Consider the following 72,089-nt stretch of genomic DNA (forward strand, 5'->3'; position numbering starts at 1 on the left):
CAAACACTAGCAAAGGCCTAAAAATGTACAGTGTTAAGTCAAATGCTCTCTGTCATAGGCGTAATTTACAAAAGATCAAAATAATCAAAACTGGCCAGTGCAACACCCCCATACAATTTAAAAAAAATTAACAAAACTATTATAATTTCCCTTACATTAATAAAAACATTTGCACCATAAATGTGTGCAGACAAATTTACCAGAATGCAGAAAATTGAAGTGTTTGACGCGTCAAATTTCAATTTTGCTCAAAAGTGGAGATCTCGACCCCCCCCCCAAAGTTACGCCCTTCTCTGTGATGGCTGGACAGAACTGGGCTTTATTGCTTGGCTGTTATTTGTATGGGTGTACGTAATCACCACTTAAATCTTTACATTGTAATGTATGAATCAAACATTGCTTTCTTTTTGTAAAAAATTAGTTAGACAAACTACGGGTGAGGTTTCACAAAGCAAATCGTTAATTGTATTCTAATTATTGTGGTTTCAGTTACTGTTGTAGTACCTCTTTGTTCAACATTAGAAAAAAAGCTATTTATGTTCTGTTTTAAGGGAATGCTGTGATTAAAGTCCAAACCTCTCAAATAAAAGCGTTCATAGACTCTAGTTAGTAAAATCATTATGTCTGAGTAGACTGACACCAATTTCACAACGGAAAACAACAGTTTGACTTTTATTCCTCTGAGTATGGCACACATGTTGGAACCAGTGGTGTAGTCTAATGTATTGTAGTTGGTATACTGTACTGTATATTGGCCAGAATCTGCCTTTGGTGGAGGGGGGCGGGGAGGGTCTGGGTGTCCTCCCCCAGGGAAGTTTGGAGCGTCAAGGACTTAATTTCCTGTATTCTGTGGAAATGCCTTTTATTTAGCCTATGTGAAGAAGAAAAACATAGATGACAATTCAAAATATATCAAAACTATAATGAAAAGTATGTTGTTGCGTATCATTGGGCATTTTTCAGTGGGTATATGGAAATCCTGGAGCTTTCTTAGTGGGTACATTGCATATACTTGCGTATCACACAGACTACACCACTGGTTGGAACTACTTCAGGAATCATACATTAAAAAAATAGGACAACAGCTACAGTACATGTGTGGCACCGCAACAGTAAGCTGGCAGCTGTTAAGATATGAAATCAAGTGAAACAACGTGAGAAGGCCATTGATTGGAGGTATTGTCATCTCCACAGCTGCCCACTAATCAGCAAGTACTGTTGTGAATAACAGAACATTTGCAGATGAGTGTGTAATTAACCAAGCACAGTTATTATACTTTAAGTTGGGAAACATCATTTTCTTCTGGCTTTTAGTTCTGTTCGGCTTTGGTTTGTTTAATGAACTGAGTATTGTGCTAGGTTTCCCGGTAAAGATTAAGCACACAGTTTTTTGTTTGTTTGTTTAGATGATTTTTTTGGGCTTTTCCGCCTTTAATTTTTGAAGACATGCAGGAAATTGTAACGGGTCGGATTCGAACCCTGGACCTGCGTCGAGACATAAACCTCCCAGTATATGTGCGCATGCTTTACCACTGATCCAACCCGGACACTATTAAGCACACAGTTGAGAGATAATTTATCATTGATGTACCCACACAATGACTCTTGCTCCTCAGGTATCATTCATGATGTCTCAATGGGTATAGCAAACAAGAAACTATTCTTCTTAAAGTCAGTTTTCGAAGAAGAAGAAAGAATATCCAAGTCCAACTCCAGTCAAAATGAGATGCACTGTGGAGGGCAATGCACCATGTCCTGGGCCTTACATGTTGCTACAAATACGGATTAGATTAATCTTAAATCTGCGTACAAAATACATCTACCCACAAAAATACATAGCACTGCATTACTTACGACATTCCACCACTGTAGGGATATTCGTCTGTCAAAACCCAAGCACCTCTTACATCTTTGCTGAATTCAGGCAGCTTGTCAACTTCAGGAGCAACGTGGTTATGCTAACAAGACAGCTAGATTTTTTAATTAATTTGATGTTTTCAGCCAAGGGAAATTTAGTTATTGCAATGTTGATATAAAATAGATAGATAAATAAATAAAGATTAGAGGTCTTACTTTCCTTTTCTTTTTTCTGGGTCTCTATACACGTTTTACCCTCTGTTTTATTCTGAAAACTATAAATGTTTAACAATACTAACCCAGATAAAAGAAGAAGCAACTGAAAATTCAATGCTGTTATGTAATCCCCCGCCATGTACACTGACCTAGGCCTAACAGTTTTAATACATCTTAACATGGCCTGCATTATCCCACTGCGTACCTAGACGGTTCTGTAAATGTTTTGATCAACCACATCTCCATTGATATTTATAGTGGGTGGAACAGTTTTCCCAACACGCAAACTGCATGACATTTGGATACTTGCTTTTCTTCAGGAAACTGCCATTATGTTTGTCCTTAATACATCTATACAACATCTACAGCAACAGCCTTTTAAAAACCACACATAAAGACAATCGACTGGAACTGTAGCTGATTCTTTCTTTTTTTTACATCATTTTATTAAGAAAATAAGTATAAAAATATAAATATAAACAATATGACTCAGCATTCAAACAGTATGAATTGTCAGTGTATGACAGTTCTCCTACAACATACACTTTCCATTACATATTACACCTATATGATGAAATGAATTCACAGTTTGACAAATAAACTGCACCAACCACTCACATGAACATTGCTTGTCAAACAAAGATAGCAAATAGCATATAGGATGTCCATCATTAAAAACACTTTGTACAGTTACAGTATTTAATGGAGGTGGCTGGAAAAACCACTTGACTCCTTCTCTCACCCACCCAAACCCAGTCCAATGCCATTAAACATTGATAGTATACAATACTACTATCTCTCAGGTCAATTACAAAACACATTGTCCACACCATAGTTCACAAAAAATCCTAAAATTCAAAGGCATCTTTACTGATTATGACCAAAAACAGTAAAACTTTGAGAATTATACTCTATCTCCATTAATGAGAAAGCTCAACTCAGTTCAAGTGTTAATTTCCCTTTTAGCATCCACAAGTGGATTGCAGGAATTTCTGTCTTTGTGTGTGTTTGTGTGCGCACGCACGCCTGTGAGATTCAAACAGACTACTAGTTAACTAGCGAACTAGCTAGCTAGCAAACTAGACGGATAAACAGATAGATAGCTGGATAGATAGATAGATAGATAGGTAGACAGACGGTCAACTAGCTGGCTAGCTAACTAACTAGACAAATAGCTGCGTGGCTAGCTAGCTAGCTAGACAAATAGCTGCGTGGCTAGCTAGCTAGCTAGCTAGATAAACGGATAGGGAAAAAAATGGGCATGGAAAAAGAGAGACCATCATGTCTCTGTCTAGGTCTCTCTGTCGGGGCTCTTCCCTATGTACATCTCTGCCAACTTTTTGAACTGTGGTCCCCAGTTGCTGAGGTAATCGTAATCGTGGTCCCCCTCAGTGGCAGCGGACTCCAGTGAACTGAGGGATTCCGCCAGTGACCCGCTGCCCTCATACGCGTACGTGGCCAGGGAGTCATAGGGGGGCGCCGTTGGATCCGAATCGTTCTCCTGAAGCCTCCCGCTAATGAAGTCTCTGACGTCCGTGTTATCCTTTATAGGTGATGTCCTCCGAAAGGGAAACAGCATTTCGGGTATGATGTCCCTGCGCAGCTTGTTAGCATCCATCACCTCTGGGTTGCGGAGCGTGCCGATATCAAAGGCCTGAGTGTCCTCCTCTCCGCCCCCTTCATCGTTGTAGCTGACGACGTTGTCTCTGACATCCTCTTTGGAGATGATCAGAGGCTCCTTCTTCCTCTGTCTCCTCAGGGCAGCAAACATCACCACGATCACTACACGAAAACAGTGGGAAATGCAGGGAGAGAAAGCTCAGCATAAGATGTGTGCCTCCTAACATGTGTCATGCATTAAAGAGCACAGGGAAGCCGAAGCGCAGAGGGGAGACACATTTGCTACCAGTGACAAATCCCCCACACTGCCTCAGGCATTCACCTCCCATTATTAAAGATTCAGTGAAAAAGCTTCCACTTTCTTTTTCCCTTGAATGGAACATTCACTGTATGAAATGCACGGTGGTTAGAGGATCCTTTTTTTTTTCTCTCTCTCTCTCCAGCACACAGCCTTATCTCATCTACATTCTTTTTCAGCAGCTAAAGACAATCAGATATTGCAGAGTGAGCATATTTCCAGAGAGTGGCACTGTGTGGTAGCAAGTTTCGAAATAAACCCATAATTCTTCAGAAAAAGCGGAAGCAATCTCTCATTTAGGACATGCATAAACCCTGCTTCACATGTGCTCCTTTCCTTCTCCTTCCTTTACCTTTTTTTGTACTACCAGCAGGTACTGCAGTTGTATACTTGCCTCCCGCCTGAGTGTTAATTACAATGCCTTCGACATGGGTTGTATGGGGGTGGAGGTGGCTGTTTCTAAGGTTCTTATAAACTGACCAGTGCCACAATTTTAGACAGAGCAGAGGGCTGCAATGAGAAGGGACCAGATAGGGAGAGCCGTTCTAGCTCAGCGCCCTGCCTCTTGGAGTCAAGCAGAGGTGAATGAGACAGTCTGTCAGGTGGGTTCAAGCGCGAAAAGTGTCAGATAATGAGCAGATGTCATGATATTTTGCTCAAGAGGAGAGCATGGCGTTTAACCTTCAGTACACTCGATATGGGAGCGAGGATCTGCCCACCGCCAGACACCCCAATTTAAAATTTGGAGTTAAAACAAGCAGATGGAAGAAAAGCTGGTCAATACCAATTTGCTTGTATTACTAAATTAGTCAGGGTGCAGATCAAATGGCAAACTCCAAAAAAAATAAATAAAAAGGAGATTGTGACAGGAGGAAGGGGGTTCAAATTTGACACATGGAAAGGGTTAGAGGCTCATATACAGGACCACGCACGCATGCGCACACACACACACACACACACACACACACACACACACACACACACACACACACACACGCACAAGGACAGTTTTATTAAACAGTTCAACAGAATACAAGGAATTATAGTCCCCATGTCATAACTGCTCCTATCAAGCACTAAGCTTAGCCAATGGGGTAAAGTTCAGTGACAGTTGAAAACCCATTACTTATTGATATGCCCTTGACAATATAAGCACTACACATTTCTGTTTTTTTGCTGGGTAAAATGATGGGCACTGTTGTGCCCTGTATGCTGTTACATACTGCATTAGATCACGAGGAGGGCTAAACTGGTGCTTTAGGTTGTCAGGAAGTAACATGCAACCTACCAGAGAAATACACAGACCATTTTGTTAAATGGATTTATTTGCAAATAAATGGAGCGAAGAACCAAAGTACTATTCTGAGGGACAACTGCCGTGGATTACAGAATATGCAAAGTGACCTTTGATTGGTCTTGCTTGAATTGCTAATGATTGCTTACATGTTCAAAGGACCCTACCAAAACCTCCTGTAGGTCTTTGCAGCAGGCGACAGAAATGTTGATTATTACTCCAGTGTCCTTGATACTGCTGGGTTGACATACCAACTGCATCGGTTGTTTGTTTAAAGCTCCATTGTGTAATTTTTTGAGTTCATTCTTAGCAAAAACCCTTGTTCTTTCACAAATACGTGCTCGTGCATGTGTAATTACTTCCACCAACTAATCAAAGTATTCTCGTAAGCGTAGAATCTGCCATTCAGAATCATTCAGAATACTACCATGTTGCGCCAACACCAAAGTTAATATTGGAGTGGCTTTTCCAAGACGGAAAGAGCTCATAAGGAGCAATGATTTTAAAAAGGGACCCCAAAATTGCCTGCTTTCTTCTCAAAAGGAAATTCTGCCTATTTGTGTAATTTTTTAAAAAGTTTTATAGTTGCTTGGCTAACTATAGAATGGTTGTGCATAACGCTAGAACGACGTCTAGGATACTTTTCTTCGCGTCAATGACGAAAAAGGATTGTCTACCTTGTAACATAAATGTAATCGTATGTGTCGTGATTTCCCTGGCAGACAACTCACATCATGTGCAGTTATAACACAGACTAGCTACAGCTAGAACAGCTGCGTGTAAACGATGGCGATACTAAGAGCTAATTTCGGTTTCATTGACATTTTTCATACAGCTCAGAGAAATATATTAAGCACACAAACCTCCGTTGCTTCTCTCCTACGCTGTAAACATTGCCATACAATATTAATCTTGCACAATTTACAGAATAACGATAGCACTGATACTTTACTAACATTAGCTTGCATATGTTTGGGAACCTGATAGCTGATGTTAGCAATGAAATGGTACTAAAATAACATAAAACTATTATTACACTGGAAGGAACTCTCACAGACGAAGTCGTACTTCTTGGAATAATACGGCCACCGTAGGAGTTATAACACGCTCGGAATGGGAGGGGTTAGAAAGTTGGTTGTCATACAATTTTACCGCTAGATGGGAGAAATTCTTACACAATGTAGCATGCCTTATATTGCTTATTTTTCGTGGGTTTTTTTGTTGTTGTTTTTTTTACAGTAAACCTCTTGTAGTCCTGTTTATAATTACGGTCCTCTCCCAGAAGCAACGGTGGAAGTACCGTAGCACGATATGTTTAAAGCGCCCAGTGAAACCATCGGGGTGGATGGTTGGGCGTACGGTTTGTATCTGCCAAAAATCAATGCAGTATTCCTGAGATTAAAGATGACTAAGCTTAAGTAAGTAGGTTGCATGCTCATTCATATGAGTCATTCTATTGACCACATGAGTCATTTCCGAAGGCGCTGACAAACAACGTACTTTGTCATTTAGGTATGAGGTGTCATTCCTGTGCACTTTGAGATAGAACTGTTTAAGAGCAACATCTCCCTGCATCAACAATTGCAAGTATTTGGTGTCACAATAATTGTTTTAATACACTAAGATGCTACGCTGGTGCCAGCCAGAGTGGGGACTGCTAGCATGAATGCACATTTTCAGCAACATTTTATTGATTGCAGTGAGTTGGGACAGCTTTCAATCGATGTCCTGTTTGTAATGATAGACCTTGTTATAGCAGAGGTATTCACTACCCCCCCCCCTCCATGTGGGCACTCACCATCATGTACTTGAGAAAAGCAACTCACTCTGGGCCATGTTATTGACTTTAGCACCTTAAATTGGCTGCAGCATAGAGCATATGAAAGTAAGGCCTGTCTGGAGTGCGAATTGTACATGATGTGTCCACACAATAGACGGCAAAACACCACCGTGAAAAAAGAACATCAAAAGAATAACACTGTATGCTGTGATAAGGTCATTAAGATCCTTGGTCTGGCTCTTTTCCTACCAAGAGTTCAGGAGTTGTAATGCTAAAACGACAGCTGATTCTGAGCACAGCCATGGTAGCAATGAAGGTCGATGTGGACTGTAGGGATATATGCGTCCGTAGTGCTTACAAGCCACCCACGTTAATGTGACTTTAAGGTCAGGTAGATCGCTGTTTGGAAAAATTCACGGTCACAATGAAAGGGACGCGTTTGACATCGCAGGAGGTAACATCTTTGGAGTTGATGGAATTGAACAGTGGTTCTCCAATCATGTATTATCTCTTCTAAGTGAAACTTGGTACCCTTAGACACTTTTGTACAACCTCTGTGTTGTTTATTAGTAACAACATTTTTATATGGAATGTTTCTATACTCTAAGCTTCTAAGGCTGACTTGCTACCCTACCAAACAAGAACAAAACTGCTCCGTATTTACGTGTCTACTACATGGGGCCTAAGAAATAGCCTCAGTCTTCAGCAGTCCAAGGGGATGGGTAGGATCTTTTATACAGGGTTCCTAATCATATTTCCTTTTTTAAGAGTCGGCTCAAAACAAAACGTCAGCTGGAGGCAGAGTTTTCAACCAACTCAAGAAGCCAACGTTAATTAGCAAAATTTCTCATTCCAGCCGTCAAAATCAAAGGTGGCTGGCTACAAATGAGATGCCTGCTTTTGTTAACTTCCGTGTGAAATTATAGACCCATTGTTTACGAAAGAACCATGAATTTAAATATCGGCCATCATTATTAGTATAAAATCCAAAATGTGCTATGCCTAAATAGAAAGCTTAGCATGCATAGCAACAGTAAGTAACGGGGGTGGGGTGAAGCAAAGGATAATTTGAGAGTATACAAGGTTAAAGTTGTACGTTGTACTGATTGAAAAGCCCTGTGAACCCAATATGTCATTTTTGATTCTGGGCTATATAAATTAAATTGACTTGACCTCAATTAAATAACAGATTTTTTTTTTTTTTTTTTAAACAACCCGCAATTGCCAACATGGCTGAACAAAGAAACAAATATCACAGGACGGTCAAGAGGGTTAAAATATGCATTGTCTCACACACATGCTCATACACAGGGGGGGACTTACTGAGGAGAATAATGACACAGAGCAGGATGGCCACCAGAGCTCCAGTTGTGAGACCATCTGAGAAGGGCAGGACCTCGGGGTTACAGGACTGCATGTTTCCACGGCTGTCGCAAGCACACACGCGCACGATCAGTGTACTGGTGCTGCTTTGAATCGGGTAGTCATTGTCTGAGATCACTACAGGCAGGAAGTACATGCTCATCTCACGCCGGCTGAAACCTCCCCTCCGCGTCAGGATATTGGCAGTGTTATCTGTGGAACGATGCAAATGGGTAAAGATGTCACTAATAACATTCCCTCACCTAAGTGATCATATAGAGAAGAATTGCAATCTTTATTTCCTTTTCTTTGTATCATGTGACAGACGGCTCGTGATAACTTTCAGTGGCCATTTAGAATTACTGGGGTCGTGAGTAAAGATGTCTCAATAGTAATTAAAACTAACACTTAGCACATTAGTAACAACATGTGATATGTGACTTTATTTTTGAAGAATTACGTTTTTGAGTAAACGCAGCTTAATGAGGAATCATATGGTAGTCTTCATTCTATAAGGACATAAGCAAAGTGGTTACGCATGGCCACACTTTCTTGAACAACTAATTTAAAGTCCAAAGTTTGTTTGTAAAATTCCACTTGGGGTAGAATTTCCACTCTCTGTTTTAAGCTTCTGTTGCACTCTTTTATTTTGTCTACTGCGATACACCCCAGTAGTTGAGGATCTTGAGTTAATATTCATTCTGAATGACTAGGCATACTGAATCAGTTACTAAATGGAAAGGGAATATGCAGATCCGGCATTTGAAGTTGTCCAATAGGTTACTGCAAGCTTGCTTAATGACTTCTACATTTCTTTCTCTCTAAGAAGGGTCGTGAGCATAACTACTTTTTTCATTAACATATTTTTCATTGTATGACCCGAGGAACTGTCTGTAACACAACGCAGGATAGATGTGGGATGACTGTCCCAAGGCTGATTTTCATGATGGCTCTTCTGTAAATTAAATGTTTCCACAACTCTGGACATTCAAGGATTTTTCAGTAAAGGGCACCAACATGACAAAGACCATCAAAAGACTGCAATCGCACTATGGAAATGTGTAATACATTCTTGTCAAATAGTGTTTATATACTGTTCTAATTTATGATTTATATAAAGTTATGGCTCTTGAGATTTTTATCATATCAAACCCCATTTCACCGATCAATAAATCAACCTAGACAGAAATCGAACAAATTACAATTTTAACATTTTTATTTGAACGTACAAGGAGAAGCATTTGAATATGTTTGGTTTTTCAGGAAACATGCGCAAATGTGTGTCTTACCTTCCCTGTCAACAATTGTGAAGTTTGGATTGGTGGAACTTATGCTAAAGACAAACTTGTGTCCAACAAGGGGTTCATCTGTGTCAACAGCACTTATGGTCTGAATCAGCTGCGGAGAAACAAAGTATGAGAAAACACAAGGAAGCTTGTAAATCTTCCCCTTAGAAGGTAAATCTGAAAGCATCTAATCTTAAACACAGAAAAAAAACATTCACTGAGAGTAAACTGGGGCCAATCGGATACATTGTAGACTAATCTGCAATTAGTGAGGAGTGTTTAGACAATTAAGGGATTTGAGGTCTCTCGAAACTCCAAAGCTATAAACGCATGTGGCTTTAGAGTGAATGACTGTCCCCCAACACAGATCTGTCAGTACGCACCGTGCGCATCATGGAGGGAGCATTGTGGATGCAGACATTTCCTCTGTAAATGTCAGGAAGAGACTGATAGATGATCACTGCCAACTTCTGTTTGGCATTTTGCCCAATAAGACTGAAAATGGTTTCCTCATATAGGAAATGCTTCTAAGACCACAGCCTCACAATAACCACATGTGTTACCTGCTTCCAAGTTCATTTAATTGAAGGTCATGTACGTATCCATGCATATTCTGGTGGCTAAGCACCTCTGACACACACATCTAATCAAATATGACCACAAGCACACACGTGCACAATTTGATATGACTTATAGTTCAGCAACATTATGTTTAACAGTCTAAGTAGACAACAATACTAATAACTTATAATGAACATGGACCTATATAAAATGATAATACAGGTAGTGCTGGGTATCGTTCAAAAAATTTCGATACCAATACCGTGAATTCGATACCGGTTCCTGAACGATAGTTTTTTTTCGATACCAATTTTATAAAATCTATTTTAACAAAAAAAATATTACATTACGGTACAAATCCTTTTTCACCTCCTGCTACGTGAGCCCAGTCTCTGTGCGTAACGTAGAGTTTTTTTCCTGCGTGTCTCTACTAGGGCTGTGCTCGATTGAAGAAATTCTTAGTCGACTAACACTCATTCAATTTTATTGACGAATCGATTAGTTGATTTAATCGACAGATCTGTAAATCTGAGTTTCTCCGCAAAGAGTCATGCAAAAGCACCACTTTAATTCTTGCGTTTACCAGAGATGTGCTCGTACGTTTCTTGGAAAGAAGTCATTCAGTATGAAAAAAAGCATAAAACATGACTAATCGACTAAAGAAATCTAAGTTGACTAAGACCAAAACGACCGATTAGTCGACTAATCGACTAAGAGGGAGCAGCCCTAGTCTCTACGATGTTTAACGTTAGACAGCCAATCACCAGCATTATTAGATCTTGGTAGAAGCATGCTGCATGCTTTATTGGCTCACTGACGCTGATGAGATTTTCTCCGTAGGTATTGAAATTTGGTATTAAATGAGGAGGCATTTTTCGATACTCGATACTAAGGAGGCATTTTGGTCCGTGCCTAAAAAGTATTACATTCGGTACCCAGTCCTACTGATATGGGTGGTACTTCAGCAACATTATGTATAACAGTCTAAGTAGATCACAATACTTATAACTAATAATAAACCTGAACTTTTATTTAAATGATAATGTAAGCCAAACATATCCTTCTTTCAGTATGTCATATATAAGCTCATGAATTTTCCGCACCTGTCCTGCTTTGACATTCTCACAGACAAATGTGTCATAGGACATTGCAAACTCAGGGGCGTTGTCATTGACATCTAAGACCTTGATGAACACAGGCACTCGAGTTGTCTGACGTGGGTTATCTGAAACAAAAAGATTAAAATAAATAAATCACAGCATGTTTCTTTGAAGAATTAGAAATAAAGAAGCACCTTGACAAAAGTCAGTAAAGGCCATATATTAGGGACTGCAACATAAAATACAAAACGTACTTATTTCAGTGGCCACCACAGAAATGTTGTGCCATTTAGACATTTCTCTGTCCAGTGCTTTCAGTGTTGTGATGGTGCCGTTCACAGAATCAATGTTGAACAGCCTCTCTAGATCTGTATGCCGATCAATGGAGTATCTGAAAGAATAACGTGCAGACATGTAGTTAATACAATGAAAATAAAAAGAACACGCCTTGATCTGTGAACATGTAGCGACTTGTGTATCTCTGACATTTGCATACCTGTAATATTGCTCATAAAAAGTATTTGTTTTCTGCTTGCACAGATCTCTCTTCACAAGACAAACATAACCTCTTTACTTCATACAATCCACAATGTACTTTACACAGTACATCAGTTGAATCCAAAATAAATATCTCCTCCCTATTGTCCAAGGATGATACATCTTTTCCTCGTGCCTGCTCATTTGTCATAGTCAACTTTCATATTCCACTGAAATTTGAATATGCAACACAATACGCCGTGTGGCATGGGCCGAGAGTGGCATATCAGGCAGGCGCCATATGTTCTGAATGACAGTACTGAGCTGTGTGAATCGATACAGCAAATTAGGCTCTTTGACTTTGTGCAGTGCCACTGAGGGCTTACATTATTCCGGGAAATAAACAGTGTTTGTATTCACTTCACAGGGCCGCCGCCGCCATCTTCCACAGGGAAATAACCAGGAGGGACCCATGAATAATATCCCCCCCCCAGCCCCACACACACCGACACATGGTCAGGCTGATGGATTAGATTTAGCCAAGTGGGCACAATTTCATCATCCTGCTGAAAGAGCTGATAAGAGGAGAGTTTTTATTTCTACCATGTGTTGCTTGTTTTCTTATTGATTTTTATACCACTACAATTACAGCTGGGACAATGAGTTTTGAAACAATCGCATTACCACAATAACGAATTACGTCCACTTGGTCGGTGAGGAAATCTCTGCTTAACAGGTCATTGATTAATTCCTAAGTTTGTTAAATAGCGAGGAGATAATTCCCAAGGAGAATGACTTTGCTGTGACAAAGGTAGGGAAGGGATTTGGCATGCGGGAGGGAGTCTGGCACTGTTTAGGGTCTAAACACTTCTAGCTGTGTCTTGTAGCATACTTGACTGGCTTGTTGCCAGCATCGGGGTCCCTGGCCGACACCACACCGACGAAGCTGCCAGCAGCTGTGTCCTCATGCACCTCGATGATGTAAGGGTTCCTGGTGAAAACGGGAGGCTCGTCCACATCCTCTACGGTTACCTTGACTGTGGCGTAGTCTTTGAATTGCAAACCGTGGATGAACCTTGCGTCTAAGTAGGTGTTTTTCACCTCCACTCTGAACTCATAGTCCCTCTTATTTTCGTAATCCAGTGCCTGGAGATGAAAGAGCACCAGAAGTCAAGCTGTAGACCGTTCCATAAAAACAGTCCGTCTCCAGGATTTTGATAAGCAATTCATTGCGTTTCCTTTGTCTGCCTTTATCTTATTCATACTCTAAATTCTAAGTTACAAATCCAAGTGAGGGATACTGATCTTGCAAGATCTCAGGGGGAGAACTAAAAAGAGTTTCTTGCGAATTACCACTTTATATTATTCATTTCACAGACTTCGAGTATCTGATTTTACACTGCAGTTCAAAAATAAATGCTGTCATGTCTCCCTTACATGAATAAACGCTATCGCGCAGCTTTTTCTAATCTGAAAAAGTACTACTTTGTCTTTCCATTAAAGTTAAATGTAAATATTGAGATGAGATTTTTTTAAAGACAGCTCAAATTTACAGTTGTTGCAATTAAAACATGTACTAAATTGAAGAGAAACTCCTACTGTAAAGATTAAAGACAACTACTAGAAATTATGATGGCAGGTTTGTAAAATATGGTATTAGCTGGTATTTCATTCAAAAAGAAGCATGTTCACATACTAAACAACAAAAAACATATTCTACTGGAATTTTGCCTTGAGTTTAAAAGACATATTTTCTGTTCAGGTGGTATTTTTGATGTAGTAGTAGTAGTAGTAGTAGTAAGACTTTTTTATAAATTTTTTTGAAAGGCTTTCCTTGAAACACTTCAGCATGTGTTGAAGGCAATTTTTGGCAGCTGTATGAAAACATGTCACTATTCACAAGAAAGGTTTTGCCTGATTGGACAGCCATTATCAGTTAAGAAATAGTTAAACGACTGCTCACAGTTTGATGCCGGTTGCAGTCTACAAAGCACGAAGCAGTGTAATGCATAAAAGAAGACTATATAGCACATAAAAGGAAAGGCAAATTACCCCAAAAATATGTTACCTTTTTGATTATGATGACTCCCTCTTGTGTGGTTTGGTCAGTGATAATGTTGAACGTGTCATGACCACCGACGATACTGTACTCCATCTCAGCATTACGCCCGACATCTGGATCATCAGCCTTAATACGTCCAATGGCACCTCCAATCTCTGTCGACTCCACAGCTGTCACACGGAAGGAATCTGCACATGGCAGTGAATGAAACAATCTCATTACATGTTTGTGTGAGTGTGTCAAGAGTCCATGTAAGAGACTTGTGTTTAATTTGTAACTAAAGTTCCCTCATGTTTAAAAGTCTGTTACAAAGCATTACAGCACAGGGCCAAAGGCCTCTTACGGTTAGCAAAGCGTGGCGGACTGTCGTTCACGTCGGAGAGGGTGATGCTGACTGTTGTTGTCCCTGAAAGCCCGCCCATCTGTCCGGCCATGTCTTTAGCTTGGATCACAACCTGGTAGTTTTCCTTGACTTCTCTGTCCATGCCAGGCAGGGCTGTCTTGATGGTGCCTGGAGGAAAAATTGCATTATTTCCACCACTTTTGCCATTTTAAAGGAAAACTTCATTTGAAAATGTACGCGCTGCCTTACGGAAAATTAGATAAGATTAAGATCAATTCCATTGCTGTGCTCAACCATGTCTCCTTGAAAATTGCATTTATATACTACTAATTTGGTTTGCCAATTACGTTTTGAGGGGAAATGTAATTGCTGCCTGGATTATGTTCCCTGGCAACGCTTTTCTAGCATCAGAAGTTTACAGTATGTACAGCATGCAAGTCGTAGGAGGTGGTCTGAATGGATGTGCCTGAAAAGCGCAGGATTTTGAACCTAACCACACGCAGGACTCGGGATGTCAAACAACAAAGGCTTTTCGGTCAAAGATTACTTCTGGGTTGCTGCATACATTGTGCCCAGCTGTTTCTTGTCAGATCCACTGCCTAAAGCTGTATGTTGAATCGCATTGTTCTTTCTCTTTTGTCCACGTTAAATAAACACATCCAATGTGTAAACAAGACCTTTGACGTCCATTTATCTCTGCTTCAAGCTCACAGAGCTATTTAATCTGTACCGAACACCCACAGATGAAACTGGCCTTGTCTCATCAACCTATTAGTTAGACTGCAAGTAAGCACAAAATGTCAGATATTACTTGCATCTAATTTAAGACATGCTGCAAATAAATAATGTAAGTATAGGCTTAAAAAGGCTTTGCCTTTTAAGCTTCTTGAGTCACAGACTATGGTCATTGATAAGTGATTTCTTATACAAGAAGTCCAACGTAAAATGGTTGAAGAAATGTTATAACTACTAACAGCGTTGCAAAATTCCGGGAATTTTCAAAGTTGGAAACTTTCCATGTTAATTAATGGGAATAAACGGGAATTAATGGGAATAAACTGAATATTTTTGATATTGCTTGTTATAATACTGTTAATATATAACAGGGAACTTACATGTAGTTGAAGAAAAACCCCATCTTGCAGCATAATCTTGGTTAAAACAATCTGATTTAATGCAACTTCAGTTGAATGTCCTCCCTATATATTCGTCAATGACATGCACGCACGCAGAAATCAGCATAGGCTACTACATACTTGCCAACATTTAGTTTTTAAAATACGGGAGGGGGGGGTAATACATAACCCATTGCTATTAACTTATGTGTGTTAATTGTATAGCACACAGCGCTGATGGTTCCCTTAGCACGCATATAACCATAACCATAGTAAATCAAAGGCAGCATGCTAGCTACCTTCATATATTAAGATAAAAGTCAATGGTTTGGGCTACTACTTAGCCTACTGCAGGGCTATTGAGGCCACACCCATTGCACAGATCATTTCTAGAATCCAACATTCAGCAGCAGATCGAAGCTGTTTGAAGACAGTACTGCATTTGAGCCCAAGGACTACATCCCATCCAAATTCCCTTAAATTCCGTTAATTCCCATGAAAGTTTCCAAATTGCAATGTTTCCAAAATTCCCCAGCTAAACTTTCCATGGAAAGTTTCCGGAAATTTACCGGAAAATTTCCGCCCATTTGCAACCCTGCTAACGTGCAGTAGTTTTAAAAAAGAAATAAAGGTGCAGGAGCCGGTTGCACCAGCTGTTTGTAAGTTCAAACTGGGCGTAGTAATAACAGTAATAAAGGTACATTATATTAAGTAGGCATACTTAAAATGGGTTGCACCACACTGAGTAGTTCTTTCGTAGGGCTTAGTTGTTTCTAATTATTTACACCTGGTTACTTCTAGAGGTAACAACCGAGTAGCATATGGACCAATTTGTCTTCTACAACGATAAAAATGCAACATATGGTGTCCCGTTAAGAGGCACACATTTTGCAGAATCAGACTGAATAAAGAGTAACATCATTAACATCTACAGTAGACATGAATAGAAACAAAAATGTCGCAATATATTTTCAATGTTGTAGCTTCATGATTTTAAAGTGCTCATATTATGCTCATTTTCAGGTTCATAATTGTATTTTGATGTTATATCAGAACAGGTTTACATGGTTTAATTTTCAAAAAACACCTTTTTTTTGTTGAGCTGCAGCTCCTCTTTTCACCCTGTGTGTTGAGATCTCTGTTTTAGCTATAGAGTGAGGCATCACACTTCTGTACCATCTTTGTTGGGAGTCGCACATGCGCAGTAGCTAGGTAAGGACTACTAGCCAGTCAGAAGCAGAGTATGAGGGCGTGCTACGCTAGCAGCTAGGCAAGCATTATAACGTGTGTTACAAAGTGACGCACATTCTTCACGGAAGTAAAGGCTGGACTACAATAGAGCTGTTTGGAGCAGTTTGTGAACAGCGTTTTCTGTTGGAGATGGTAAGTCCCTTTGGGGTCACTTTGTAAACCTATTACATGCCCAAAAAAAGATATTTAACACAATAAAGGAAAGGGAAAAAGCTAAAATGCATAATATGAGCACTTTAAAGGTTGAGTTAAAAACATTTTTAGCCTGCGATTTTGAAGTATCTTGTTTAAATTTATGTAGTTTTGCCTTAAAAGCTTAAGGCTGCTCTTGTCACAGGACATCTGACTGCCTGAGGAGGTGCTTGTATAAGCCTCCTCACCCACAGAAGGATTATCTTGTGGGCTGGCATCTTGACTATTCATTTGACTGGATTACAGACACACAGAGTGATTGACAGCATGATAGGCTGTCTGTAGGGCTGGATGTCTGACAGTTGGTTGGGTGAAGGTCTTCAGAGCGTGATTGGTCTTTCAATTCACTTTGACCACCAAAGTCGACTGCAAGTGAAGCCTCTCCAATCCTATCCAGTACCAGTAATGAATAAGGTCCCACCTCTGGTTTTGGACCTGCTTCAGTTGGAACATGTTTCTATCTAGGGAAGTGGCCTGGCTTTTTAGGTCACTCCTTTTCTTTATTTATAGATCTCTTTATTCGATTACTTAAGCGTCCTTCTGTTGATGATGCTGTTATAGAACTTTGACCTGTAGTCAAGTAAAGATTTTTATTTTTTTTTCCATCACAAGACTTAGACGAATAATATCATGACAAGGCCATGTGGTATCTCTTAATGTTATTGAAATAGAAAAATAAGTTGTGCTCCAAAAATGAGTTGGTTACTTATTGGCCCCATGCTACACCCTTCCACAAAGTTTCATGAAAATGGGGCCAGTAGTTTTTCCACAATCCTGCTGAAACGAACCAAACTAAAGACATAACCTACACATTACAGAAAAATGTACTAGCTAAGACATTACTTGACTTGACTGGTGCAACCCAATTTAGAACCTCGTTAGTTTGAAACTAGTTAGTGGTTAATTACTATGAATATAGGAAGGACATTATGCAAAAAACTTCTCTTCTCTAAACAGCTGGTGCAAACCAATCCAGATCTATAAATGGTACTTAATTGAAAGTTGAAAGATACAATGAAATCAACTATAAACATTTCAGCTGAAACAAGACATCTCAGTGATGTGCTCCTAAAAGTAATTATTTTTTAGTTTAGTGGAGTACAATCATTTTTTATTTTTTTTATATGACTTAATTCTCAAAGACTTTGCAGTGCGAGATATCTGTTTACAGACTTGCATCCAAGAGATCTTGCTGGGTTCTGCTTACCATTTTCAGAATCCACAGAGAAGTATGGTTGTCCCTGTAGAATGCTATAGACAAGCTTGGCGCTGTTCCCATACGTCTGATCATCAGCATCATTGGCAGTCACGGTGACAACTGATGTACCTGAGAGAGAGAAAAAAAAAAAAAAGAACATGCAAAGTCAATTTGAATGGCAAAGCAGTGATACTGCACGACATTATCAAATAACTAACTCACTGTATTTGTATTTACTTTGCTTTTGAAATATCAGGGCCATGGTTTAAAATCTAATTAGTTGGCTATAAAAAGGCAGCGAGGTCTTAGTAAAATCAATCCGGAACATTAGTAGTCATCTCTTCCCTTTTTATCTAAGAAACAACAAGGTAGTTGCTGCAGCTGGCGGAACTGTGAAACAAAAGTGATAGTCGTGCAGACTGCTTCTCTTCTGGCACCTCAGTGGAAGTGATAGCTCTGATTACACCCTGGTGTCCTTGTAGATGGTTCTCTCTAAATGCCAGTGAGACTCAAAGGTGCTACGTCATCAAGGTTTCCACAGTATATATCACGGGGCGCTGATGATGTTTTATTATTCAATCTTTTACCATACCCTACTAATAAACAAGTACGTTTGTTGCACAACTAAATAGGGATGTCCCAATCAGCTTTTTTGACTCCCGATCCCATCCCGATCTTTTAAATATTGAATATCTGCCGAAAACCGAGTCCCAATTCGATACTTGTCGTTGCTCGGATAATAGCACACAAGGTTGTTTTTTTTATTTTAAACAAAAAGAACTAAGTAAACAAAGTAACTAAAATGTGTCTTAAGCTTAATACATTTTGAGTTACTGCAGCAAATTAGTCATCTTCTGCTGTAAAAAAAATAAAATAAAGAAAGTGTACTAAGAAAGACAGATTATTTTACTTGTTGCCAAGCGCTGGCAAGCTACGAGACCCTCTCTGGAAAGACACTGGTGAGTGGCCGCGCCCATCTTGGTTTAAAAATGCCAGCATTCCAGGCAGTCTGGCGGTGCGTCTATGGTGTAGGGCGTGTATGGATAAAAAGCTGTGATCACTACAAGCTGATGTACATGATCGGGGTAAGGTAAACAGGGTGAGTGCCGATACCTGATCATTAAAAACAAAAAGCCAAAATCGGCTCCGATCCGATAACTGTGATCGGGAACGGGACATCCCTACAACTAAATGTAATGTTGAGTTGTAATCAACTTATGTATTGAAACACTTAAATAGCTAATCTAGTCATAAAGTATGTATCTTTACAGACTCCTGGCTAAAAGTACCCTGGTTGCACTTACAGCCAGTGTTGCTTTTAGCTTAGCAAAGCCATATTACTGATGCATCAGTTGTCAGAGCCAGAGGTGTGGCAACATTAGATAAATACTGCCAACTGGAATATAATGACTGTGGTCAGGGACACTGTATTGGTGTTATCAGCTGGGATTACACCCAGCGACCGATATTGAAAGAGATATTTGGCAGTATTAAACATTATAACCTACTCTATCATATCACTAAAACCCCAACCTCAACAACCAATTGATATAGCTGCTTGGATACGTGTCATTTCTGTGCTAAGTAAATAAAAACGATGAAACTAATAAATATGTAAGCTTAGTAGGAGCTATTTTTCTCTCAGATGTTCTGTCATTGAGTCACTTCCATATTAAGTCCTGCGTAAGCCACCCAAGCGTTTCAATAACTCCACATTGCAAATAATGTCCTTGGCATTCAGGAGACCTCTGCCGTGTCCTGTTTAGGGTCGGACTGTCTCCGTGCATACTAATGAACCCGTGAACATCTGTCCCACTTAGTCCCAGCACTGATAGCATAAAAGGGAGCTGCTGATTTTTCATGGCTGGCTGGGCTGATTAACCAGTGTGTTCAGTCTGAACATATAAGGCAGTTTATCAGTCCAGAAACGAGTAGTGGTGACCCTGACCCACCTTTTGCCAGTATCCATGCAGCCGAGAAATCTAAGAACAGTGCACTATGAATTTCAAATAGGCCATTGTTATTTGTCATATAAGACAATTGGGTTTTGATTTACCCTTGATTGCTCCTGTGTATTAATTTGTGGTTGCATAATTGAGGATTGATTTCAAGCTGCATGCATTATTTTCATAAGCTTTGTTTATATTCCTTGCCAATTGCTTTATTTATATGACTTGAATAGGATGAAGTGAAGGGCAATGAAGCAAATCCTTAATTGGAAAGACTTTAACAATCTAAACTTTCAATATTTCTACTGCCTATTAAAATGGCAAATGGCATTACTAGTTATGAATACCCAATGAGCCTGACCAAACAAATAACAAGCACAAAAACGGTAAATAACTTTGAAGAACTGAATATGGCGTCACAATGGGACAGTGCATCCGGCTGATGAACAACACTGTTCAGTGGTTTTTCTACATTGCCTGAAAAGTGTTTTTTTGCAGCATTGTATTAATTATATATTGACAAATGTATGAATACATAAATACATACACAAATAAAGTATGGCTGCAACCTATGATTATTGAATTTACAGGTTTATCTGCGGGTTATTTTCGAGTTTGTTTATTCCACTGAAATAACAATAATAAAATGCAACAAAAAATGATTTTTACCAGTCTATGGGGACTTCTTCAAATTGCATGTTTTGTCCAACTAACAGCCCAATCAACAGTTTACAATATAAAACATGGAAAAGCAGCAAATCCCAAATTAGAAAAAGTTGGGCATTTGTGCTGGAAAAATCCAGCCATCTCTAAAAGAACTAAAACGAATCATAACTTACCAACTTCGGACATTTCAGGGACACTGGCGAAGTAGATTTCCTTTGCAAACCTTGGCTCATTGTCGTTAATATCGTGGATTTTTATGTTAAATTCAGTGTCAGGCTCCAGCTCTGCATTGGTTTTCCTATCCAGGACCTTTGCAATGAGCGTGTACATAGCTTTCTCTTCCCTGTCCAGCCTCTTGGTGGCATGAATATCCCCAGACTTCTCATCAATCAGGAACAGGGTGCCTGCCCCTTCTCCAGTCAAAACATACCTCACATTGCCATCACCTTTGTCCATGTTGGAGTGCAGCTGAAAAAGTAAGGAGACACATTTTATACATATAGAGTCAAACTTGTACAAATATAGCAATGTTGTATGGGGTTGTAATTGCACAATCTTCAGACAAGAAAACACACTGTTGCCATTTTGTGTAACCAATGGAAAAAGAGTTATCCAGAATATTTACAAGTCCTAAGCATTGTCCCTTGAACACCTCTCCACATTTTTTTTTTTTTTTTTTTTTTGCTGTGGCTTAAAATAAGATACTTAAATAATAATAAGACAAAATAAATAAATTTCTGGCCATGGGTCTCCCAGTTTAGGAGTATACCCAAGGATGTTTTTGTCTTGGCATTACTAAGAAAAAAAAGGTTTGTTCTACATGTCTTCAATTTTAGCTTTATGCCCTGTTTCCAATTCTCTTTTTTTTATTTTATTTTTTTTATTTTAAACTATTGCATGCATCCGTTTCAGCTAACATTTATGAACTTTTAACTCATTATTGTCCTTCACACGCCTCTCAAGTTGGCCAATTTACACAACTTGTAGCTATTTTTGTTCTTGATACATTTTTTTCTTGTATCTCGACACTTAGGTTAGTTTGTATTTTTCATCCCCGAGTTGATTTACGTAACATGCAGTAAATAAACAGTGCATGCTACGTGACTTCCTTGGGAATGAATACATTGAATAAACTGTACTGTTTGGCCAAGTGGGGCTCCACTACATTTACACCATAATCTAGATATATGAAAACCTTGTGACACTACTGCGAATGCTGAAATGATGGCCTGAACCCACTCAGGGATCTATCTGTTTCACTCTCAGAACAGAACATTGCTTTGGCACCCACAGTGTCAAGTGTGACATACTCCATTTGTTCAGATCAAATTAGTCTTATATTAGTCTATATTTCTCTTCCAAATTGTGCCTTTTGAAAAATGATGAAAACCTGACCTACAGCAACAATTGCTAAAATTAGTCACCTATGACCTATCCATCACCTTGAAGCGGCTCCAAGTGTCATGGAGGAGTAACGGCGGCATACTGTGACAGACACTTGATTCAAGCTCATTACTGTACTGGATCTGTCAGCAGATATATTTAGAGCACTATCTCATGGGTTCACATTTTAAATGACATGAAGTTAGGGACACAGATGTACGTCAGCAACTTATTAATATTAATGTCGGCATGCTGTGAGGAAACTAATTATTTTTTTTCCCCCCACAGTTGGAGGAGTGATGTCAACGGTACAACTTTGAATGGAAATTAGGAATATATTGCTAGCTATTCTCAGGCAAATGGGACGCTTGTGAAAACAAGATGCTGTCAAGTTTAAATCAACAATATGCGCAGTATTTGGCGTTGTTTTTGAAAATATTTTGATGCACATGTACGTCAATGCAAAGTCTATAAAGAGGAATAGCAGTCATTCTGAATTTTCACTTATATTTGTGTTCAAGGGACAGACTATTCATTGTTTGTGGATATGAATTCTCTCCGTAGCTGTACACCAGAGAGCCATGGATTTATGAGATGTTATAGATGTGAAGGCTGCTACTGCTATTGATGAATGGCAGGCTAATTATGGTGAGCAGTAGAGTGTCTGTATGAATTTATTTATTCAGATCGGTTTTATATACTATGTGGTATGTGCATTTACTCCCAAAAATAAAAATAAAATGATGTATAGTCTATATTGCATGTTATCTCATAATGACTCAGTACACATTGCTTACTTCTGCAAAAAGGTCTCCTTATTTGCACTACCACTCAGTAAGAAATCTATGGAAAGAAGAGCTGTTTACCCATATGATTAGGACATTGACAGCAGACATCCAATAATTAGCAAAAGTGCATGAGGTAAGGGCTTGGATGTCCCCAAGTATAGTGGAAATATGTAAAATGCATACCACAAGGTTCTACAAAGACTGTACAATTCCTATTATCCTGTAGACAGCTTGGCTGCATAGGGTGCAGGCTCCTTTGATGGCTCGCTGTTTGTTGCTTCTCAGGTTCCTTTTTTCCCGGATTAACAACCACGACTGGAAATATGGTAATAATCAGATGAAAACTACCGAAGAATAGAATCAAAAGATTTGGAAGAGTGCCACAGTCACCTTTTTTTCTACCTTGAAATGAATTGTCTATGTAGTGGTACTGTATATTGGCTGCAGGATTAGGACATGCACTAAGCAATGCTGGACAACCATCCTTACTAATATTCAGAACTGTTGCCATTCAAATACAGCTCTATGCTTCCTGTGTGATAATTAGGCCTATACAATTTCCGAGACCAACCACAAGAATTGCACTCTTCCAAATCTTTTGATTCTATTTTTCGGTAGTTTTCATCTGATTATTACCATATTTCCAGTCGTGGTTGTTAATCCGTGAAAAAAGGAACCTGAGAAGCAACAAACAGCGAGCCATCAAAGGAGCCTGCACCCTATGCAGCCAAGCTGTCTACAGGATAATAGGAATTGTACAGTCTTTGTAGAACCTTGTGGTATGCATTTTACATATTTCCACTATACTTGGGGACATCCAAGCCCTTACCTCATGCACTTCTGCTAATTATTGGATGTCTGCTGTCAATGTCCTAATCAAATGGGTAAACAGCTCTTCTTTCCATAGATTTCTTACTGAGTGGTAGTGCAAATAAGGAGACCTTTTTGCAGAAGTAAGCAATGTGTACTGAGTCATTATGAGATAACATGCAATCTAAAAAATAATGGCGCTCCTGTACATCTAAATCGACCAGCAATGTGGAAGTTTTAAGATTTGATTTCTGCAGGGATGTCTCATAGAAATGGTAATAATAGAAAGTATTTAGTGTAGTGACTTAAAGTGTAGCAACCAAGCTAAATTGATTAAAACTCTGTACCTAACATGTATTGCAAATCTGTTACATCTAGTACAGCTAGAAAAAAAATGATATTGATACACTTGACAAAGTGTGCCACAAAGTGTTTTCCACACAGCCTTAACAAAATCAAATGTTAGCACTATACCGCACTATATTTGCAGAGATTTAGTGGCTCTCCTTTCAAGGCCTTGCAGCACAAACACAGCCTTTTCAAGGCCTTACAACAGAAGCACAGAAGAGAGCCTTGATGAGTTAAATCGCCTTGCACAAACACTAAGGAATTGTCAGTAAAGCGGCAAAATCATTGGCAATTCTTGTCAGGTCTCTGGTAAGCATTGCTCGCTGCTGCACAGAGGAGATAGCAAAAATAGAGTGCAGAATGGATACAGAATAATTACTCTTCTTCCCTCTGTCTCTTAAGACATAGGCAAAAAATCTTTACAATTGGGACACCGAACTATAATGTATATTATGCAGGTTAAAGTTGCAGCATACAGTATCTCCGGTGTGCTTTGTAGTTTTCAGAGCTCATACAAGTTCTGCAAAATTCATGCAGAAATGGATCGAGCACGGCCTTGCAAAATCTCAAGGAGACGTATTGGCAAAAATATTAACACAACAAAGTGAGCTACCTTGAATTTTCTAATTTAGAGCAGCACATTTCCTTTGCAAAGCACAAGACAATACAGTGTATCCGGGGTTTAATAGGATTTAGTTCACTTCAAGCACGCCACTCAAATGCTCCAACATTCAAAGTTTGTGGTTGTATTGCTCAGCATTGCAAGTGTTCACACTTCACAGCCCTGCTTAAGAAGTAGGGCACCACAGCTGCACACACTGAGTGCTCACACTCATTAATGGCCCCGTGAAAGTCAGTTAAAATGAGATTTAAGGGTTTTAAGCTTGATAAATGCACAGCCGCTGCATAGTATATTTACAATCACTAAATACACCATGCTCTTTTTTTCCAGTGTTGACAATAACTGCTGAGTAAGTGCTCCAAACCTTACTCTTGCTATGCAGTTACTTTTCTTATCATTCTGTGAGTTATCCGTCAGCACCGCTCAAAATGTAGGCTTCAAAGGAGCATGCATTTTGAACACCTTGATAAGCAATATGAGCTGCATTTGTTATATGGTGCAGTCCCAGTGGTGCACTGCCTCCATTTCAGTTAAAAGGCGAGCTAGACAAGAGTGTGGCTGTTCTTTACATCAGATTTGATTGGCGTAATCAAGAAATCAACCTCAAGTGACAGTGAGTGAGTGAGTGTGTGTGGGTTGATTGGAGAGGTTTGATTGAATGTGAAATAAACAAGGTCTCCCACAGTGCACTGCAAAGGCCATTAAATGATCTTTATGAGGAGGGCCATCAAGGCTGTGATGGCTTTGTGCCGGGCATGAAAGTGATTTTTTTTTTTTGCATTTGGTATCTCGTTCCATCTCCCTGTCCATCTAACCTCTTATTTGTTTGTCTGTCTGCCATTGTCATTATCCTCCCATTTTTCCTATTGGGGGGGAAAAAAAAATAAATAAAAAATGCACATAATAATTTCCCAGAGCCTAAGGCGGTGTCTTGAAATTGCTTGTTTTTTTTCGGCAGCATATCTTGTTTGGCCTTTTTGCTTATGAAATGACGCAAACTGTTAATAAGTTGTAAAAGAACTAAATAGTGGAATCATTTTCCGTGTATTTATGTATCGATGAATTGACTGCACTTGAATCATCGCTGCTCTAATATCGGTTTATCAACTTGTTTTCTATCCATCCACCCAACTTATAACTTGTTTTTAGGGCTTTAACAATCAGTTTCATTATTGATCAGTGGGCCCACTTGGCAGTGTCATCAACGTTCTTGTTTTGTCTGTCTAATAGTCTACAGTAAAACCTTAAGATATTAAGTTTACTGTCATATATGACAAAGGAAAACGACAAATTGAGAATATATGGCATTTTTGCTTGGGAAAAAATAGGCGGCAATTATTTCACTGTTGATTAAATGATCGCTTGATTATTCTCTCTATTATTATCTATCCGTCCATCTTTTGATATGGTCTCTATATTTATGTATCTATCCTTAAACTTGTTCTCCATGTCGTCTCTGTCACCATCCCGGTCTGTCTCTCTGTCCAAAACTCTAAAGTTAAACTGATTATAATTAGTGATATGGATCACTGCAGTTCCTTCTGTAAAGCAGAATGGCAGTATGTGTCTGCACTATGCCCCCTCCCTGCCCCTCAGTAATGCATTACAGCCGCATGTTTTGGGGGTGGTTTAATGGGAAAAAAAAAAAAAAAAAAAGGGGTGGTGTGGGGGCGCCCCGCAACCCCCCCCCCCCGACATATCGAGGAATGGCCCCATTTATAGTTATTAGCATTTGCTTTGCTGCTTCATCACATAACACAGCTAGGTGGATTTCATTGGGCCTTCTTGATTGATATGTTTTCTTCTTCCTCCTCCTCCTCCTCTCCATATTCCATTTATTTTTGCTGTTCCTTTCTTTTCACCACATCAGGATGATGTTTTTTTTGCAAAAGAAGTTGTCATATCCCCCTACTCAACCTTGCACAAGACACTTGTTTACTCCGGAGTATGAGGTGTGTGATGAAAGCCAGCTTCCTCTGAGAAAATTGGCTGTCGACAGTCACCTCATTTCCCTCCCTCGAGTTGATAACTGTAGCGTTCCCCATCACACCTGTCTTTATAGTGCTAGCATGGGTGAGCTGACAAGAACCTCTCTAATCTGGGTGGGTGGGGAGGAGGAGCATTGTCCCGAAACTCTCCTTTCTTTTTTTTTTTTTTCTTTTTTTTTCTCTGATTCTTCTGAGAAAAGTGTCTTGCGAGAGCTGCATTTTTAGAATTTGGTCTGAAACATCTTATCTGACATCTGAGACTGGTTTTAAATGTATGCATGTTTTGAGTCTGATTTGTCTGGGCCTTGGCCTGGTATTGATTATTACATTTGTACCCTGTCTGTGTTTTTTGTCAAACTTGTATACAAAGTAAAGTAGCTCCTTCATATGCAGTTGCATGTTTGTCCCTTAGGTACATGTTATGTTTGTGAACACTTTGTGAAAGTATGTAGAATGTCAGAATGTGATTGCAATTACAGAGCACCAGGCATTGCTTTCTACAGATTTTATTTCGGTTTCTTTTCCTTTACAATGTCTATGTACCTCTAGGACTGGGTATTGTTAAAAAGAATTTGATTCCGGTACCAATACTGTGACTTCAATACCGGTTCCTGATTGATACTTTTTTTCCATAAAAATTTCATAAAATCCATTTTAACAAAAGGAAATTACAACATTAAGCACTACGACACAACTATTTGTACTTATGTTTCAGCTACAACTACGTGAGCCCAGTCTCTGTGCGTAACGTAGAGTTTTTCCTGCATCTCTCTATGACGTGTAACATTAGACAGCCAATCACCAGCATTATTAGATCTTGGTAGAAGCATGCTGCATGCTAATTGGCTCACTGACGCTGATGAGATTTGCTCCCTAGGTATTTAAATATGGTATTAAATGATGAGGCAATTTTCGATACTCCATACTTAGGAGGCAATTTGGTTGGTGCCTAAAAAAAGTATTGAATCTGGTACCCAGTCCTATTTACCTCTTTATGTGGACATTTTGAAATAAAGAAAAGTGATTTTCTTTTGAATAGGACTTGCCAACAGGGAGCTTCAGCTCATGACTCATGTACCCTTGGCATTATTGGCTGATTTGAGCGGTGGTGTGAAGCTCGTCTCATGAAAATTATTTCATATTTAATGTAAAAAAAAAAGCCACACCTTGTGTTTTGGGTATCGAGGAAATATTCCTTTTTACATTGATGGCATCTGCACAACAATAAATCAGTCATTTTGATTTTACATATACAGTAATAGTATGTTTTTTATTTTTTTAAGTGAGCAAACCATGCGATAAAAAGTACTTTACAAAAAGGACTGTTCAAGACTGCAGGAAGAGAGCAGTTCATGTGCACTCACTGTGTATCTGATAGCTCCAGTTAACTGTGCCTGTAACAGCCAGATTTCTGGCAGCCCATTCGTCTTCAGCCAATTACATCAAACACCACTTCAACAAGCTAAACCTTCTATAATTAGTCTGCAGGCTATGTGTTTAAACACGGTACCTTGCCGACATATTGATGGTCATTTCCTGTGTACTCCTCGAGCAGAAAGAATTGATTCCACATCCATCCACGTTTGGAGCGCTGGAGAATCCTGCCATCACTCTCTGGCATCCCAAACAGATTCCCAATATTCCCAGGTGTGAAAGGCAGGGCAGTACTGGGCCACAGGATAGAGAGCATCAGGAGAAGCAGAACCTGATTGGTTATCATGGTATCCAATCAGCTGGGAAATGTCCTGGATGACTTCTGAATTATGGTAATGAGCTTCTGATGGGATGAACACTGGAAGGCAGTGTCAACAGAACAGACATTGTATTCCTCTCTTTGATGTCCTTTGGATCCCTGCGAAAAGAGGACACTTTAGTGAAGAAGCACTTTCACGACACTTGTGTATCTCTTTTACAATAGGCTTCAAACCCCAACCAGTTAAGATCCATTGAGACAGATTGTGGACAACCATTGGGCAACACTGATGTACATAAAAACTCTGTATGCCATTTCTCTATTTCAATTGCAAATTTTTTTACCAGGGCAGCAGCTAATTCTGCAATCACAGCTTCACAATGCTAATTCCGTGATTGGATTTGTCTAAGATGAGTAAACAAAAAAAAAAATGTATATATAATGGTTGTTAAATGAAGAAGTTCTAATTAATGAACATTATTCTAAAACTATTCAACCCTTATTTAGAAACCTATTCGGGTAGACTTGTTTAATGACATTTAAATAATCTAATGATAAGAAAGTATGCAAAACTAATGCCGTAGGGGTCATTAGACAAACTTCTAAGGGAGTGATTAATGACTGAAAAAAATATAACAGCCACTGCAATCTAAATGCGTCAACAAGAGACTGCGATCATCACAGTACATTTGTCAAATTAAGTTTACTCACTGCAGCTACCTGGAATGTTTCCTTGTTTCTTTTTTATTTCCGTAGTAAAAGCGTGAGCAGCACTTCACCAATCTTAAGTTGCATTACTGATGATGCACAAACAGTGAGTGTATTTTAATAGCTAAATGCAGGCTTGTCGAGGAGCAGAATGTTTCTGCCATTTGCCAAAGGCACCACTGTAAAACACTCAACTGACACTAACTTTGTATTTGTATCCCCTGCTATGCACTCATTCATTTACAACGCTACAGAGCAACCTGCACAACCGTGTGCAGAGATAAATTGTCTTGCTAAAGACGCATATCTTTTCCATCCCCCTTAGCCGTTTTCTCCAAGGTTTTAACTCCAATCTGTCTGTGCATATATGCATACTGATGGTTAATTCCATAGATTTGTATTCCCCCCCCACCCTCCCAATATGTTATGATGGACTCTAAAAGGAGAAAATCTACATAGACGTAAGGAATCGCCGCAATGACCCCCAGGTATGTGTCAGGCTTTGTGACTGTGATAAGGTATTTTGTGGTATTGGTAGTCTTCCTTTGTCACTTAGGCTGTGTCACCGCCAGGACTTGTCCTGATAGGTAATTTGGGTGTGCATGCATAATTCATGGTCTTTTGGAAGTTAATCCTAATAAATCTTGCCTCTCTTGCTAAAAGAGCCTATTTAGTAGGGTTCCCGTGCGAGGGCCAGAGGACCAGAGACAGCCTGACAAGCATTCGCTGTGTACCTCAGGGTATGCTGTATAAAGTTGGGCACATGCTACTTTAGCAATCCCTCTGCTTTTGTTCAGAGCTCTTAAATAAGGACTGTATTATCAGTGGAAGTATTCACATGAACAAAGGGCCTGTTACTCTCTACGGACAAATTAGTATTATGGTCCCATTGATGAAAGTGAAGTACGGAATATGAATGAATGTAATCCTTTGAAATGAAAATGAAATAAGTAAGCTAATGAGATCTCAACCTAAAACATTGCTCACTCGGCTCTTTCTTAGACACTCGGACCAGCTTCGCCCAGTTATATCTGTTAAATCAGCGATACTTTCCACGTCTTCTGAATACTTTTTTGATTGAGTTGATCAAAGTTGGTTTCGGATGAACATGCATCCATACGTACTCACTACCTTAAGCAGCATGGTAGACTTGACCAAACTCCTACCTAATCAGGCTGGCATTTAGTTAATGTGGTTCATTTGTAGCTTTTTTCCTACCGCCACTTTTACTACTTTTAGCTCTTCACCTTTTGATTTTTTTGTTCTCCACGTATGACCTTATCTTATGTATGTTGCATTTAAATGTATAAAAGGTGCTATACAAATAAAGGTACAATAATCATTGTTATTAAACCTTTGAATAATCTATAAAAATGTTGCAAGAATATGAATTACAGCTGTGTGTCTTTCTCTGATGCCAGGACATGAATTTTAATTTTGTAAATGTACTGCTTCAGTAGAAGAGATAAAATATAGGTAGTGTTGTAAATTGCTGATCACTGCTACATTATTTTTTTTTTATTTCTTGTGCATGCCCATAATGGGGCATGAGTGTGACACGTGAGTTCCCGAAATCAGGAAACGCCGCCTTGCAATTAATCTAGTCTGATGCTTGTGATTGCATTTTCTAATTATCATTCCAGCCTGCCCTTGAGTTTTAATAGCATTCTGGATATTAATCTTTGATGTGGTGGGCCTATTAAGCATTAGGCCAGTGTGTCTTTTCAGAATTCTTCCAAACACTCCATTAAAGGATGAGTGAGCTTGCTGAATCAATGCCAGATCCTATAGACTCTAGCTGAATTATCTCAACTCATTTGTCCTGTTAAATAGTGGAGTTTGTTAAAAAAAATACTTTATGATTAGATTAAGTTGTAGACAGCTTATATGGCTTGGCATTAAAAACAGAGATGTGAAGGGACCGAAATGGTTGAGTATGCTTTTTAAAGTGTTGTCTAGGGTTGTTATTCTTAATCGTGGCTAAGACACATTCTGGCAAGAGCTCCGCTGTGCTCCAATTCTGTAATCTGCAAAATTATACATTCTTGTTTTGCTGAATAAGAATATCTTTGATCAGATATAAACTAGCTGTTCATCAGGATATTCTTCCCAGAAAAGCACAGCCTCGCACATTAGTCTGTATAAATCTGTAGGCACATGCATCCCAAAATTGAACACGCAGGCTTACCCACAAACATTAAAACTAAGCACTTTCATGGCTTCTCTGACTTTAGTAGGACAATAAATATGTGCAGCAGAAGTCTAGTTTGCAAACCTTTTCAAGAGGTCTTGCATGCATAATAAATTGATAATCCTCTATACATGGGAGAATATGAACACCTACGTACACTGACCATCTGTGCTGTACAGACCGTTGCTTCAACTTTGGCCCAGTGAAAACATTCCACGCCGTTTGCATGGATTTAATGTAAAATTGCCCTTTTAACCGTAAAGCTCCTGAATACGACATATATTCCCATTTAAAGCAAAGGACACATTTGTCTGAAGTAGTCGGTGGACTTCCGTCATGAGTCACATTTTGATTAACATGTATTTCATGAAATGATCTTATAATATATTCCACATTCTTACAGTAGCATGCACCTCTAAATCCAAGCAAATCGAGACACACACAGAGATGCAGAGTTGCATAAGGGTGGGGCGACATGATTAAACATCTCCCATCCGAAACCAAAAATCAACCACATTTAAAACTGGCATTCAAAACACCATTTTGATTATAGCCGTATGTTGTTCTCTTGAGGAATTCAACAAGTGACTATATTGTGTGAGCACAGGCAGAGGTACATTAATTGGGTGTGGTAAAGACAAAGAAGAGCAAAGGAGAGTTGCAAGGTCACAAAACCGGTGCCATGACCAGTCTTTGGTCATTTGTATGTGCACCGTTTATCCAATAACATCATTTACGGCTGGCAAAATGCAGCGTTTTTTTTTCCAGCGACAAACTAACCACGTATGTGAGTTGGGTGCAAAGACTCTGGTGTTTTTGTGATCGGCACTTTGAGTAGCTCGAGTGATTTCTTGCTGGTATTGACAGAGCAGCACAGACGAATGTAAATCTAGCATCAGGGGCGTCGATGTACCAAGACGCAGCACCTGTACAAGCCTCCAATTGGTGGAGCCCTAGACCTTCCCAAGTCTGCCTCCACTGGCTGCAGTCTATGGCAAACCTCAGCAAGCTTTACTCATGTTTTGAAATCCTCTAAGCAATTTTGTGATACAGTGCACACTTCCTTGTTGAAAAGCCACTCTAAAAGTGAGGGAGGGCCTGTTTTTTTTCTTTTCTTGAAAAGGGTATGTTGACATTGAACATGTAACAAAGTCCACTCCATTATTTAAAATAATGCTTTCATTGAGATGGCTTTCAGAAGGGAGTATGCATTTTAACAAGGTAATAATAATCAATTAACCTACCCATATGTCTCGCTATAGATCTAGAGTATGTGAAGGAAAGGCTTTCCAGGTTAGCATAGCTAAACCACAAAAATAGTACACTCTGGCAAAAGATATTGGAAGGATATTCAAATGCTGGGGTTTAATTAAAACTGACTAAAATGTCCGTATTAATACCATTAATTTGTCCAGAGAATAGCCCGATATCCGTCTCCCTGATCCCCGTTTCCTCACTAACGTATACAGTGTTTTCCAAAATGATGTTTTATCCTTTAAAGCTAGCTGTGTGAATGCTCATGAGAGCCTCTGTACATGTGTGGGTGAATGGATTTCCACCTCCTTTTCATTTCTACACCGAAAGGTCACTTCATATCTGACAATAATTCAGGGAGCGCGTTAGTGGCTAATTTGCACTAAACAGTAATGGCGTTACATGGATGACCCGGTGCACAGCACACTACTACACCCTAATATATCACTTTGGTGACTGTAAAGCTGTCGGTGTGTGAGGCAGCACACCCGAGGACTACGCGGTTAGAGAGAAGAGCGAAGAAGAGTAAGGGGTGGATTAAGTTTCGTGCTGTGGAGGATATGCACATGTACATACTCAGCAACACTGTTGGCTGCTTTCGCTGCACCGCCCGAACACCATGATAAACACCTTCATGCGTTTTTAGAGATATGAATGGTACAGTGCCTCTCCATCAAATCTGCCCAGAGCACATCACCAGTATGATTCACGCTCACGGCATCTCAGCAGACAGACAAATGCGTCTGCACACACACGCACACACACACACACACACACACACACACACACACACACTGAGAGAGAGCCTGGAATGGACACTTGGAACAGGTGCAAACGCATATGTACATATACTTGTATTCTTATATATATGCACATAGCCAAGCACATGCATCTACACACGTAGATAAGATGTATGGGCGTCCTCTATTGCACACTATGGATTCCGAAAACCACTTTGGATTGGGTTGACAAAGTCAGTACTAATATTAAAAAAATTAAAATAAAAAAAAAGCACAGTCTGACAAACAATATAATGCTACAGAGTTGCACATATGCAGTGTTATTCCCGTGTGACAGGTTCATATTTTTTTTCTATTCATTTAAAGGGAATTAATATATGCTAAAAACACTTCCTAGTAGTAATGTTTAGGTTTGTTTTATCAGGCATCACTGATAAGCTTAAAGTTCAAATTTTTAACAAAAATCTACTGTGGTACTACCACGTCCATATTTTTTTATATATATATATATATATATATTTTTTTTTTTTTCCATTTCCAAGCACACCTTGTACACAAATAGATTATAAAGACAGATTCAAGATTAGAGCATTAGACAGCAGATCTAAACATTCCCTGCTTCGGTCAATTTAGCTGTTTTCGACCTCTTTGAAGTTGCAACACTTCTTTTCATGAGATGGCCACAGTGCTGCATTAGTCGGGCTTCGTCACAGCGCAACAAAAAAAAACAGATCATCCCCTGGAGTCTGGAAGCAGACAAAATATAAATATGTCCTTTAACATACACCAGAAAAAGCCCTTACCTTTTTGAGTTTTACAGCTTAGCATCCATCTGTGTCACTGAGTGCACGGTGCTGTGTCCCTACTCCTTAGCAGTGCTTAGCGCTGGAGAATCTGACTCCTCACGGCAGTGCTTACATTCCAAGACTGACAACAGCACAGCTGGTGCGAATGTGTATGGGAGTGTGTGTGTGTCTGTGCAAGAGAGAGACGAGAGAGAGAGAGAGAGAGAGAGAGAGAGAGTCTCTTGCCTGCTTCCCTCACTCGCTCTATGCTTCTCTCTTTCTCTCTGCCCTCCCTCGCTCCATTTCTTCCCCGCTCTCTGGCTTCTCTCCCTTTCCTCCTCTACACTTACTTTCTATCATCGCTCTCTCTCTCTCTCTGTCTTTCTCTGTTTCTCCCTCCTCCCCCCCCCCTCTCTTCTTTCTATCCCCTCCTCTCTCTTTCTCTAGCAGTGCATCACTTCTGGCGGTGGATGTCACCGAGGCTGAGGCTGAGGCGACTTTGCCCCTGATTGGCTGCCATTCACAAGTTGGCGATAAAGAAAAGGGAGAGAGAAAACAGGAAGAAAAGCAAAGGGAAGGGAAAAAGTGGGGGTGGGGTAAAGGGAGAAAATAGTGCCCTTACATCCCAGTGAGCATCAGTTGACTGTGGAATGGAGAAACAGGGGAGGTTAGAGAGGCTGAAGGCGAGGTTGGACACTGGGAAGGCGCAGTGTTTTCCCTTTTTTTTTTCATACTGTGAATGCATCCAGAAAGCTCTCTATAAGAGGCTGCGCTGAAAGCGACTGCTATGACGGATCGACCGTATGATGTTTGATGTCTAAAGCAATCTTCCCCATCTAATCTTCTTTCAATGACAAGTGGAATGAAGGAGAAAAAGGCCATAACTTGTAAATCAGCCACACAGCGAGGGGTGTGTGTGTGTTGTGTGTGTGTGTGTGTGTGTGTGTGTGTGTGTTGGTCTGTTCATCTTCATCTTCGTCTTTTACCCCGCTGACTTGGCCGGCAGTATGTGACAGGTGCACATGCAGTCCAGGCACTCTGTCATCTCATCTCATTACATGCTTCATGTCGGATGCATATCAATAGGTCTCAATATAGTACGTGCCTATTGAGTGATACAGCATTTTAATTCAACTGAAGGGAATGGAGTGGGGGCATAATTTATCATGGAGATGCTGAGGGGTGAGACAGAGAGGGCCGGGCAGCGATGCGTCCTTAGATGCCGATATACGTCCCCGACATGTACCTCGAGCAGATAAACGGTCAGCGGAAGTGACTTTGAAATGCATGGGATGCCACTCAGAGCTCCACTGTTGATGAATAATTTAAGAAAAGCAGCAGTTACACTGGCCAACCTCATCTGAGCTCAAGTTTTATCTCTCAATATCACTGTGAATAGATTATCAGCTCAAGCTCTCTGCACCAGATAAACAAAAATGCAAACAGGCCAAACTAATTAACATCCAAACAAGCGGGCGAGGTAGCCTCCCTCTGATACCAAGCCAAGTCCTCACACTCCATAATTCGCTCCCTCTTTGTGTTCATGGTGCTGGGAGATTAAGAAGTAGGTGTGCGTTTCTATTTTTCTTCTTCATGTGTGCATGTGTTGGCTTGTGTTGTGTTGTTTGTATGTATGACGGGTGTGAATGTTTGTTTGTTTGTTTGTTTGTTTGTTTGTTTGTGTGTGTTTGGTGTTCCTTACTAACAAGCCACTGGAAAAAAAATAAAAAAACAGGCTAATTTGTACATCTCTGCATAGAATTAGTATTAATTTACCTGCTATCTATACCCCTGGGACATTTATAACTCTGTTGTTACGCAGCCCAAACAACTCTGTGCAAACATCAGAAAACGAGAACAAGCATTGTACGCAACCGTATCAGGAAATATATAGAAACATTTTATCTTCCAGAGCCACCATTCTCAAATACTTTATACACGCAAAAATTCAAATCTTTCTCATTTTTATTTCACACGCTTTCCAGGCAAACAATTTCCAAATTCCCATTGCTTTCGTGCTACCCTTGTGATGAGGACTCCATTACATTAAATCAAAGTTTTCCAGGCTGAGGAAACAGCTTCCTTAAGTAAGGGTGTCTCCTGATCCTCTCCCAATTCTGTGTGTCGGCTCCCATCAGCATCACTTTCTTGCTGCACTTGTATTCACCTCCACAGTCCTAGCTGCTGCTGATTAGCTCTCTGATTTCCCTTGCCTTCTCAAAGGAACGCTCAAGTGCGGATGTCTGCCCACTGTTTGCTGTGCTAGCATAACAACCGCAGGTGCTGACAGGTTATTGATATAGCACTCTGTATGGCAATGACAAGGCCACATTAGCTGAGCAATGAAAACTCAAATCCTGTCTCCTGTTGCTGCTTTTAGCATCGTACGCAGCCACACGATCCCTTACAAACTAACACAGGGTGTACAGGTAGGCATACAAAAAATGAACATGTTTTTAGCTAGAAGCCATCATCAGCGTCATCACTTACGCTGATGATGGTTTTTAGCTGTAAGCTTGTTTTTGCCTATATTACGCAAGAAGACTACTTATCTGTGAGTGCCAGAGTTTCATTGGTTATAGATCGCATGGTGAAAATATGTCAATCTTTCAAAGGATGGTCATTCACTTTGCTAAATAAACCACATTGCAAAGAAAAGCAGCACAGTATGGTTTATTTAAGTCAATATTCCTTTACAGAAATACTTAGCTGCCATGTGTGCAGCTGTGCATTGTGGTTTTGGGGTTGGCTTCATCTCTGACAGCATTGTTTGCAGTGAGAACTGTATAGCGTTGGAATAGCTGAATCAAATAGATTGGCTGTCAGTCGGAAAAAAAAGAAAGGGGAAAAAAAAGTTTTGTCAAGGCCAGAACTGAGCGAGGAAATACTTTAGCTTTCAAAAATACAGCTAGTACCAAAGTGACCTTTGCTTGTTTCTAGGGGATTCTTAATTGTTGTTGAGTACACTGGGTATTTCAATTCCTCCCATTTCATAGCTGCAGGAACACTTTAAAGTGTCCATATTATGAAAAAAAACTATTTTTCTGGGATTTGTGTTGTTATTTTGTGTCTCTGGTGCTTCCACACGCATACAAACTTGGAAAAAATACCATCCATGCTGTTTTGAGTGAGATACAGGTTTCTGAATGTATCCTGCCTTCAGTCTCCGTATCAGCTGGTCAAAATCGGCAGGGCCGTCTACATCATCGGCCGAAACATTTGGCTAACCACTTTAGCTCTTATCGCATCCGCTATCGGTTTCTCCAACTTCGGTCAGTACAGGGCAGGATTAGCCGAGAGACTTCTTCTAAATGAGGACGCACTTCCAACTTTGCGTGGAATACCTGCAGACGAAGGACATGTCAGTAGTTCTATAGTGTTGTAGCAGTGTTTTCGCCATTGAGAACAAGGTGGCTAACCGCTAGCAGCGCTAGCTTCCAGCTAGTAGTCCTTACCTAGCTACTGCGCATGTGCGACTCCCAACAAAGATGGGATAGAAGTGAGATGCCTCACTCTGTAGCGAAAACAGAGAGCTCAACACACAGGGTGAAAAGAGGAGCTGCAGCAATGTGCAGTACAACAAAAATATGGTGTTTTTTGAAAATTAAACCATGGAAACCTATTCTGGTATAACCTCAAAATACAATTATGAACCTGAAAATGAGCAGAATATGGGCACTTTAACAAAACCGTTGCTTCAGTAGAAAACACAGCAGTACTTTAATAATGCCACGTTTTCTCCCTAAAAGGGAGTTTTTCCTCACCACTGTCACACTAAATGCTTGCTCTTGGGGGGAATTACTGGAATTGTTGGGTCTTTGTAAATTATAGAGTGTGGACTAGACCTACGCTATCTGTAAAGTGTCTTGAGATAACTCTTGTTATGATTTGATACTATAAATAAAATTGAATTGAAGTTAATTGTTTGATGGCGCTCCATCTTTTTCAGAAGATTGTCAGTGGTGCGGGGCTGTTATATAGGGAATCCTTTCTCTCTGATTACATATTGTGGAGCACGTAAACACCATACCCTATACCACCGTTTGATTCAGCATTTGATCTAGATTTCTCAGCAGTTTTCCCGCTGATAAAGGTGAAGAAATGTCATCGAAAACCGAGACTTGCTCAGTGTGTCTTCGTCCACATCAAAGGTGTCAGGCATTGGCCAGTACCTGTACCCTTCTCTTCATAAGACTTTCGTAAAATTACTCCATACTGTAATTACACCCCCAAGGTTGGCAGAATTGGAGGGTAGAGTCTGATCCATTATGACTTACATTTGCATACATTTTACAGATTTACTGCAGCTGAGGCTCTTACCCCAGACCAACTAACACTGGGTGAGATGGTACAGGGTAAGGTTCAGGTCCTCACTCAAGGACACTTTGACAGTTCACACGTCTGTTAATGGACACATGTTGGCTATTACAGGGACTGAACCTGTGAACATATTGGTTCTACATTATGATCACTGGCCCAGCCTGGAGCTTGAGCAATGCTTTCTTTTTTTTTTTTTTTTTTTTAAATGAAAGGTTATTCAGAAGTCATCTGCATTTCTTATTCTGATTAGTATTTCATTATGCACCTGGGCTTTGATTTATAAAAAAAAGGGGGAAGTTCAAGGCCCAATTCAATAAATTGCAAATTCTCTTTAGCTTAGTTATTCTTCACTAACTTCACAGACATTGCTGTATTTTTCCAGATTTATTTTAAACCCTATAGTTGCTCGCTGCTATGCTCTCCAGTTAGTGAATCTTTCATTATTGCATTGGATAAAACTTTATTTATTTTTTTTTTAAATCTAGGTTAGCCGCCAACAAAAACGACCCTTTACATGTTTCTATTTTTGAGCATCTGTTCTGTACGGCTGCAATCTTACCTACATTAATATATTATTGTGTTCCAGTGACCAAATTAATTAATTTCAGCCAAATGTGTGATTACAAATAGTGTGCTTGTGTTTGTAGGCTAAATAAAACCAACTGACAAATATTGTTTAAATTAGTGTTGTCAGTTAAAGGCGTTATTAACGGCGTTAAGGCAAACCCATTTTAACGGCGTCAGTTTTTTTATTGTGAGATTAACGTTCTTTTTTGGCCTAGCAAACTTTGTAGTTTTTTTCACAAGCTGTTGCAACAACTAGTAACGTTAGAAAAACTACAACACCACACTGGATCTAGATAGACCGGAAACAAAACAACATGCACGCTGCACACACTTGTTTGGGCTTGCGAGCCGGCCAAAGAGTAGTAGGCTAACGTTACGTTTTGAGTGGATGGTGAGCGCGAGACGCCAAAATAGATGGCAATAAGATTCTGAATTGAAAGTTTACTTTTTAAAACGTTGGCAAATGGTTCCATTGACAAGACCAAAGTGATCTGCGTGTTTTGTCGTTGTGAACTGAGCTATCATCGCAGCACGTCCAGTCTGAAATACCACTTGATGGCCGAGCACACAGCTGATGCAAATTCTCCGCCCCCTCATCAAAGCCAGGCAACAAAAGCACAAAGCAAGCTGATCCATGTTTCCATGTTGATAAGAGCATTAAAATGAGAAACAATAATTGGACAAAAAGAAATCAAGGGACATTTAGAATAGATAAAAAGGTGTGATTAATTGCAAGTTAACTATGACATTAATGCAATTAATCGCGATTTAAATATTTTAATCGTTTGACAGCACTAGTTTAAATATAATGTAACTCAGAGCAATTGATTTAAGTTCACACAATGTGTCTCATGTTACTTTTGGAGGAAACTTCCATTACTGGTGTGCCCAAATCCCCACTAATGTACAGTGACAATCGTGTGGAGTGAGGTGGTGTGTAGGAAGAAGTGCTTGATGACGGTTTCACAAGAAAAGCCCTGAGGATGCTCCTGTCCCAGCCAAAGTGATGACACTTCACTCAGACTGTGAACACTTACTCATGGAAGTGCTCAGCAGGCGGTACATCTGCTTTTATTGACTAAATTGCCACTATCATAAAAGATTTCACAGTCCAATCCCTACTCGCAGGCATTAAAGGAGAATTCCGGCCAATTTTTACGTTAATCTTGATCGCTATAGATACGCGAGTACTTTCGATAGAAAAAAACCCGACCCGAATCAGTGCAGGTAACACGGAGAAGCTGCAGCTACATACTCAACCCAGTCTAACGGCAGTTCGTGTAAATGTACACGTTATTCTTAATCTATTGAACGTGTTCACGGAAACGTTTTTCTCGTTTTTTTCGTGTAAATATACACGTTTTTCTCGACCGAGGCGCCCGGGGAAAGGACGCCGGGAGGCGGCCTCATGAGGTGTTACACGCCGGCCGGGAGGCGCCCGGGGAAAGGACGCCTGGAGGCGGCCTCATGAGGCGCCACACGCCGGCCGGGAGGCGCCCGGGGAAAGGACGCCGGGAGGCGGCCTCATGAGGTGCCACACGCCGGCCGGGAGGCGCCCGGGGAAAGGATGCCTGGAGGTGGCCTCATGAGGTGCCACACGCCGGCCGGGAGGCCGGGAGGCGCCCGGGGAAAGGACGCCTTGATGATTATCACAGATGCCTGGCTGAATACACTCACCGGACGGCAGCTAGCAGCTAACGGCTAACAGCTATCTGGCTGTACACACTCACCGGAGGGCAGCTAGCAGCTAACAGCTACTACCGTACTACTGTTTTTTTTTAGGGGGGAATACACTTCAAGACGTGACATGACCTGTCCTCTGGAGGACATAGCCACACCACCACCACTGAAAATGCATCTTGTTGACACATAAGGGCCCTGTTCATGTGGCACAGACATATTAATTGCATTTTGTGTCTATTAAGAGGCACAAAGGCACTCTAAAACTTGCACCGAGCACTGCCGTTTTAGCTCAGGGGACGCTTGTAGTACCTAGCTGCAGCTTCTCCATGTTACCTGCACTGATTCGGGTCGGGGTTTTATCTATCGAAAGTACTCGCGTAGCTATAGCGATCAAGATTAATGTAAAAATTGGCCGGAATTCTCCTTTAACCAGAGTTTGTAGTGCAGCGCTCAGCTGGTGAAATAATTTATTTATTACTATAGAAATAAGTATGCTAAGTGTCTGTTTGCGTAATATCGCTTAATTGTAATGCATTTTTACATCATATTTTTTTCTCTTCAAAACAATAACATGTAGTTGAAGCTAACAGAATGTAAGTAACAATACGATTTTGGCAATGTTATGACTTCCCATATGCAACATACTTCATGTCAAAAATGTATTGAGAAAAATGTGATTATACATACTGGCTATTACTACAAATATGTTCTGTACTAGAAAATGCTGTCATTTAAACTGTGAGAATCAATAGTAAAACTCTTATTCTGCTAGTTCACTGAAGCACTCAATGCAAAAAAATGAGTTGGCATGAACATACAGTACCTTGCCATGACAACCATTGTCATTGCAAGAGAAAATAAAATGGCTCCCTGTCTGAATACACAAATCAGATTTTGTGTACAAGGTCATCCTAAAAAACTGTTCTGTGAACATACCGCAGCAAAAGAAGCAGACTGAGAATGGAAAAAGAATTGAGTTAAGGCATTTAAAAAAAAAAAAAAAAAAAAAATGTACATCTACTTTAAAGGGATGATAGAATGCAAAACCGATTTTACCCTGTCATAGTTGAATGAGGACAGTTCGGTGGGTAAATAGGACATACATAGAAGCTCAAAATCCCATTGACACCCCTTTTCTATGAAAATCTCATATTTTGAAACTGCCGCTGAAAACGGGCGAATCCCAACAAAGCTGGAAGTTGACGTCAACCTCCCAAAAACCGGAACCTTTGTCAGCCCATGGGTGTATTAAGAGAACGGTCACGCCCCAAAATTTACATAGGCTACACAACTGACCTGAGATTAGGTAGTTTTCTGAATCTAGCTAGGTCACGCAGATCTCTGCTATTCCATTACAAAATTCCCTTCTGAAACTTTTTCATGCGAGAAATCAACCATATACAGCTCAAATATGGGCCGCTTTATGAAATGGATGGCTAATTGCAAATTTTCTCAGACTGTGTGTCGGAGTTTAGTGCCGGTGTTGGTGCTGCCTGGGTTGCTACATCGCCGCCCTGACCGCAGTGTCAGCGAGCTTGTTACGCCCGCAATCTTTTACCGCAGCACGCAGGTTCCAGTTAATCTTATAATGGGTATGTGTGTTGAGTTATTTAAACAAACAATTGGGGAAATAAAGCCTCTTGTCCGCGAGTCTCATTGATAGAGCCGCGGTGAGATGGAGTCCATCAATGAGAGCTAGCTAGCCTCCTCCTAACTCTGACATTCACAAAAATACATTCAATTGAAGTGTTAGCTAAGCTTTGTAAGACCTTGAGGAACCTGTAATATTCATGCCGGCGAAATTCAAACTGTAAATATACTTTAGTTATGCGAAGTGAGCAAGCTGCGATATTTCCCCATTGTAATGAATGGGACATATAGCAAGCAGCTGCTCGTCCTACAAAGACGCTATGCGTTCATAAAATACCTGCAAAATCAAATCGGACACAACGGTTAGCTTTATAAGACATTGGGGAATGATGTTGTATAAAGTGGCGTGACGAAATTCAAACTGTAAATATAATTTAGTTATGGCAAAGTGTAGCTAGCTAGCTGCGCGGTATTTCCCCATTGTAATGAATGGGACATATAGCAAGCAGCTGCTGCGTCCTACAAAGCGCCACCAGCGTTCCTAAAAATGCCTTAAAATCAAATCGGACACAACGGTTAGCTTTATAAGACATTGGGGAATGATGTTATATAAGTGGCGTGACGAAATTCAAACTGTAAATATAATTTAGTTATGGCGACAGTGTAGCTAGCTAGCTGCGGTATTTCCCCATTGTAATGAATGGGACATATAGCAAGCAGCTGCTCGTCCTACAAAGATGCCTCGCGTTCATAAAAATGCCTTAAAATCAAATCGGACACAACGGTTAGCTTTATAAGACATTGGGGAATGATGTTATATAAGTGGCGTGACGAAATTCAAACTGTAAATATAATTTAGTTATGGCGACAGTGTAGCTAGCTAGCTGCGGTATTTCCCCATTGTAATGAATGGGACATATAGCTAGCAGCTGCTCGTCCTACAAAGACACCTCACGTCCGTGAAAAATGCCTTAAAATTAAATCAGACAAAACGGTTAGCTTTATAAGACATTGGGGAATGATGTTATATAAGTGGCGTGACGAAATTCAAACTGTAAATATATTAGAGTTATGCCGGCAGCTGGCCGCGGAGCCCCGTAGTGCAGTATCCACAAAGGGTGACTTTGCGCTGGGTATGGAGCCCAGCAGGCTGCCGCTTTCTCGTCAGACTGTGTGGAGCTCCTAAAGTCCGACACGTCTTACCAAATTTGCAATTAGCCATCAATTTTTGTAAAACGTAAAACTTATAGTTGATTTCTCGCTTTAAAAAGTCTCAGAAGTGAATTTGGTAATGAAACATTGCAGTGTCTGGAATATGAGATTCTGTCGCTTCTCTAATGTATGTGTATTGGGGATTCGCTCAACCAATCAGCGCGCGTCTCTAATGTCTGCATATGGCAAGTCGCTCAACCGATCAGCGCGCAGCTCATCTAAATATTCATGACCATACCATATTTATAGAAAAGCTCTTGTTACAAATAGGGCCAAAACACAGGGATGCATAAGGGCCAGTAAAATATCAACCAGGCCATTTTCAGCCCAACCAATGTTACATACCCCATTAGGAGACCATAAGGAACAGTGTGAAATACCCTATATAATCATTCTATCACCCCTTTAAACATTATACATTTGTGCAGTTTATTATTTTAAAACCAGACCAAGGTGAAGTGGGAGGGATACAGTCGGGGGTATGTCAATAGCAATCAAATGACAACAGAGTAATATTGATGACAAAGATTACTGGATTTGCATTTGCGTCAATGTTGGTGATGAAATGGGACGTCATCTTTTGTGTAGTATTTGTGAACAGTTCCCAATGAAAATCTTCAAAAAACGTTTTAAGGATGACAAGTTTGCCAATGTGACTTTTCAAGCCCAAAAGCAAGATCTAATTTAACGGGGTTCTCCAGTGATTTGGTAAAGCACTTGAAATGAGTGGAATTTTAATAAAAGAATGGACAAAAAATCAATGCAGCAAATACTGAGATATCCTGACTTTTATTTCCTGGTAATGTTCAAGCGCCAAAACCAGTGAATCCTATATTTAACATAATGCAACACGGTAAGTTAACCCCACCTCATTTAAATCACCCACTCAGTTTGTAATTTAGGAGAATAGGCTATTTTAAGTCTCAAGATCAAGCCAAGATAGAGATTTAGAATTCTTAAGAGGGCAGAAGTCATGGCGCCATCTCTAGGATTGGGCATCGAGAACCGATTCCTACTCAGAATCCTTCCAAAAATTACGATTCCAACGTTGGTTTCAAATCCGATCATCTGTTCCAAATTTGACATGCACAAGTTTTGGTTTCCGTAGCATCCAGGCGCTTGCTGTGTTGCGGCCACGGAGCACAGTAAGCAGAGTTTTAGTCTGGCTTTGTTAAAATCCAAACGATGCCCAACCCTAGCCATCTCTAGGCTAGCATCTGTTCCGCTAGTGACCTCACTATTTCAATGCAGTCTCTTATTCAGCGTATCTGTCTTTGTTTACTGCTTATTGTAAGACAAATCGAGATCCGTTTTTGCAGCTGCTGTAAGAAATTGAAAAAAATTGTGATTTAAGGTTAAACAATGTTTACTCCCTGTCGTAACTTGATTCACCCATATCCATTAAAACCAACGCTCTTTTCTAAAGCCATGCCTTCAACTTTCTGTTGTGGTATTTAACCTTTGCTAAGGTATTTCAAGGTGTAGAAAACCAATAATAAAGCTGTGTGTGTGTGTGTGTGTGTGTGTGTGTGTGTGTGTGCGTGTGTGTGTGTGTGTGTGCGTGTGTGTGTGTGTGTGTGTGTAGGATTACTTATGTGGTTGCAGTTTGAGAGTTGTTATTTGTTTGGAAAGTATTAAAGTACTCATTTTGAGGTTCATAATTGTATTTAGAGGTTGTACCAGAATAGGTTTATGTGGTTTAATTTTCAGAAAACACCATATGTTTGTTGTACTGCACATTGCTGCAGCTCCTCTTTTCACCCTATGTGTTGAGCTCTCTGTTTTAGCTACAGAGTGAGGCATTACACTTCTGTACCATCTTTGTTTGGAGTCGCACATGCGCAGTAAGTACTGCTAGCTAGTCAGTTGCAGAGTATGAGGGCTTACCACGCTAGCAGCTAGGCAAGCATTATAACGTGTGTTACAAAGTGACGCACGTTTGTCTCTGAAGTAAAGGCTGGACTACAATAGAGCTGTTTGGAGCAGTTGGTGAACAGTGTTTTCTTTCCCTTTGGGGTGGACTTTGGGCCTTTTCACTTTGTAAATCTATAACGTGCACAAAGCTATATAACACAACAAAGGAAAGGGGAGAAACCGAAAAGCACAATATGAGCACTTAAAGTGTGAACTATGGAGGCGGTTGTATTCTCTATAAATACGTGGGACTGGTCAAAACTGCCCTTGGAGACCACCACAAGTTCTTTATTGGCTGTTAGCCCTATTTCATAAATGATTCTGAGAATCTCCTTGGACCATTGGTAAACAAATGTGTTCATTAATTTCCAACAAAATTTAATTGAATGCGCTTTGCAGTCATTCCTGGGATTTTACACCTCCCACCACGGACATCGTTTTCATCTTTGAAGACGCCTTTTTGGCAGATCTACTCAAGACCATTTTCTCCATCAAAATTGACTTAAATTGTTGGAGCCCTAAGAACTGCTTTTAAAGGAAAGGAAAGAGGCAATTTGATTGGCCATGACTGATACTAGCCTGTATAACTGCCACTAGTCATGTGTTCCACCTCACTGCCTCCAACTTTGCTGCCATTACACCACACACCTCTTGACCGCACTCTGAGCAGAGAGCTGTGCATCAGTCCTAAGCCTAAGGAGACTCAGGCTCCATTAACACTGCAAGTAAAATTGTCTCAATTGTGATAATTATGTTTCACTGACATCTTGTTTGCTCCCCTGTTCCTACTGAAATCTGCACATAGACAGGAGTTTTTGATCAGGACAGCATAACCACATCCAAAACTTGATCTGACAAATGACAAGTAAATTGTATGTTCTAAGTATGGCGTTACAATTATGAAAATGTTTTGAAAATCAATTGTCATAAAAATAATAAAGATTAATGATTTCATTGCATTTTTCTGTTCATGTTATCCCTCACATAGGTGCTGTTCCGTTTGGCTTTGAAACTAGGCCTACATCTATGTTATTAACTTTAATTTTTGGCAAAGGGGAGTCAATTAATCTACGAAAAGTTTGCTGAAACACTGTTTCACCTCTCCCTCTGCTTATTATTTTTACTTTATTTTAAATAGCATGTTCTGAAACAGTTGTGTAGGCCGTCTTAATATAAAAAAAAAAAAGGTGGTGCAAGACTTCATGCCTTATGCGATGGGGAAACGCAAATCTTTCAACTCTTACAACACCGTGTTTCCATCAAATTTTTTTTATGTGAACATAATTAAAAAAGATGGGTGGAAGCGACCAAGCCCGCATACCTTTCCCCAGAGCTGCCAAACACAGTGCTAGGTTAAGGGCTCTCTGCTATAAAATAAGAGATCCAATATTGACACCTCTCTGCCATCATCTTGCTTCAGAAAGCAACAAATACAACAGATCAGACAGCAGTACAATCTAGCAGCCAAGCTCTCTCTTTTCAATGTTTTTTGCCATGACATGGGAACATTGTGCTCAGGTAGACAGCTTATTTACCCAGCTGATAGAAATGCACTTAATTCACTTTCTATTTGTTGCCACATTGGTAACATTGTCTTTAAATTCTGTTGATTGTGGAAACGATTATGCAAAATGATCACGGTTAGCTCAAATAATTGCGGCTGGCATACTTTATTCTCATCATGAGTAAATCATAAGCATATTTGACTGTATCTTAATTCAGCCCAAGTTTGAAGACACATTATGTAACTGGAAAGCGGTCTGAACAAGTGGGAAAAGAACAACTTCAAAAACCAATATTATGCTTTTCTTCCCACTGCATCACTGTCAGATTATATTGTCAGTTACAGGTTCACATACCAGAAAGACAGACATCCAAATAATATACAAGCTGCAAACTGTTGTGGACTGCAAATTGTTGCAGGCCTTAGGGACTCGGAGAGAATTGCAGACTTAACCACCCCAGTGGAGAGCCCCAAGTGCCCCTAAAGGTGATCACCAATCAGTTAGCGGTAGAAAGGATGACTTACATTACAGTGTGTTATCTGAACATATGTACGTGGCGCATTTGAGTCACTATTACAAACTGACACTTTTATGTTCCTGGAGGTCTCGCCATGAATGCCTTCCTCTCTACCCCATGTTGGCCCAGAATAACGTTCCAAGTGCTGCAACACATACACTAAACTTCAACATGATGTATAGAATCTCCTTCATTCACATACACACTGAATGCAGTGAGGGATCACATATTTCAATTATTTAGACAATGACTCAGACAAACTACTTTGTAAACTGTAAACCATTGTAAGCGTGTTCAACTGAACAAAAATAAAAGATAAACAAGTTTCCTTTGGTACTTTATGAACATAAATTCTAAGAACTAGTTGGACAATTGTACACATCATTTTTTGCAATCTTTAAACAAGATCTGCAAGGGGCTCAGTGCTACACTTTCGCTTTAAAGGAGCCAGTTAAGATGGTTCTCAGGTATCCATCCTCCACTGGGAGGTATGCTGAGTGTCCAAATGGGAAGAGAGGCTGTTAAAAGCCCATAGCACTGGATGGGTTATATTTTATATCCCATCAAGGCCAGGAATAGACCAGGATCTTTAGGAAGGGCTACAGGATCTACCTAGGGAGAAAGCACACCGCAGTCCTGGATAAGCACTGGAAAGTGGATTGATAGATGAAATCAATAGCTTTTATCAACAATTCAACATTGTATGCTTCACATATGTCGTATAGACATTAGGGCTGGGACGGTATGGATTTTTTCTTACCGCGGTTGAAGAGCAAGAAATTCCCACAGTAGAGCAGTATACCGCAACCCCCTTACGAGAGTAGCATAAGTTAGAGCGAGAATGGCAGGGTGCCTTAAGTGAGTGACGTCAGTGCTCGGGTGGTTGCGCAAGGAGAGCGAGCGGTAACGGAGAGTAGCGTATGAGTGCCGCTGTGAGGAAAAGCAAGAGGAAAAAGATAGCAAAGTTGATGTAAAGTGAGTTAAAAGTGAACAATAAAACAACAAGCTAGAGCTTCTCAAGACATGGAGGCTTTATCTATTGTCAATACTGCCGGTAAAGTGAATGGCGTTACCCCCAGAAAAACATCGGCTTAAACCTTACAACACGTTGCAGCCCGAGTGCAGCCCGTCAAGCAGCTGAGCAGCCAGAGAGCAGAGAGGGCGACTCGGCACTCCGCTAACTTGTTGCTCTCTCTACCAATATAAGCCGCTCTGTTTTAGGCTACGAAACGTGCATGCAGGCTGAAATTCAACCGTGGCGTTTTATCGGGATAAAGCTATAAACAGAAGGAAACTCTGTTAGCTGCTATTCTAATGTGCAATGGTAAACACTGTAACGTTAATGTGTCTACCTCAGCTGAGAACGGAGAAGTGTCTTTGCCTTTCCTACCGTTATACACGGTAGGAAAGGCAAAGACATTACACAGGTAGGCTACTCTCGCATATACATGCCTAACACGAATGGAATGTTATGTGTCGTGGAAAATTGCGCTCCCCAACTCGCGAAAGGTTGGATTTGCTCCATCTTTTGATAAGTTTTGTTTAGAAAACCTTGAATCCATGTAAGACACAATGTCATCAGACACAATCCATGTCATTGGAATCAATGGATCCATGTCATTGGAATCAATGAATCAATGAACCCATGTCACTAGACACAACGTGCACACACATGCAGGCCAATGTTTTTTTGCGGTGATGACGGTGACGAGCTCAGACGTCAGGCGTTACGTTACCGCGGTATTGCGATATTGCGGTAACCGTCCCAGCCCTAATAGACATTGTGTTATACTTTTGTTGACATTGCGGTGCACATTCAGATTTTACACTTAAGACACTGCCCACGTTCCTATCAATAGTTTTAGAAAACATGGTATGTACGAATTACATTCATGTTGGATGATTCTGCAGCTATTGATTTACATCCACAGCCAACTGTTATTGCCAGCGCAGAGAGTATAGTGTGTGTTTCATGTAGCAAGGCAAAAAGCAAGTTCGTGGAGCAGGATGGTTGATTGGCGTGTCATGAATCAGACTCATGCAGGAGACCAGAATTTGTGTCACAGACTTGCAAATGATGTTTGCGATTAACTGCAAACGCAATCCTCCTCCAACCTTCACCGGTTCTTTTTGTTGCCTATCTACAGTATAACCATACCTTACCCATAGTTTTTTAAGAATAATCTATGCCACGGGCTTTCCCTAACTGGAGTCACATACAGTGAGGAAAATAAGTATTTGAACACCCTGCTATTTTGCAAGTTCTCCCACTTAGAAATCATGGAGGGGTCTGAAATTGTCATCGTAGGTGCATGTCCACTGTGAGAGACATAATCTAAAAAAAAAAATCCAGAAATCACAATGTATGATTTTTTAACTATTTATTTGTATGATACAGCTGCAAATAAGTATTTGAACACCTGAGAAAATCAATGTTAATATTTGGTACAGTAGCCTTTGTTTGCAATTACAGAGGTCAAACGTTTCCTGTAGTTTTTCACCAGGTTTGCACACACTGCAGGAGGGATTTTGGCCCACTCCTCCACACAGATCTTCTCTAGATCAGTCAGGTTTCTCGGCTGTCGCTGAGAAACACGGAGTTTGAGCTCCCTCCAAAGATTCTCTATTGGGTTTAGGTCTGGAGACTGGCTAGGCCACGCCAGAACCTTGATATGCTTCTTACAGAGCCACTCCTTGGTTATCCTGGCTGTGTGCTTCGGGTCATTGTCATGTTGGAAGACCCAGCCTCGACCCATCTTCAATGCTCTAACTGAGGGAAGGAGGTTGTTACCCAATATCTCGCAATACATGGCCCCGGTCATCCTCTCCTTAATACAGTGCAGTCGCCCTGTCCCATGTGCAGAAACCCCCCCCCAAAGCATGATGCTACCACCCCCATGCTTCACAGTAGGGATGGTGTTCTTGGGATGGTACTCATCATTCTTCTTCCTCCAAACACGGTTAGTGGAATTATGACCAAAAAGTTCAATTTTGGTCTCATCTGACCACATGACTTTCTCCCATGACTCCTCTGGATCATCCAAATGGTCATTGGCAAACTTAAGACGGGCCTTGACGTGCTGGTTTAAGCTGGGCTGATTTCTCACCTTTCTTAGGATCATTGAGACCCCACGAGGTGAGATCTTGCATGGAGCCCCAGTCCGAGGGAGATTGACAGTCATGTTTAGCTTCTTCCATTTTCTAATGATTGCTCCAACAGTGGACCTTTTTTCACCAAGCTGCTTGGCAATTTCCCCGTAGCCCTTTCCAGGCTTGTGGAGGTGTACAATTTTGTCTCTAGTGTCTTTGGACAGCTCTTTGGTCTTGGCCATGTTAGTAGTTGGATTCTTACTGATTGTATGGGGTGGACAGGTGTCTTTATGCAGCTAACGACCTCAAACAGGTGCATCTAATTTAGGATAATAAATGGAGTGGAGGTGGACATTTTACAGGCAGACTAACAGGTCTTTGAGGGTCAGAATTCTAGCTGATAGACAGGTGTTCAAATACTTATTTGCAGCTGTATCATACAAATACATAGTTTAAAAATCATACATTGTGATTTCTGGATTTTTTGTTTTTAGATTATGTCTCTCACACTGGACATACACCTACGATGGCAATTTCAGACCCCTCCATGATTTCCAAGTGGCAGAACTTGCAAAATAGCAGGGTGTTCAAATACTTATTTTCCTCACTGTATGTTCTGACCTCTCTGAAGTAAATTAAAGGAATACGCCACCGTTTGTTGAAATAGGGCTTATCACCCTCTACCATGGCTGTAGAAAGGTGGGCCCACAATTTTTTTGTCTCAGTGCAAGTAATTAGGTTGTTTTTTTGTCTTTTGTTGGCTCACTTTTACTCACAACATGCTAACTGGCAACATGGGATTCCATTCACTACGCTAAGCTAACTAGCGGCGGCGCTGCCGGTGTTGCACCGGACTAAAACAATGCATGCACAAAAAATGCGTTGGCCCACCTATCTACAGCTAGGGGAGACGGTGATAAGCCCTATTTCAACAAACGGTGGCGTATCCCTTTAAGTAAGTTTGGTTTTTTAACATAATTGCGTGTGCAGCAGTGCCCCCTGTAGGCTAACCAGCAGAAGTAGCTTTAGTTTAAGTTTCACTTTCAGTTGTAAATTTCCATCAGAAGTCAATTGATTGTGCTGCAGAGCAGAGTGCCAGTGCTGTTTTCTCCTGCTGCATTTTTTCTTCCTACATTGTTGACACTATTCGTCCATAAGTACTGTATATATTAATACAAAATGTTAGAAGGAATTGTACTTGTCATATCTTTGGTTTATTGGAGTTTTCTAATGTCAAATCACTAAATTGATATGTAGCATGGCTTTTAGTTATGACTCAACATTTTCTGTTGCTATAGGCTACTCTTTGTTACAGGTTTACAGTATAAAACAATAAGGAAAGGAAAGTTTCTTCGTCAAACGGCAAGAAAAGTTATGCCTTGTGTTTTTTGGAGAACTTTACTCTGTTAGCTAACTGTCCAGCTTTGAAGAAGCAACTCATTGCAAGGACAGTATAACAGATATTGTAGAGAATTCTAAATACTTGTCATTTAACGTAATGTGGGGTTTTGCAGAATCAATACTAACATTCTTCTGTGACAGTACGGTTGCAAGACTTCTCTTCATCCTTAGTCATTTTACTCTTCATTGCAAGGTTGTCTTGTAAAAGATGAGACGTGGCTGATATTAAATATAAAAGTTAAAATCTGTCCAATTGTAGGAATTTGAATGGTCCATTAGAGCCTGACCGATATATCGGCTGATATTAGGCATTTTCCAAACTATCGGTATCGGCATTTATAATGGCCGATAAATGAATATTTAAAAAATAAAAACGGACGAAACACCCTTCAACCATGTTATGAGTGTCGGTGTTGCATAGTTTGTCACCCAGAAGGCGCTCTACAACGTCCCTGTTGGCAACACTCGCGTTTAACCCTTTAAGTTTCATATCTTAATTTTGTATTTTTATACATTTTATTTATCAGAACTTTAATATATTTCGATGTTCCTCTGTTCTGTTGTGACAATAAAACAAACAAGTCTATTTTTAAACTGCTTTGTCATATTATTTTAGTGAGGCCTCATAAATAACTACAAATAACTAATGTTAGGGAAATCTGTTTGTTTTGTTACGTGTTTCTGGATTTGTTTAAAATCGCCAAATATTTGTATCTATATCGGCCTTAAAAATCTATTGTCTATTGTCCATGCAAGTGAATGACAGCCTGCTCCTTCTGGAAAGTGTCCAAAGGGACATGTTGTCATTCTGGACGTACACTCAGTGACTCTGGGATAATATGTGTGTTCTTACCCCAGATGCTTTAGGATCTTTGTGCTTTTCTGCAGGCCAAGGTGGAACCTTTAATGTCAACATTTGTACAGTATGGATAAACAGAGCTGTTGTGTCAAATTCCCTGGGCTTACAAAGTTTAGTTCAGTTCATCTTTATATTAACTAAATCCACAAAACTATTGCTCCAGGCTTGAATAATGATGCAAATATCCTTATCTAACATTAGGACTACCCATGTGTCTGTTTGCTTTATGCCCTAGCTTCTCAATGTATGAATACATAATATGGAGGACACTGGTGTTCTTCCTTTTCTTTCCTTTCTGCATTGGGTGACCCACATATCGTTTTATTTGTTATTATTCATCAAGTGGATTTTGTGTTACATAACTTCTTTTTGTGGAAAACTGTGTGCATGGACAGGCTTCATGCGGCAAATGTGGTGGGAGGCTATTATAAATAAAACCATTCATCTTTTCTTTTTTTCAGCAAACAATTATTTGTTTTACAGAAGTCGGCGTGCATCACTCTTTGGGTACATGTGGCTGGTTCCTTTTTGTTTACCCACAATTCTCGAAAAGAGTCTAACATGTAAGGCTTTGACACTGACAAGCGACAGACTTCCCTCTACAGGTTATTCATTTTCCAATTAATTCTGTAATTCTCCTCAACCAATTTGCTGATGAACCATAATCACCACATGCACATGGTGATATGAGGGGCTAATGCGTTCAGTTACTATACATCCAAAATAACATTATGGCAAGAACCCCTGGTCTAACATTGTAGAGTATCCAACCTGTTTTTATGCATTCTTTTATGCTCCATCTTTTCCCTTGAGGATTACATGGAAACCGTGTTGCCATGGAACAATTTGGAGAGGTTAAAGTACATGAAATGAAATTATTATGGATTCTGAGGCCTATTCCTTTGGTATTTTGTGGAAAACAAAGACATGCAATAGCATATCCTATTTCACCATCTGGCTTTCAAAAAAAAGAAAAAAAATATTCTGTAGAGATATTTGTCTGTGAAATGTTGACATGTAGATTTCTTTTTGCATCTTAACATTTCACGACATACGTAGGTGGAAAACCTATTTGGACTATAAAAATAGTGGATTTTGTTTTTGGCTGTACGCGTATGTTCTACGCGTATGTTCTATGTACAACATATTCTACAGATACGTACGTTGCATGCAGATTTTGCCTGAAGAATATAAGCTTTTAACAGAATAATAAAACTTGATAACCTAACATTACTTGAGGGCACAATTGTTATATCTCCAGGCAATTCAATGATGATGACCTTCAGTCCAACCTCTCAATAGATGCACTTTCCTTCCTTGGCAACCTCGCCTTCTGCCAGATAGAGCAAGATGAAAAAAAACACACATCATTTTATCATCGCCACATTATGATGCCGTAAGCAGCCAGTTACATCTTTTAATTCAAACCCTTGATCCATTAAAAGCCCAAAACAGTCTATTTAGAAGCCACCATTACCTCAACAGAACTGTATTTTTCCCATAAAAGGACAGAAAACACTAAAATGAATGAATATATCGTAAAATACCGGGACAATGTCTTTCCACTAACATTATTTTACACCTACGGGACACCTTTTATCCTGCAGAAGTAAAAAACAAAATGGCAAAGTAACATTTTCTCTCGGGATGTGGCAGAAAAACAACACCATCATTCAGCACGTATACATGCAGTAGGGCTTGTACACAGTCAAGCCATATATCTGGACATAAGGCAAAAAGGAAGCCTAGTAACGAATGGTAGAATTCTAAACAGATTGTCACGTGAAATAGTTTCTTAAATGTTATTGAGGCATTGCACACACATCTGCTAGCAACCACATTTGCTGACGTCATAGAAGTCTAGTAGAAATTGGGCAATGTGCAAGTAATATCAAAATATACTATAGTATAGCAGATTGTTGCTGTGTGGTTTTTCAACAGTTACAAGTGAAAATCAAAATCAAAAAAATCAAGAGTTGACTTAATTTATGAAAGAGGTCAATGTTTGTAGTGATATCAGCCAGTTATGCATGTACCATTGTGAAGCATAAGTTATACCAGAAGTTCATCTCAATTAATACATAAAATATGAAACACTGGTTTATTTTGGCTATATGGGGGCAGTAGAAACAAGGTGCAAACACAACATGGAGATATTACAACATTTTAAGTGTATATGGTGTTTTCAAAGAGTTTCCTACTTACACATGCAGCAGATATGGATCAATATTTAATTTGGAGTCATGTTGCTAGCCACCTGGTGATTTTAAGTCCAACGTACACCTTCCTTTTAGCTCAGCTTTTGGTCTCCTACTGCTTAATGTGCTACATCTGTCAGACTGACACCCTAACATCATTCAAATCCCACCTCAAAACCCACCTATTTAAACTGGCTTACATATAAGCCTACAACTTATAACATATACTGTACATATAAGCCTATAACTTATAATTTACGAAATGCATTGATTCCCTTTCCACAACTGAATTATTATTATTTTTTTTTTATTTTTTAAACGAGTGTCACATTTTTCACATTGTCGTGTCTTCCCTTTGTCATTGCCTGTCTTGCTGTTATGTTTTTATCTAATGGAAGGTGGCCTTGGGTGTTTTGAAAAGCGCCTCCAAATAAAAAGGTTTCATCATTATTACTATATCCAACAGATGCCCTATGGTGCTGGGCAGGAGGCTTACGGTTGGTTTTTAGAGCATTTTCATTGCAAACTAGAGCAGTGAGAGTGAACCAAACCAAGCTTAGTTGTTGTAGACCAAAAAAAATAAATGAGCTGAAAAACACTATAAAACTCCTTTAGAGCTGACAGGAACTGCACAGCTGAGTAATAATTATGTGGGTCCACATACAAATGAGTGATGATTGTCATGGCAGTCCAAGACACATTGATGTATTAAGCATTAATTACCCATGTAACCCCTGGACTCAGAGTGACACAGGTATGATGCTTAATGTGTAACATACTGTAACAGACAAAGCATCTCTGTTCTCTGTCCTATTTAGAATACAGGGGCAAATTGGTCCTGTGATATGAGAATGATTGACCCTGAAGTTGCGTAATCAACAGGCTCTCACAGCTATCTTCATTCATTTAGGCATACGTTCCCTTGATGAATACTTGTGTTGCTACTAGTCCACCTGTAGATGATTGAATAAAGCTACAGAAAGTGTTGCCTTAAAGTGTTTATATAAACGAGACTTGCCACCACATGCTGATGATCTAAAAATATGTATAATAGCCCCGTTATGCTCTCAGTAATCAGGTGTTGGAAGTGAACTTTTCAATCAACTTCAGGAGAAAGTCAATTGGCCTGTCTTTACCCCCCATCCCCCACCCCCCACTGCAGTGTGTGTCCAAGCCTGAAATGAGATAGCTTAGTTAACCTCTTCAGATATTGTAGTTACAGTTGGGTCACTAAAAATACCTAACAGAAGTTTGGATCCTGTATGCTTGTGACAAAATATCAGTTTTGAGTCAACAAAAGACTCTAATCTAAGCATGGTCCATTCGCTGCAGCTATAGGAAATAAATTCCTGCTGAGAAATAATTAATTTTAGTCTGCCACACCACCGCAACTCAGTTTGCTCTCTTTATCAGTTGCTGTGGCCAACAGTCTACATCCTTTATTGAACTCCCGCTTTCCCCAAGCATTCCTCCGACAGCTAGCAGAAGGTACCATGTAAAACTACTTTCAGAACAACTCAAGCTCCATGGTAAACTTGGACTCCTCTATTCTGACAAGTGGTGACACAGTAACTGTCGATCTTTCCTCCTCCATTAAGGTGGAGGTTTCACATTTCTCTGCTCCAGGCTGCCAACATTCTTCTCTGTCTCAGTATTTCTCTTTGAAACTTGCCATACTCAGAGAAATCAAATCATGACGTATTGGACAGCACTGTTCTCAAATAGTGGGCTTCTCTAACAACGTTGGAGACAACTTTGGATCTCTGGTATGGTGTATTGTTACTTGTGGTTCCTGCCTGTTATCTAGCAAAGAAAAAAGAAATATCATTATAGTGACTGCTCAGGTGTAAAAATATATTCACTCTGCTACACTGCTTTTAGATTTATGGCCATTGCTTATAAAATTTTAAACAAATGCCACACACAAAAAAATGAAATCTGTCTGGATCGTTTGTTTTGAGTATTTTTCAAAGAGATTCAAAGCAGCAGAGACTGCATTTCAAATGCATACATTTGAATAATACAGGTAAATAAAATACTGTATCCTCTGATGACACAGTGGACAAGACATTCTGACAACATTCAATGTGGTGCAATGAAGAGGTCTCCTGGTTGTGTTTTGTAACGGTGGTCTCTTTAACAAGAAAGACACATTTTAATTAGGAAGTGAATGTGAAAGTATGACAAAGTAAAAACAAAAGCGTTGACTCAGCATATGATTTTATAACTCATAGCCTCAGTAGAAGCAAAATAAATGTACATGTTTTGCAATTCAAATGCAAATATTTTAAGCATGCTGGTTCTAATAACTTTTCAGCAGATGAGAAAACAAGACAGACCAGTGTAATCCAGGCTTTTCTGTCTACTTTAATAACCAAACAGTTTTTTAATTAATTTTTAGCAAAAGCAGATTTTTGTGATTGTGGGTAAATTTGTGAATAATGACGGGAAGAACCCAGGTGTTTTCAAGGTGTGGATGTCTCTCATTGGCTTCCACGTGGCCCACCTGGGACCGGCACTGACAGTGGCTGCTGGATGGATTTAACTCCTCTACCAGATGCTTTCCTGGCTCAGGAGTATTCCTAGGGTAGATACTCTTGAGGCAAGGGGTTTTAGCCTGTTACATGACTTTTCTTTTTTTAGGATATATTACAGAACACCTAATTCTCAAGGGCAATTTGGTGGCGATACGCCTGGTGTGTTAGCACAGTTCATCATAGTGATGCACAGTCTGGGAAAGTTATTTTTTGAAAATGTATTCATTACATTATACTTTTGAGTTAAAGAAAAACCTGGAGAACTCAATGATTAAAAATGGGAGAAATGTAACAGAGATAAAAAAAGAACAGACTTTTTTTTTTTTTTTTTACATCTGGTGGGAAAGTGACAAAAAAAGACCCATTGCTGACAAAATAGGAAAACATATCATTAGACAGCTGAAGCAGAGAAATTACACTGAAGTGTAATTAAGATGACAGCTGGGATGATAGTATTTCAACATCAGGTTGCTCTAAGTCCTAGATCAGTAATGCAATGAGTACATTCACATTCATAACAGTGCTCATGATTAGGAGCTGTGATCAGGTAAAAATGTGCGTACGAAGTATCACCAGCACACTGTAGAATCATTGTCATGTTTGAGTTTTAAGAAGAAAATCAATGTTTTGGGGGGCAAAAATCAGTTAGGTGACAAATTATTTTTAAGATTATTTTTTGGGGCATTTTAGGCCTTTATTTTGACAGGACAGCTGAATACATGAAAGGGCAGGGACGGACTGGGGCTAAAAAACTGCCCTGGACTTTCTCCCAAATAGGCCCATCATCCGGCCATTCGCCCGTAGCCGTGCGCGACAGACACTAGCCAGGATGTCCTGATACTATACCACAATACTGTAGCCTATCAGACAAGGTATTCACAGCAAGTAACATCTCAAAACCAATGATGAGAATTGGGGTTGTGTTTATTAATGAAGCCTCAGCCTTCAAATAAAAACCAAAAAATTTACAATGCCATTACATCTGGATTTAAAATAAAATACAAATAATGAAATGTCACTGGCTACAGAAACCCCAAATTACACAAACTTGTAATTATAAAACAGTACAGAGTATTACTGACAACACATTCATAGATAAAGTAGGCTACTTGCTGTACCTGATCATGGGGATTAGATATTCTGTAGGCCTATACCAAAACTACACTGAGAGTGTTAGTTACTATATACTATAACTGTTCAAATATAAATGTATAGATGTGTTGCTTTGTGTTAAATAATTAGCATTGAATCACCTATTTAATATTTTGTCAATGTCATATTACACTTTTGATTCATATTAAAGGTCCTATGACATGCTGCTCTTTGGATGCTTTTTATATAGTCCTTAGTGGTCCCCTAATACTGTATCTGAAGTCTCTTTTATATAGACCAGTGGTCCCCTAATACTGTATCTGAAGTCTCTTTTATATAGACCTTAGTGGTCCCCTAATACTGTATCTGAAGTCTCTTTTATATAGACCTTAGTGGTCCCCTAATACTGTATCTGAAGTCTCTTTTATATAGACCTTAGTGGTCCCCTAATACTGTATCTGAAGTCTCTTTTATATAGACCTTAGTGGTCCCAATATACTGTATCTGAAGTCTCTTTTATATAGACCTTAGTGGTCCCCTAATACTGTATCTGAAGTCTCTTTTATATAGACCTTAGTGGTCCCCTAATACTGTATCTGAAGTCTCTTTTATATAGTCCTTAGTGGTCCCCTAATACTGTATCTGAAGTCTCTTTTATATAGACCTTAGTGGTCCCCTAATACTGTATCTGAAGTCTCTTTTATATAGACCTTAGTGGTCCCCTAATACTGTTTCTGAAGTCTCTTTCCCGAAATTCAGCCTTGGTGCAGAATTACAGCCACTAGAGCCAGTCCCACAATGAGCTTTCCTTAGGATGTGCCATTTTTATGTCTCTAGCTATTTTGGAGGAGAGAGGGGGGGGCAAGGTGGAGGGTGGGCGAGTGGCCTTGACCAACTGCCACTTTTCTCGTTTGAAAGCCATGATGTCTCTCTCTTATGGGTTGGCCAAATTCTCTGGGCGGGCAAAGCAGAGAAAGGGGAGGTAATCTTGCTTGTTATGACCTCATAACAAGCAAGATTCCAGAACGGCTCATCTGATCTTTAATTTTCTCAAAGGCAGAGCAGGATACTCAGGGCTCGGTTTACACCTATCACCATTTCTAGCCAATTGGGGACCATAGGCAGGCTGGGGGAACGCATATTAATGTTAAAAAACCTCAAAGTGAAATTTTCATGCCATGGGACCTTTAAGGCTGTGAAATGATGAAAATGACTAGGTCCTATCAATTCTGTCTGTGAAGCTTTCACAAACTTTGCCAGTTCCACAATAGTAAACACCAATATGAAAGACAAGGAAAAACTGCACTCTGATGGAAGACGGACAGAAAGTGCAAGCTAGGATTTTTTGGTTACATTTGGTGAATTATTTAGCCCCCTTCCCTGTTTGTTAGCACGTTTAGAGTGGTACCAATGCATGCCTGATGTTTTCCGGTTTAATTTAATACCATAGCCTTCATCCTATCAGCAAAAGTGAGCTCACTACAACCTCTCATATACAACCAAGTGAAATCGCAGTCAACCCATGATTCATTTCTAACGCATTTAATGTTTCAAATTAACCTAACAGAAATTATTAAATATGTTAAGTTTGACAGCACTAAATGGCACGATCATTTTCATAATCATGATGCACATGCTCATGTTGAGCTGACTATGCAATTCGCTAAGATAGGGATGAAGGCAGCCTATGTTTCCTGCTCCTGGCACTTACGAGCTGATGTGAAATTAACTCACGTCTAATGATGTAGGCCGACTCTTCTTTTTCAGTTTTATTTTTACACGTAGCATATAAGTGATTGTATTTGCGCCCCCTGCTTTTGGCTGTTAATATCGCTTTAATAGACTTTTTTTTTTGTGCCGATGGCCGTCGATTGGACAGCCGTTCTGGACTTTTATGGAACGCACAGATTGTCAGTCCGTCCCTGTGAAAGGGGAGAGAGAGAAGGGGGGGGGGAGATGACATAAAGGAAAGGTCAAAGGTCCGAGTCCAACCCGGACCAGCTGCGTCAAGGAGTAAACCTCTATATATGGGTGCCTGCTCTACCAACTGAACTATTTGGGTGCCCCTGGTTACAAACTATTTCAATGTTGACCCTACACTGAAACAGACAAATCTGTATTGATCCTTGTTTATCTAACAAATGAAAATCAAGTAATCCGCATATTGCCTTGAAATAAGGATGCATTCTTCCAACAGGTGTAACATTGATTGAAATGCATAGAAATCCATAAAATAGAGCAGAGCAGTTGCACAGGGCAATGTTAATTATAATCATCTTCCACATCATTCACAGACTAATGGTGGTTCTGCAGCTGCTAAATGGGAATCAGTGCAGATAATGCAAAAGAGATTGTTGCAAAAGAAGACCTATCAACGTTGCAAAGGCATTGGCTTGTGCAGAATGTCATGCTCTTCTAGTTGGACAGAAACACCAACAATCTCTTTTGCAGCCTCCTCCAAAATGCAAGCTGAAAGTACATAACCTATTCAGTTAATAAGTTTAAAGTCAAACTGCACTTCCTCTGCTATGTTGGGAAAGACACAAGGACAACAAAGGCAGTATTATGATACATTCTACTTAACTCCAAAAGACATGGTAAAATTGCATTATTCACAATGAAGTCAATGTTTTGGCTGGATGAGATTCACACATTTGTGATTTGATTTGTAGGAGCAACATGTGTCTGAACTGACAGTCATTGTAGAACCAAGGCAAGGTGTGAGACCTATCTAAATTGCTGCATTGGTTAGCTGAGGAAAATGTGCAGAACTTGCAGATCCAATTCATACAAGCCACAGGACAGGTTGTTACACAGTACTCCAGCTCTGTAGAAAAAAGAGAGTCAGATTGACATTTACACACTTTGAGTTATGTGTGAACAGGCAGTGCTAAGGCTGATGAATACATTTTCAAATGCTGTGAATAGCCCTGAAGTGGCGATGCAAATATGGAATATTGGCTTGCCTGGTATCTGTTGCTGTTGTGTATGTGTTGCCACATAGTATACAATCGGCAGAGATCAGGGTTGGCAAGCAAAAATGTTAAAACACAAAATCAGGACTGGCAAAAACAGACCACACGCAGGAGTTGCAATCTAAGGCTGTTGATGAAAATACTCCAAAAAAGGGTGAGTAAAAAGTGCATTCCCTGTTGCGCCAGAGCTGTGCCACTAACTGTGCCGGTATTTTACTTGGAAGTCAACTTTAAAGAACTTCACCTCTTACTTGAAAAAAAGAGAAAGTAATTGCTGTGAGTCACATCTGACAATTTAATGTCAATATGTCATATTTAGAAATAATCTGAAGAGTCTGTTTTTAGCTATTGCGCTTCACGTTGTATGCTGAGCTAATGTTACAGTGTCACATGTTGCTGTTAAGGCTTGAATGCTTCAGAGGTCCTGATTCAGAGCTATAAAGAAAATGAGCTAAAAAATATTGCTTAAAAAAGATTTTCAATTGGGTACTATCTGCCAGCATTAGCTGGTGACTCATCTAATGAGAATGTGCCGGGCTGGGTTTGTATTTGCATAATACTAATTTCTTTACAAACCACATTTTTTACACTTGCAAAAAACTATATTTCTGTGCTCAAAATGTACCATCACACGCTCAAATATAACTCCATAGTTTAGCTATGTGAACTAGCTAACTTGGAAGTTCTAAAATTGTCCAATTTGTCCAAATCTCCAACAATTTTTTTCAATGTAATAAAAACTACAGCTTGTAATGGAGAGGAATGGCGAGCTTGTTCTGATAGCCCTATGCAACAGTGATCTAGCATACCTTTTAACCACCTATTTTAACAAGCCTACCACTTTGATAAACCCATTCAGGGTAATAGTGTGTTCTTAACTTGGGAATTTGTGATCCGACAATCCCAAAAAAAAATCTCTCGTGGCACATGGAACCTGTGTGTGAAGCCCTTGTTGTCCCTAGTCTGTGAACTAGGTCAATAAGAAAAACGTCTGTGAACTTGTCAGATATTTCTGTGAACTTATCAAGAGACAGACTGTAAACTGTCCCGGATTTAGCAAGGTTTACCGAGATCAAACTAAGCTTTGTAGCGACGGCTACATCGTAGTGAAAAGTAGAACTACTGCAATCTTGTAATGGGTAACGAAAACACCAAGTCACTTTTTTTTTTTTTTTTTATCATTTCTTCCTGCACTTTAATATTTTAATTTGTTTTTTAATTGTTTTTAACTGCTCTTTAATGTTTTATGTAAAGCACTTTGAATTGCCCTCTTGCTGAAATGTGCTATACAAATAAAGCTGCCTTTCCTTGCTGGCTCTATGGTAGGGCTGAAACGATTCGTTTAAACGATGTAACTAACATTTATATACCGCTGTGTTTCCGCACGGATGATGATTACTGTTGCACAACTGGCTGACGCTGCTGTGGACACTAGACCAAGGGGGTAAGCTAGCGTCCGGAATGCGTACCTCCTATGGGGAGATTGTAGGCTAACAAGCCATCACCTTCCGTTAGCATTCCTTTGACTCCCATTCAATAAATTTACATGTGAAGCTTTAAAGACTCTATTTGTCCATTGTTTATTTCTAAAGAAACAACAACGTATGAAAGGCTCCATTACCTTGTATCTCAAGTTATAGCTCTGTAGCAGACGTTTTTGTAAAAATAGGCTAATGATTGTGTCATAACCACGCAACTTTCTGTCGCACAGTAGAGAAATTACTGTATAGTCGGGAGAAGCTCGCAGGCAGTTTCGACTTACATTAGCTGCTTAAGTTTAATTACTAATGTTAACTAGCATTTCAGTTAGTAATAATTAGCCTGTGCCCATGTTATCTCCTTACATATACCTCCGCTCTCCATCTCTGCAAGATTCGGAATTAGTGATGGGACTATAAGTTACACAAGGTTACAATAACGTCTGCTACTCATAGAGTTTTACACAACTACAGCATGCTACTCTGCAAATAGCAAATTTTTTGAAAACAAGCTAAAGTAGCTTACCGTAGCTGCTGGTGGAGACAAACCAGCCCCTCTCTTTACCAGCGCCTCCTGCACATGGCTACTTGATATGCACGTAAATGACGCCATCGGACCACGCCGATGATGTCCGCATTCTTCATTCTTTCTAAACTTCACTCAGATCAGCCTTCTGAGATTGGGTCCTCCTGAAAACTATAGTTAAATAGCCCTGCTGTTAGCTTTGTACAGTCGCATGTACCTGGGCTTACTGAACAGCTTGTTTGTATTTAAGAGCCAGAGGCATGAAAGGGAAGGGGGGCGAAAAAGATTTGCATTTGGGCCACCAAAAAATTTACTTTGGCCACCTAATTTAAGGGCTGGGTGGCCCATGCGACCAGTGCTTCGAAATATTAGTGTCAATTACTATTATTGTATGCATTTCAAGCAATAAAGTTGTTGCTTTTTCTAAAAATGAAACCTTTGTTTGTATATCTACTATTGCTATTTACTATAAAGCAAAATTATTTCTTCATCCGATTACTCAATGGAATAATCGGTAGAATACTCTTATTACTAAAATAATCGATAGCTGCAGCCCTACTCTATGGGGTTACCCATGCAATTTTGCAGGGGCATCACATACAGAGTTGAGACATCTAATACATCTATGTTGCTTGGACTACTGTGTTAGAACTTTTTTTCCTATCTTCTGACAGCGTTCTGACAACCGCTGCATTTGAAGTGATGTCATGATTTTTACTGAGCTGAGAGAAAGACTGGCTATCAAAAGCTTTAAAGTATACAATTCAATTTTATTTATAGTATCAAATTTCAGTACTAAATCTCAAGTTATCTCAGGACACTTTACAGATAGAGTAGGTCTAGACCACACTCTGTAATTTACAAAGACCCAACGATTCCACTAATTCTGTGTATACAAGATACACATGTAACACTACTGTGGACTGTTCCCTACTTCACCTTACGTCTGTACTTACTTTTATCTTTGTATATTGTTCTTTATTTGTGTTAGCCAAATGTCTGCATTGTGCACGTCATGCAGTGGAAATTCACCACAATGCTGGAAAATGCTTGACATAATATTTGAAAACACAGCCACATCTTCGTTTATTGCTAAAAAAATAATAACATAGCAATATAGCAACATGACCAACAGCATATTGCACTTGACTATTCTGGCCACTTATTTTTGATTAAGAACAGTTTCTTAGTTGCAATGGTGGCCTGACAAGTGACAAAGCCACTTGGGGGATGGGAAGGAGGGCTAGGAAATAAAATACATTAGACATACATACAGTTTAAAATGACATGAAACACTTTTGTCCACAAAATTGTCCAACATGTATAATAGACACACGCGTACATCTCTGAAAAACCACTAACTCTAACTATATGTGCCTGGGTTTTTTTGCAACTAAAATCCTTTCTGACACAATTACTATTTACAAGTTTTAAGTTGTTATGAATGCCTACTAGAGTACATTTTGAAATGAGTTCAGCAAAACAGATTCACATTTCCATTTTTTTTGCATTTGCTGTGACTGCATTTGCCTTTGCATAACACACTAGTGATCATTCCATTCTCAAACGACTTGAACTTGTTGCTTACCATCTGTTGAACTGAGTGAAAACATCAGCATCCCTATAACAACCAGATTCTAGACAGAATACAAAGCACAGAACAAAGGTAGAGCCCATCCAAGGATTATGAAATTGTCATCTGTTTTGTGATCCTCTTTACTCTTTTAGAATTCTTGAGATACTTTTGAAATGGACTTGATTTGAAATTTACTATACGTCCATTCAAGCTCTTTTTTTAAATGGCCATTTCTAAACTAATTAACTAATTAATCCTTGGACTGAATTAAGGAATTAATAAAATGTGCATGAGCATAAATTTATTAAAAATAGCAGGTCAGCACAATCAACGGACAACCTTGTTTCAATATTGAGAACCACTCATTGTCATCCCCCTAGTGTGCAGTAAATCTCTCTTCCTGTTTCAATTATATTGCAACGAGCTTCATGCTACGGAGCCGGAAATGTGTCATGGAGGAGACACGAAGCCCTCTATTTAACAAATTTGTCCTCCTGAATCAATAACCTGTGCTATGATTTAATAATTAGCTGTATCGTTAACTTGGCTTCCGGCACACATGAAGTCTGAGCCTCAGGATTCCATATATGTTGAGTTTAGCGACTTTCATTTTGCTCTACAATTTCTGTAATGTGTTAGATTAGTTCATTTTACATTTACGTTTGTATGCCTTGTATTTGTGGTAATTATTAAATATATGTGGCCATCACACAGCAGCAGAACTATATAAGCGCCTCTAAATTGGGAATGGGCATTTTAAATCATGTGGCACAGCACCAGTAACTTAATTAATTATTTTCAATTATCAAATTCAGGCGACAGGGTTGGTCACAATCTAATGGTACAAAACTTTGGTGTGGTCTGTGTCTATTTCGCTCATGCATTTACAGTGCTAACAACTGTTCTAGTGTACGTAAAAGCCAACTCAGCTGCATGTGTAAAAGAGTTTACTGTTCAATAGAGTAAGCGTGCATGCTTTACACAGCTTTCTTTCTCTTTTCTTCACGTCAGTCAACACTCAGCTTCAATATATTGCATTAACATGTGTTTTGATATCTAACTGTATACTCTTTTGGAGCAGCTGTCTCCAGCAGGACTGGGCATGTAGCTCTGCATCATGTAATTGTGTTTAATTTATTTGAAAAGGACAGTCGGATATCCGATGTCATAGCTGGCCACAACATCATCTGATCTAATATATTGTAATTTTCTAGGCTATTATTTGCAATTTATAGTGCAGGGGAACATATTGCGGTGCTCGAGCCCATCAGCAGCCACAAAGCTGGAGCCTGTGCCTGCGTCACTTATTCAGTGTGTGTAATAACATTTTATTTAGAAGCAACATGAAGGTGCTTTGTAATGTGGGGGGGTCTGCGTGTATGTGCGCCTCTGCCAACTAAAGCAACACAAATTGTGGCTTTTGTGCGGAGCTCGAATGTGGAAAAAAGCCTGGTGTTCAGATGTGGTCCTGTGTGCGGAGGCAGCCTTGTGAACGATGTAGCTACTGCATATTTTTTTAATTAAGGGGCAGTATTGTGGCTTTGTTTGGATGGCGAAAGAGCGAGAGACAGAACTTGAAAGCGGCTGTTTCACCCCAAAAACAATAGGCTGTTAAATCGAGAGCACAAATTATGAAATTGAGCGCACAAATTACTAATCCGAGAGCACAAATTAGTATTTCCAGAGCACCAATTGTTCTTCTCCACCTGGGCTCCGTACCATGCAGACTGGAAGTACAAGAGAACTCTTGACTAATTCAGTGTGGACCTTTTGGGAAAGAGAGCTAAGGCAGTTCCTGTGACTGTAAAATATCCTGCCAGTATTCCCCTCTTTATTTTTATTTTTTTCATATTTAAGTACACAGATTAATAAGGGAGCAGAACCAGGCCTTCCATATGAATATACTGATGCATAAATCAACAACTGGACTACACAAGCTTATCAGGCCCTTAGGAATCATGTCTTTCATAATATAATCAGATGCAAACTGTGAACCTTCATCGTCATGTCACATAATACACCATCGAAAAAACATAATTACTTAACACCTGAGCTAAAATGGACATGAATGTAGAAACACCTAAGTCAGGAGAAACTCCATTGAGGCCTATGAATACACAGGCTTTAATTCCAGCCAAACAGGTGATTTCCCTATTCCAATTAGAGGGGCTAGTGAAAAGCAAGTTGTTATGGTATTTGGCTAGAATTAAAAAGTAGATTTTAAGGCCAGTACCTTGCATGCAGTGCACCATTGTCCTTTACATTCCACAATAAAAAAGCTAACGATTTATTTCATTATTAATCTTTCAATTAATTGACAAACAAATTCCATGAAATAGGAAAAGATAAGGCGATCTCTTCAAATGTGTAAGTTTGTCCTGCCATGATTCCTAAACCCAATGTTCAAGTCACTATAATAGAAGTCAAAGAAAACCAGCAAATACTCATATTTAAGAAACCTGTGATTTTTTTTGTGTCTTATATGTAATGACTTAAACAATGAAATCATTATCAAAAATGGTTGACAGTTGGCCTGTAGCGGCTATCGAATCAAGCATATCACCGCTGTTTTTTTTTAAAATCGTTTTTCTCATTCTTTCAAGCGTGTTACTGTTAATAGTGTTCAGTAGCCCATCTGTCTGTGTTTCAATAACAAATGCGTGCCTGCCGAATGCATGCAAGTTAAATTTCCATTCTTCCACTTCCGCTCTGCGCTCCATCCAAAATCCTCCCGCTTGCTCACACTTTGCCCACGTGTTCAGACCAATATTCCTGCAAAGTCAGCCTCTTAAGGATAACGATGGAATAAATATAGACATTTAGACTGTATATGCTATAAGAATAGGCTACTACAGGCATAAATGCATTCAAAAAGTACATTTAGGAGTTATTTTATAACACCTGAGATGTAAATATATTTTGGCGGTAACCGTGGTGGTTTGAATGTGTGGTGCAAAGAAAATCAATAGCGTGACAGCCCTAGTTGTCATCCAATGTTCTGTCAAGACAACTTATCATTCAAGCGCTGTCTTTCTAAACTCCATTTCGAAGGAGTTTAGATGGGAATGTAAAATTGTTGCTAGTCATGTGGTCTCCCTGACACAAAGCTCTGTTCAGTATTTAACACATTGTTTAGCTCAACAATTGGCCAACTGGCATTGTGTAATACAGCATCAACTGTTCAAAATCAGTGCCACACTTCATGTTGAAAATGAAAAACGAAATAAATGCTTTTGTGCTTACTTTCTAATTAAATATAATTACGGTTATTTGGTGCAACTGAAGGTGATAGTGTTTAAGAAATACAAAATGTATTAAACTGTTCAATTGTTTAGATTTTTTTTGCTTTGCATTCATTTTGTTCACCATCTAAATATGTTTGTCTCTCACTGGCCAACAACCTACAATTATCAGCCTGTCACAAGCTGCACTGCACACAATAAGTCTGTTTTTTCCACTTATAATTTGCTACAAACTAAACAAATCAGTGCTTTGTTTGGGGACACGAAGTGACTGGGGCCATATTGTTTCAAACAGCATGACAGTTTGTTTCCTTGTCTGTGAAGTTGTTGTCAGGGGTCACATTTGAAGACTGTGAAACCAATGGAATATTTTTTACTCTTTTACAAAAATGTTACAATTTTAGACCTTCTGTCATTATGATCACATGAAAAACAGTCAACATATTTGAATGAAAAAAACTATTTGAAGGCATTGTCTCAGAACTTAAAACCCACTCACTACTTAATCCACATTTGCAGTGGCAGTTCCCAACAATGTTTTAACAAGCACTGTGGGATATTAAAAGTATCTTTTGGTTGTTTCTGATTAGCTGCCACTGAACTCTGACTGTAATCCCATAAGCCCTGCCTCACAGCATTCAGACTCTGAACAAGCCTACTGATGGGAGGAATTGCAAAAGGAGTTGTTCTTCCAACTAGTTCTTCTAATCCATCGTATACGGCTTATCACACATAACCTTGGATGGAAAACTCCTTGGATGGCCTAGATGACCGTGCCATACCCAAAGGTGTACAGTGTCATTCTCTGCAACAGGCAAGTCAATCAGCAACCAAATGCATTCTAAACGTTTTAAACTAATAGGCCTTGATTCACAAGTTTGCTGCATCTTCCTTTCCCTTCGCAGAGAAGAACGCATCAGTGAAGTGACCAAATCTGAGCACTAGGATTCATTTACCCGATGCAATGAGAGAATATATTACCTCTTTGGCCTCATTAATATGTATTTTCGGAAATGGTAAATTGTAAAAAAAAAAAAAAGAAAAATGGGGGATGGGATTGTTCATATTCAAACTTTGACCTATTTTCTAAGTCAGACAGCATCTTTGCACCATACATTTTTGCACATAATTTATTGGCAAAGTAAAGCAGTTGGCCAAATATGTCATTATTCTATCTGAGGATAATTTTCCAGATCCCAGAAAGTTATGTGATGTAAAGATGATGTTGATTCATGGCATGTTGTGAATATATAAAGAAGTAAACGATACAAAAAATAACCACCAATGACAATTGATCTCTTCCACAAATGGACAATGAAAAAAAGAATACGTAGTATTTTCCCTGGAGTCTGTAAAGCAAAAAGTCAAAGCTTTCTTTTCTTCTTTCAAGTCCTACCAAAAGTTGTAGAAGAAATGCGCTGATATACAAACTGGCACAACTTGTGCTAGAGACACATTTGGGTCTGTTCCAAAAAGTATTAAAGTGTTATAGAAGCTGTGATTAGCAAACAAGGCAAACACAATACAGCTTCAAATGATAATTAGTTTGCAAACCCTGGGGCTAAAACCAAAATTGAAGCATCATAGCATAAACATTTAAATAAATCAGTTTTACATTTAAGCTCTGATAAATCATTGTCTTTTGTGCCCCTATTTGTTTTTGTCTATGTAGACCTTATAAATAATTAAAATTAATAGCAGTGCCAATACATAGAGATGTATTTGTGTGTGTATGAGCCATACAGTAAATATAACTCTTTCCATTTTTAAAGCAAAAGCATTGCTATAGTGTAGATTCAACATTTTGTAGTATAAAGCTGCAATGACTTGGTTAAACCCTTGTGTAGATCTCCCATTTGACAGTCATCAATCATTCTGAGTGAGTCTGGGTTGATTGGCATATCTATCCTCATTCAAGCTGTCTGTACCCATTAGTGAGCCACATTATACGGGCCCCTAATGTGTTTACAGGTGATTTCCTCTGCTATTAAGCTGCTTTTGGGCTAAACTTGACTTTTTCCCTCAACTGTCAATATGGCTTAACAGCAAAATGTCATTGATATATATTTAATCTCCATATATCAGTCTTCACTAATGTTCATTGAACACTAAGTGCCATTTCTCAAACTATGTCACAAAGGTGGGATGTGAGTAGTTCCTAAACTTACCTGCCAGTGATATCATCAGTGGGAATTTCCATCTAATGAAGCTCAGCGCAAATTCTTTCAGGAAGCCTTCTAATGACTGCAATCACCACTATCTCTCCCTAAATCTTTTCAGCTGTTAAGAGGTGTTCACTCTTCAGTAAACCAATCAGAATTGGCCACGAATTCATGATCCAATCACAGAATGACCGTGCGTTCATGGACATCGGAAAATACGTTTTTCCAAGTGAAAACGTCACCATTCACCTAACTTCCTGTGGGAATCAGAGGTGGGAAACTCAGGCCAGATTTTGCTAACAGAGTTTCCCAGTTGGTGACGCGTTGTTGACAACTGACGTTTGATGTAGGCGACTTTGGGTCACTGAACATATTTCAATGACAATAAACTTAAATTATTGTGGACAAATGCTTCTCCCAAGAAATATGCACAGAAATGCCAAAAGTTGTTATGCCAAACGCATATATAACACAAGAAGAAGAACGCGCATCCCGACCATGTGAACACTGCCAGTCGGTAAAACAACGTAATCAAGGGGGCGGTGCCTGTTATTCCGAGGTGGCATGAACGCGCCATGTCATCCTGCTTTAAATGTCTCTCTCCTTGATATCAGCGTCAACATCACATTATATAAGAAGCAGTGTTTATTTTAGACCCTTTTTAGGGGGGCTCAAGCCCCCCCTAAATTTCATCTCAGCCCTCCTAAAAATTATAATAATAAAAAACAAATGTTCTTTTAAAATCAATTTCAGTGCTTCAAGTTAGAGTTTGCAAACTTGTCTGTTAGTGACGGAGGACAAACAATTACAGGTTCAAAGAAACAGGTTTAATAGCCTGTGTCGCTGTCGCCAATGCTATGCACCTGTAACCCTGTCAAGGAAAGTTTTATTTTTTATTTATTGATTTTTTTACAACATTTCATTTGATTCTGGTAGTCCATAAAGGGACTTTCGTACTTTTTTCACATATTCAATATTTTGCATTTATCCTCTGTTATAATAATACATATATTCATTGTCATCCAGTGAAATTACTGATTTAGCAGGGGGGATTAACACTTTTGCAAGGCACTGTATCCATGTCACATTTTCATTAGGGGCTGAGCCCCCCTAAAGGTCTGATCCTAGAATCGCCCCTGATAAGAAGCATGATGCCACTTATATATACATCAAAATGATGAGGTAACATTTTTAATGAGTGTACCTGCAAAGTTATCTAAATGTAATTGCAAGTTGTTCTGTAGATCTTGCCTCTTGCAAGTACAACTCTGAAACAAAAATTAGCATGCAGAAATACTTGGTTTGAGGTTATTGCATATATTTTCCTATTTGACATGCGGTTGTACAGTATGCCAACTTTACCACCCGAGGCTGTGTTGCCGGCTTCATCATGGCGTTGGGGATTGGATATCAGAATGCAACTTTTCCAAAAGAATATTGGATAATGTTTCAAATGTTTTATGCAGGGCAAGTTATAGTATGACTTGTGTGTTAAAAGCTAAATAGTATTGCATGAATATATACTGTACAGGCAGCATTCGAAGGGGCACATCCAATGGAAAAGGGTTTATTAGTGGATGGGGTGTTAGTTTCTCTCTTACCCTGTCTTATACACTACCACACAATAGGACTTTATTGCTGATTTAATTGTCAGTCTCTGATGTGTGGGTCCTTGACTTCTGACGAGCCCTCATTATCATCACCACAG

At 39.6% G+C, this 72,089-nt stretch overlaps 1 protein-coding gene and 1 long non-coding RNA gene across 2 annotated transcripts; one reads left to right on the plus strand and one right to left on the minus strand.

Annotated features, from left to right (window-relative positions):
* Positions 1-956: 956 nt before the first annotated feature.
* cdh10a (cadherin 10, type 2a (T2-cadherin)) lies at positions 957-34,131 on the minus strand. The gene is made up of 12 exons (XM_039790263.1): positions 33,956-34,131; positions 28,077-28,418; positions 20,801-21,095; positions 18,022-18,141; positions 14,257-14,424; positions 13,920-14,101; positions 12,744-12,997; positions 11,629-11,765; positions 11,378-11,499; positions 9,717-9,825; positions 8,389-8,640; positions 957-3,855 (listed from the first exon to the last, which is right to left on the minus strand). Exons 2-12 carry the CDS (start codon positions 28,284-28,286, stop codon positions 3,365-3,367), a joined length of 2,340 nt encoding a protein of 779 aa, XP_039646197.1. The 5' UTR covers positions 28,287-28,418; positions 33,956-34,131; the 3' UTR covers positions 957-3,364.
* A 5,982-nt stretch (positions 34,132-40,113) lies between these two features.
* Positions 40,114-40,456, plus strand: LOC120551897. Its single transcript, XR_005637929.1, has 3 exons — positions 40,114-40,237; positions 40,297-40,355; positions 40,415-40,456. It is a non-coding gene; the product is annotated as an uncharacterized LOC120551897 (long non-coding RNA).
* The last annotated feature ends 31,633 nt before the right edge of the window (positions 40,457-72,089 follow it).

This window comes from Perca fluviatilis, chromosome 22 (assembly GCF_010015445.1).
Source record: "Perca fluviatilis chromosome 22, GENO_Pfluv_1.0, whole genome shotgun sequence".
Taxonomy (NCBI): Eukaryota; Metazoa; Chordata; class Actinopteri; order Perciformes; family Percidae; genus Perca; species Perca fluviatilis.

Excerpts from the sequence above, each read along its gene's own strand:
- cdh10a (XM_039790263.1), bottom strand. The coding sequence starts at position 28,286 with ATGATAACCAATCAGGTTCTGCTTCTCCTGATGCTCTCTATCCTGTGG. Across the intron at positions 21,096-28,076 it reads ACCATCAATATGTCGGCAAG|CTGCACTCCAACATGGACAA; the intron begins GTACCGTGTTTA and ends TTACTTTTTCAG. Across the intron at positions 14,102-14,256 it reads TCCGCCACGCTTTGCTAACC|ATTCCTTCCGTGTGACAGCT; the intron begins GTAAGAGGCCTT and ends TGCCATGTGCAG.